This window comes from Pygocentrus nattereri, chromosome 16 (assembly GCF_015220715.1).
Source record: "Pygocentrus nattereri isolate fPygNat1 chromosome 16, fPygNat1.pri, whole genome shotgun sequence".
NCBI classification, from domain to species: domain Eukaryota; kingdom Metazoa; phylum Chordata; class Actinopteri; order Characiformes; family Serrasalmidae; genus Pygocentrus; species Pygocentrus nattereri.
This window is the reverse complement of record NC_051226.1, coordinates 15,191,046-15,263,134: the sequence shown is the minus strand read 5'-3', so window position 1 is coordinate 15,263,134 and position 72,089 is coordinate 15,191,046. Positions and strand designations below refer to the sequence as shown.

The 72,089-nt window shown below is 37.9% G+C and overlaps 8 protein-coding genes across 8 annotated transcripts; 1 reads left to right on the top strand and 7 right to left on the bottom strand.

Moving 5' to 3' along the window:
- Positions 1-1,768: 1,768 nt before the first annotated feature.
- On the bottom strand, positions 1,769-10,007 carry pold3 (polymerase (DNA-directed), delta 3, accessory subunit). The gene is made up of 12 exons (XM_017718902.2): positions 9,854-10,007; positions 8,550-8,605; positions 8,365-8,467; positions 8,223-8,262; positions 7,498-7,630; positions 6,926-7,181; positions 6,608-6,680; positions 6,336-6,516; positions 5,446-5,555; positions 5,169-5,254; positions 4,984-5,056; positions 1,769-2,430 (listed from the first exon to the last, which is right to left on the bottom strand). The coding sequence occupies exons 1-12, from the start codon at positions 9,908-9,910 to the stop codon at positions 2,213-2,215; spliced, it is 1,386 nt and encodes a 461-aa protein (XP_017574391.2). The 5' UTR covers positions 9,911-10,007; the 3' UTR covers positions 1,769-2,212.
- Positions 10,008-21,554: 11,547 nt separating this feature from the next.
- LOC108440189 (olfactory receptor 2K2-like) lies at positions 21,555-22,475 on the bottom strand. The gene has a single exon (XM_017718950.1). It carries the CDS (start codon positions 22,473-22,475, stop codon positions 21,555-21,557), a length of 921 nt encoding a protein of 306 aa, XP_017574439.1.
- A 7,819-nt stretch (positions 22,476-30,294) lies between these two features.
- On the bottom strand, positions 30,295-31,221 carry LOC108440188 (olfactory receptor 142-like). The gene has a single exon (XM_017718949.1). It carries the CDS (start codon positions 31,219-31,221, stop codon positions 30,295-30,297), a length of 927 nt encoding a protein of 308 aa, XP_017574438.1.
- A 5,567-nt stretch (positions 31,222-36,788) lies between these two features.
- LOC108440187 (olfactory receptor 2C1-like) lies at positions 36,789-37,736 on the bottom strand. The gene has a single exon (XM_017718948.1). The coding sequence runs from the start codon at positions 37,734-37,736 to the stop codon at positions 36,789-36,791; it is 948 nt and encodes a 315-aa protein (XP_017574437.1).
- A 9,313-nt stretch (positions 37,737-47,049) lies between these two features.
- Positions 47,050-47,979, bottom strand: LOC108440186 (olfactory receptor 142-like). The gene has a single exon (XM_017718946.1). It carries the CDS (start codon positions 47,977-47,979, stop codon positions 47,050-47,052), a length of 930 nt encoding a protein of 309 aa, XP_017574435.1.
- Positions 47,980-54,327: 6,348 nt separating this feature from the next.
- LOC108440185 (olfactory receptor 142-like) lies at positions 54,328-57,477 on the bottom strand. The gene is given in 3 exon segments (XM_017718945.2): positions 54,328-55,336; positions 56,516-56,528; positions 57,405-57,477. Coding segments are annotated over 3 exon segments (1,095 nt in total).
- Positions 57,478-59,515: 2,038 nt separating this feature from the next.
- On the bottom strand, positions 59,516-66,473 carry LOC108440184 (olfactory receptor 142-like). Its single transcript, XM_017718944.2, is given in 2 exon segments — positions 59,516-60,515; positions 66,439-66,473. Coding segments are annotated over 2 exon segments (1,035 nt in total).
- Positions 66,474-67,412: 939 nt separating this feature from the next.
- Positions 67,413-68,354, top strand: LOC119265419 (olfactory receptor 1-like). Its single transcript, XM_037546094.1, has one exon. The coding sequence runs from the start codon at positions 67,413-67,415 to the stop codon at positions 68,352-68,354; it is 942 nt and encodes a 313-aa protein (XP_037401991.1).
- The last annotated feature ends 3,735 nt before the right edge of the window (positions 68,355-72,089 follow it).

The following is a 72,089-nucleotide window of genomic DNA, read 5'->3' as shown; positions in this document are numbered from 1 at the left end:
ACTAAAAAAACATAATGCAAACAGAACATCCAAAATTCATAGGGTTTATATTATATTTGAAAACCCTAAAAATATCAGTAGTTTTAGAGGTTTAAAGGATTTTCTGTGTGGGCAATGCTTCTGAAAGCTTGGTATAAGAGTGTTGATTCTGGTAGAGCTGCGTATTTTCATCCAGGAAAAAGAGACAAACTTGTGTTTTAGCAAAATCTGAGGTTCTAAGACAATTTCATATTTAATGGCTTTAGAGACTGCCCAAGGCCAGTTTGAATTTAATAATGTGGATTCACTTGATATATTTTGAAAATGCCTATTGATTTATTCCACCTGGGCTGAAAAATGCATTCCACATCTGTGTGGCTGTGCAAGAGGAATATAATTGAAATCGTACGCTGGGCAAAACCATGACACTGAATAGAAGAAAGCAAGATAAGGAAATTTTGACTTGTTTTTCTTTCTTTCTTTTTTTTGATGTAATCATTATATGTAAACAGCACACGGTTCTGAGTTTCAACAACATGCTCAGATGGTCAGAAGCATCTGAAATGTCTTTTCTGCTTTGTCTAGCTCTACATCTGTTAGCAACCTTAAATGTTGTGATACTGTATAATTCTTTATAATGTTTAAAAAAGGATTACAATATGTCATAAATATGAAGCATAACGATGATACCTGGACTGCCTGACAGGAGTTTTGATTTTAGTTCATTTCTCTTTGTTTTGATGATCGAGTGTGTGTGCTTTATTAATTTGGGAACAGGAGATGTTGTGAAGTAGCTCAGCCCATCCTCTAAGGAGAGTACACCTTTGAAGATGAACCTGGAAACAGTTAATCATACTCCTGCACTGCAACGCCAAGTTGAGAGCACTTTGAAGTAGCTTGGCTTATTTTTCCCGAAGATAGCCATGCAATTGAGCTAGAGATTTGCTCAGACACAGAGGCACCTAGTATTTTAAACAAGAGAACGATATGTGATCCAGGGCAGGCACCTCACGCATGCTGCCACTGGATGCAGCAGGGGAGGCCTGTTGAGGGTAACGCTCTGGAAGCTATGGATGAACATATGACCAGGGCAGGGTTACAGTCCACTCTTGTTTATAAAAGATGGGGCTGTGCAAATGTTTTCGTTATTACTATGGAGCCAATTCTACTATGCAAGATCAGGGGTCAACATTTCATTATGAAAGTGGCCCAAAAACAGAAGAAGCAGCTCTCCTACTTAGTTTCCAACAATATTTTTTTAACATACAGCTGATCATTTGAGCAACACTGATGACGGAGATTAAAGATAAAATCCTAAGTAAATGCAAAGTCAAGTTTACAGACTTCTGGGGGAAAAAAAAAGTTATGGGGGAAAAATTGTGGTTTGGCACAAAAAGCTCAATTTCATGTCTGTGGCACTAGATCAGAGAGGCTTCGTCCGAGTTCAGTGCGTATTTCCAGAGACATGCCATCCCGAGCAGTCAGTTTTGTTTTAATAAATCAAAACCTCAGAGATCAGGCCAATCGCGGTGCCAGAGACTGATGTCATGTAGAAATGTAAACTTATACAGGGAAAACATTCACCCTCAGCAAGAACACAAATTGCAAGACGCAAAAAATGAGCAAAAAAGGAAGCATGCTTTCTGAATTGATCATATCCTGTTTTTTCCCCAAAAAACATCTTCCAAAAGCATTTACATATGGCAATTAATGAGTCACAAAGACTTCAAAGAACTTGGCTTGGACAGTGTTCTGGAGAACATGGGTGTTATAATAACTACAAGAGGTGTTACTACAAAGTGAAGTTTATTATTCTATTACAATGAAACAACAGACATTCAAGATGAAAAAACAACATTCTGGCTCGAGATGTTCTCCACACTGAGCAGTGAAGGAAGACTTTAACTACAAGGCCTGAGGTTTTATATGGCATATAGTTGTAAGTGTCCCCAGCATATTCGCAGCATCTCAGTGGTTCCTTTATTCACAATAGCAAAGTACAAAATTCAGCACTGACCAACTCCTGACAAGCACTGAAGGGACCTCTACTGGTGGAATACTGTATTGTCCACCAAGCATGTCTAAGTGCATAAGGCAGTCTAGTTGTTTCTGGAGATGTTTTAATGTGGGAAAAGAAGTATTATGTATTTCCAGCACAAGATTATGTCCGTTGCTTTTCATCAGTGATGGAAGGTCACTGCTATGCCGCAAGCACAGAAAGCCTTTGGTAAGTTCATTTCTTCTGGAAAAATCCCATGATGGATGCCTGTTTAGTTGCCTTATTTGCAGCTGCAGCAGGAGCCTTCTTCTGGGCTTTCTCCTTAGACGTGTTCTCCTCTCTCTTTCCAAGTAATTGCTTGACTGAGCCTGAATCCTCAGAGGGCTGACTTGTGGCCTTGAAGTCATCTTCACTCTCAGAATAGGATTCGGTCTCATAGCCTTTCTCAGTAACTAAGTTAAAAAAGAAAAAGAAGCACACTCAGCTTATTTTGCAGTTTGATAGGAAGGCTAATATTCAAGTTGTAATGGCTTTTCCTGGAAAGCACAGCCTCCCCAAATTGATTTTGTTTCGTCTTTACTTAATACTTTTAACCACAACATGTAGCCCACAACAGAGAAATGTTAATTATTAATAACTTGGCATTTACAAAGAAAGTGTACAACACAATAAGAAAAGGTTTATATGCTGTTTATATTTATATAATAATCTATTGTGCTTATGCTGCTCTATTTCTAGTCCGTATACAATTATCTAAACCGATTAAACTTCTATATTTCTAACGCTTATACGTCTAGAATAATCTACCCTGCTTATACTTGTATAATAATCTGTAGCATTTATACTTCTACAGTCCCATCCAAAAGTTTAAATATCCCCAGCCAAATTACATTTTGTTGATTATCAAATTTTTTAGTGCACAAGTTCTAGTTATTGGCTTGTTTGACATAAAATATACATAAAAAGGTCCTATAACTTTTACACAAGCCACATTTTTCAATATATTAAATTCAGCAAATAAACAGTACATGTGCGATATGCAAAAGTGTGTTCCCTATAGAGGAAGTGTTAACTAAACATGCTATTTGAGCAAGCGTGTGCAAATGTTCGCATACAACTGTATAATGCTTATGTCAGTAATAATCTAGTGCTTAAATTTCTGTCTATAATAATCCATCATTGCTTGTATGTCTGTATCAGTCATAGTGTTTATAGCATACCTTACTATAAGCACTGACTTATAGTAAACTATTCCTGCTGTTAGATGAAAACCTCATACCTCCAAAACAGTAAGGAAACAGAATGAAAAACATTCTTAATTTTTATTTAAGATAATGCAATGAGATTAAGTAAATTTGGACCATTTCTATTAATCCATACATAATTGAAATGTTTACACAATGCAAAGGGCAGCTAGCCTAGTGTCTGATGGTTTAAAATGAGAAAAAAAGGAGATACATGATTTGGATCTGACAGTAATGCTGATATACTTTTGTAACATCCTATAGTATATTATAGTAATAGAGTGAGTTTACTTAGCTTATTGAAGTTCCTGTAGTAGTTCTTTTTCATACAGGACCTTATAAAGTATTTCTTTCTCCATTTCTTTCCATGAACACTGAGAAGCTGGCATCAGGCGCTGCATCGCATTAGATGAGTTTTCGTTTTGCCAAACATAAAAATTACACCAGTGTTTGACGTCCAAGCTTGCCAGAAAAAACATGTCTGCTAGTGTTCTCACTCCCAGAGAGTTCCTTTTTTCAAATGAATATATAATGCAACAACATGATGTGAACGGCCTTGTCTTACCATTGTGTTTACTCTTGGTAACTTCGCCAAAAGAAATACACAATGCATTTTATTACTGGACAAGACAATACTGCATGTTTTGTATTGATGTTACATGTCAGCACACTGATAAATCTGTTCGCTAATGCCAAAAGACGGCACTTATTCTGAGATGTTCAAGAGTTCAAGTACTGCACTAAATTAAATCTTACAACTACAAGTCCCATTGCTCAATTCAGATTTTGGCTCATATTCCACTTTTCATTCTCAATCGTTCACATTCATGTAGGTAAGTCTCTCAAATGTGCCAGTAATGTGAATGAACCAGTGTCCTGTAACGACCTGCATGCACACAAACATCACATGAACCACGCTCTCAATGAACAGCAAACTAACCAGCGCAAGCATTCATTGCAAAGATAATTGGCTCTGAACAGCTCTCAGCTGTTCATTATTAGAGCAAGATAAAGGGAAAAAAGCATAGCGTTTACTGGCACTAACTTCAGGCTAGGCGCTGCTGCCACATTGAGTGTGTGTTTACATGCACAGCAATAAAACAATCAAATTCATCAGACAAAGGCCGTTACTGGTTTGCTAAAAATCTGATTCCTTTTTTCACAGCATGCATACTCTTAATCTGACTTTTTTCAATTTTCTTAGTCTGAGCCTCTTTGAAAACAAATCACTGTCCCAGAAACTGCAAGCAGCATTTAACACAGCACCCCAAGATGGCAACAGAATTTAAACTACATAAAATAAACTACATCCTTGAAAAAAATGAAGAATTTCAATATTCTTCATCCTCTAGAGGATGTATATTCATATTTTCTGGCAAAGTCACAGCATGATGTTTGAGAGTTTTCCCCTATATATGATCACCCAAGTTCATATCAACGCACTGAACCAATCACTTACAAAATATGATTTTTTCTGTATTTATCAGAATATTAAGTGCATGTAAACAAAAACAAATGAATTCCAAATTGACCACTCATAAATGCCACATAGCCACAAACTGGATATGTATCGGATCTAGGACCACATATGAAAGTGGTTCAGATCTTATTTTCAAAGATCAGATGTGTCCACAAAATAAATAAATAAAATCAGATTTGTGCCACAAACTGTGAACAGAGCCAACACTCAATTAAAATAATCCATTTTAACATTGTTCTGTGAGCATGTTCTAAGATAAATAAAAAGTAAATTATTCCTACCCATACAGCCTTCATCGTCGACAAATGTACGGGCCTTCAAAACCCGTCTTCTTTTCCTCCTTCCCTCTGAAACCTGTAAGATAAAATATGAGGTTTTTTTAATGGCTATTTCTTGATGATGCTAATAATGCTGCGTCAGTCTCTCAATGGTTATAATGCTAGAAAATATGTTTGAAAATTCTCACCTCTTGGTGTGAAATAGGCTCTTTCTTTACTTGCTTTTCAGGACTTGGCGTCTGCACTTCAGGCACAGGTGGAGAGTCTGGAATTACTAAGAGAGAATGAATGTTGTCAATTAGCTTTTTAAACACAGTGAGAACAACTATAATATTTCAGGTCGTCTTTTGTCCGTGCAAGTGGATTCATTTGTTTGTCTTAATTTCAGGATGCAGGCACTCATAAGGTCTATTATCTGGTTTGGTTAATAAAAACCAGACTTGAAACCGCATGATTGTTGACTACCTTCGTCATCACTGCTGTCAGGCTGAGGCCTCTTTATTCTCCGTCTCTTCTTCTTCTGACTGTCCACCTTCTCATCTTCACTGTCTGAATGCTCAAGCCGCTTCGTTTTACTGTTTGATTATTTTCAAATTAATGTAACAGCAGCCACGCAGTCAACATTAATAATTACATATACATGTAATTACAACATATTAATACATTATACATTATGGCTGTGTGGCTGCAGATTTGCATTCCAAACAAGCAGGCACACACAACTGGTTTCAGTCAAACAACTGATTATGTGATCTCTCGCTTTGCTGGAATGAAAACCTGCAGCTACACCAGCCTTTTGCAGATAGTACTGGACATCCCTGTTATACATGATAAAATAGTTATCTTATGTATATGAATGTTGTTCACCTAACCACTTCTAAAACACCTTTCATGTTAGCCAAACAGAATTTGCAGTCATCATCCAATACCTGGTTTGACAAATCAGTGCTTCATTAAATTAAATCAAGTGTGCTAATGAAATTAAACAAAAGTATATACTGAGGGCATCAAGGAGAAATCTGTAACCAAACCTGTGTTCCTACAAATAGCTCACATCATCTCACTTATCAATTGATTGTTAATTTCTACTGTATTAATGTCAGTATGTATTCTCTATGCCGTATTTTTACAGGTGAAAACACTTGTTGCCCATTCAAATGACTTTAAGAGCTTTGCTTAAGTGCCTCAGACATTAGTGTTTATGAATTCTTTCTTAAACAGTTACATAATGTACTACTTCTGGAGGGACTTTAGAGTGGAAGACAGAAAAATGGAGTAATATTCTCTTGAGTATTATGCACTACACTGTCCTGATGTCTACAAAAACATCCACAGAATGAAAGTTTAAATCTTACCTCCTTGTGTCTTTGTCGTTACCCCTGGCTGCTGCAGACTCCTTCAGTAGCTCCTCTTTTATGTTCTGCATAGGTTTGGGTGAGGACTGAGACGGCTTGGTGCTCACTGCATCTGTTGATGGCTGAGATCCTTCTGTCTCTTCTTTGATGTTTTTGTCTGGCTTGTCAGTGGTAACTTTTTCTGTGTTTAACAAAAAACAATTTTATTTAAAAATGAGTGTCAGGTGATGAACCTTTCCAAAAAGAGTTTAATGACTTACAAGTATACTCACTGTCTGCTGATTTCCCAAAAAAGTTGTTTATAGCATTAGCTTTGGAGGATGCCTTAGTTTTAGATCCTTCAGACTGAAACATAAAAGGTAATTATAGCAAAGGCAGCTCCATCAGAATTCCACATGCACAACAGGAATATTCCTATATGAAGTATAAGAGTATTTTTTTAAGATTATTAAAAGAAAGTATAATAGTTGACAATGACAGCTTTTAAGCTGTTTATGCAAGATCATCTGTTGAGGTAAAGCAGCCAAGCAGCAAAACTAACAAATGGTGGAATAATATTAACACTAAAATGCCCAATAAAATATACTTACTGGAGATGTGTCATCTTTCTGTTCCGTTTTCACCTCTTTGCTGCACTGCTCAGTTTTTGGGGCAGCTTTGTTGGAAAACATTCCCATGATGCCTTTAGGTTGTTTAACACTTGGTTTGGTAGCAGCAGCCATGTGGTCATTCAGGCTTGCTTTCGTGGCCTCCTTGTCCAGTACAGCAGCCTGAACCTTTTCTTGTGCTTTCTGTAGCTCTGCTGGGGACAGTGGCACAGCAGCTGCACAGCAGATAGCGCTGTACCTGCAAACAGTGAGACTGTGTTGGAATACATTACTGAGAAGCTTGTATGATGCTTTTAAAATGTTAGTAGAACTCTACTACTATTTTTTTATACCATGCAAGTACTCTCTCACTAATGGTTTTACAGAGATCTGTTCTAGGTATATATTTTTCTTATACAGTACTCTGCATTTTTTGAAAGCAAAAGAATCATGCAGTCAAAAACAGCCTGCTCTGACAGCAGTTTCAGCGATGTTACACAATGTTTAACTGTTTCGAACATTTTATATGACCTTAACAATAATATGCATGGAAACACTGCTTTAAAATCCTTTACTTGTTGCAATTTTTCAAGTTCTCCTTCACAGCATCATAGTCTGTACTGTAGAGTGGACTGCTGTCCTTCAGCTCAGCTTTCTGGATGCTGTACACATGCACACTAATAGTCTTTTCCAGCTTGGATTTCGTATCTGGAAAAGATTGGACATGCAGTCATAGAGGGATGAGAAATTTAAATAATACATAATACAAATACAAACACAAATCTTCTAAGCTGCTTCTCCTTCCGGGTTGCCGGGGGTGCTGGAGCCTATCCCAGCTGTCATCTGGCAGAAGGCAGGATACACCCTGGACAGGTTGCCAGTCCGGGCAGACAGACAGACATACACAATCACTCACACCTAGAGGCAATTTAGCATGTCCAATTGGCCTGACTGCATGTCTTTGGACTGTGGGAGGAAACCCACGCAGACACGGGGAGAACATGCAAACTCCACAAAGAAAGCACCAAGGCCCTCCTTGCTGTGAGGCGACAGCGCTACCCACCGTGCCGCCATAATACAAATATTATATACTTAAATAACAGTTTAAGCTGAACATTAATCTCCCCACTTAATAAGGACAACTGTTTTCCAAGCATTTCACTGCTAGTTGTACCATGTATGTCTATTTATGTGACAAATAAAACATTGAAACATTGTCTTTATTAGATTAATTGTTAACCACTGCTTTGTCACAAAGATTGCTCCGAATTCTGTAATAAAAAAAATAAACAAAACATACCCTCAAGCTGGTCTTCACGAACCACTGACACCTTATGACACTAAAAGGAACGACAGAAACACTCTTCAGGAATGAAATATTTTGTGTTCTGACAAAACCTGTAATACTGACAAGTCCTGATTCAAATGCATGAAGGACTTACCACATTGCCATTCTCAGAACACTTTCCAGATACAAGGTAGGTGGCATGCAGCGTAGTTCCAGACCTCTCCTTACGTCTCTGCTCTAGGTAGTGATAAAGCATTCTGCAACAAATCAACAGCAATGTTGGCACAGCTCAAGAACAATTTGTTGAAATCAGTTTTAAGACTGTTACTAAAGACTTACTGTTTAGCAATGTTGACATGCACACCAAGAGTGAGACTGAGCCATTTGTAGGTTACCTGTTTAAACAAAATCAGCACAATACGTTTAGTATTAGTAGTAGTACTTAGTAGTACTACTAAGGCTCCACGATAATACTGGCAGCTTAACTGGCTAAAACATCCATATAGACTCCACTGAAATGTCAGCATTATATCATTTAAATGTAAACAAGGTCAGTCAGAGTGGCTGGAGGTGAAATGATCCAGTCTAGAGAAACTTACTGAGTCAGAATTGTTCACAGTGGTGATACAGGGAACTGTAAAGGAAAACCTTTTTGTTTGAATTATCTGTGTATTACCATTATCAACACTACACATGAAACTCAGTAGACGTGTTTCTGTTCACTAGTCATTTTAAACAGTAAATAAAATGGCTATATTTGTGTTGTAGTCATGGTGACACCTGGTTCCTATCACCACCACTGTAAAGAAAGCCGGGTCTCTCTACAATTAACCATTTTTACATTAAACTAATCTAGTTTTAATCATGCAAGTATATTATGACATTTCATTCTGTATACCACTCCAACACGCCCAATGCTGTTAGAAAGTTTTCATTCCCTGCAGACGACCGCTTTGCTGCAGCCCGGGAGAAAAAGCATTCGAGTATCATCATCATCATCATCATCCCTCCTCCTGCCTGACAATTCTTAATCTATGTTTTCAGACTATATGTTTTTCATCTTAATAGGATCATGGGTTTCCTCTGTGCAGGTGACGATCCACTTCTCGTTAGTTTTAATGGCTTTTGGTATCTTTGCTCTTAGCAGTTTAACAGTTAGCGTCAAACTGATACACATAAAGTTAGCTAAGCTATCGAAGGGTTCCCTCATAATGGTGACGAGACAAACGTCGGTAGCTAACATCTGTTCACATATTCTGATCAAGGACAATTCACCAAATAACATGAATTTCTGTAACGTTTCATGCTGCACGGAGTTGAAAGAATAGCGCCATCATGCAGGACTAACACAGCTAGGTAGGTTAACTAACCTAGCTAGCTGGCTAACTCATGTTTTGACGGGAACACACAAGACGCGGAGTGTGAATTCAGCAGGCAGCACAGCTGCTGAGCGTATTAAACACTGTAACCTCCTCAGGTATTCTGACTTTAACCAGACAGTCCTGACGGGCTGAATCTGCTCCTCAGTCCTCATGATGCCGCTTCCCTGCAGCGCTGAATTAGCGGGATGTTCGAGGTCGCTCGAGACTTTGGTCAATGAAAAAGCGACCATACTCCTGAAAACAGTACTAAAAACAACTTACAATTTTATTTTGATCGTTAACATATTCGTCAATGTTGTCTAAGTAAAGCTCGTCCATGGTCGCTGAAAGCCGAGTCACGCGCTCCCGTCCGTGAAACGCGGGAACTTTATTTACGTCCTGTCATGTGGGCTTCTTCTTCTGCGGCTGCTGCTGCTGTTTGTGTGAATGGTAGGCAGGCTGACGCATGGTGCACTACTGCCACCTGCTGAGCTGAGTGAGTGAGTGAGGCTTAATGAAAAGCAGGACTGCCCTGCATATCGTTTTTTACATATCTGCTTAACCTTCCTGTCGTGTTCGGGTCAAATCTGACAGATTTACAACTTAAAACACTCATAAATATTGTGTTTTACATCTGATTGCCTCAAGGCCTTATGATATCCTCCACACTATGCACTTGAACATATAAAAGTGATGATCACCTCTTTCATTGAATTTTGAGTGTTTAATCAATCGATTGTTACACCTGTGGTGTTCCCAGTCAAAAGTGACCGCCATAGGAAATGAATGGGTATCCAGACTATATTCATCCATCAGACAGAAAACATCCTCATACACACCAGCCCAACTCACTCACTCTATTTGTAGTTGTGCTGCAGTTATTTTATGTCTTCTTCTTTCGGCTGCTCCGTTTAGGGGTCATCTGTCTCCGTATTCCCCTATCCCCTGCCTCCTCTACTTTCACACCAACCATCTCCATGTCCACCTTCACTACATCCATAAACCTTCTCTGAGGTCTACCTCTTCTCCTTCTACCCGGCAGCTCCATCTCCAACATTCTTTGCCCAATAGTTATTTTATGTCTAATTCTATAAATTCAGGTTAAACACTACTTTGAGACGTTGTTCACAGCTAAAGAATGTTGAATAAAAATATGGTGGTGAAAAACGGTTTTTGTGCTAATTTAAGAGCAGTTAAAACAGACCGGTCAATTTTGACCGGGAACACTAAAGTAAGGGGTGGGAGGTGAAGAGGACAGGAGGGTTAATTCAGTCACTGAACTGTAAACAAAATTATTGGGAGAGGTTTCATGTGAAGCTCTTCACCGTGGAGAAACTTCTTTACAGTGGTGGTGACAGGAACCAGGAGAACAATATCCACAATGGACATCTAAAACCACCAGTGAACCTACACATATCTTTTGGGGTTTTTTCTGTCATATTGATGATGGTAAACTAGTGATAAATCTGAAATAATACTTTTTATTTGGGGACTATTTTGACTTACAACACCCTGAATGTAGCCCTCCGCCATGAATGGGTTAAACCATGGCCCAGACATAAGGCAGCATATTCATAACCATTTCATATAATAACTTTCTGTGAAGGAGCTTTAAGAGACTTTGCACTGTTCAGATGTCTGGTTCCTATCATTACTGCTTTGAGCAGTGCTGTTTCTCTAGAATGGAACACAGCATCTTTTCATTTTTCACTAAGCCAGTACTACAAAGTGAAAAGAACCAGGACCAGAACCAGAGTCACAGTTCTAGGTATTGTACTGCTGTATGCTCCTCTTAAACTTAATTTCATCTGCCTCAATATCACCCATGCATGCACAGCTTCTGCTTGAACTATGAAAGATATATTTGCAAGTAATCTGCTGTGTGTTTTTCATTATGCCCTTTTATTTCCCCCATATACTGAAGTCAGTGCCATCTGATGCAAATGCAAAAGCATTTCTCCTGTCTCTACTTGCAAGGCTGTGGTAAGGGTGGATGTGACCACGGTACAACACACTCTCAGTGCCTGTGCTTGTATAATGTGCCTGCTCTGTCTCCAATCCTGGTCCTGGAGAGCTGCCTTCCTGCAGTGTCTAGTTCCAACCAAAAATTGCAACACCTGCTCCAGTTAATGAACTTATTGATAAGTTCCTGACTGGCTGGATCAGATGTATTATGTAAATGCTGGTTGGAAGTAAACTCTGCAGGAAGTTAGGACCTCTCTGTTACCATACACTCCATCAGTCTGCTGAAGTGTGATGTCAGGGATATAGTTTTATACCCAGTGAAATCAGAGAGATCTTTTTTCCAGCCTTCCCTATTGGGTCTACTACTGCCAATTTCCATGTTATAGGGAGGTGTCTTGTTATCCAAATGTAATTATAAAACACCAAGATACTCTTAGTGCACTTGTCAAAAATATTTTTCAACGTATCATTGTTTCCTTAGATGTTCATTACTCCAGTGCCAGGCAGCTTTATGAAAAGTCTCCCTGGCTGTGTTCAGTATTGGATTACAGATGAAAACAACCAGTTTTTCCAAATTTCTGGACAGCTATGTTGTTGAAATGTATACAAAGTAATTCAGAGTGGTTCAGTTTGCATTGTACAGAGACATATTGACTCAGATTTCAATGGTGGTGATTGGAACCAGGGGTGGTAATTGAATCATGTGTCTTCTGAGTTCTTATGTGAAACATTAATAATGGTAAGCTAGCAGTGAATCTGAAAAAAAAAAGCTTTCTTTTGGGGACTATTTTTATCTTACAGCACCCTGCATCTCTGTCATTAATGGATGGAAAAATACATTTTAGGCCAAAGGCTCCTTGCAAATTCCTAAACCCATGTCTCTGGTTTTAAGCAATGTATCATTTAATGTAATAGAAAGCTTGGTAGCTTTTAGAGGCGTCAAAGTCTTTAGACATCTGTTTCTTATCACCGCTGCTGTAAACAATAATGACTCAGTAAGTTGCTGGAAAATGTGCTTTCACATCGAACACTTTGAATGACTTTATTTAAATCTTAATGATGTGTTTATGCAGGTCTTTCAATGTCAAAACATTTTTAGAGTCTAATAATTTTTCATTTAAACTTAATTCTGCAACACAGTGTACTTAAACAACAGTGGTCCTACTCTTTATAAGATGCTTAATTTTAATATCATTAAGTGTTTATCGTTACATATTTTATTGTGGCAGACAGGCTAAGCCATTCATTCATTGTTTAGCCATTCATTGGGTTGCAGTTTTTACATTGTTAACCAAAACTGTTAGTGAGGCTGTTTTTTTTTTTTTTTCATTTTTATTTTCATTATTATTAATTGTCCTTTGGAAGAGCAGAATGTGTAGGTGACACTGGATGACACTGTTCCCAGTGTCTGCATTTTACTCATGTTTCCTACAGAAGTAAATGTGGATCTAGTCCTAATTTCTACATTTTAAAATGTTTATGTATAGGCATCAGTAGCAGCAGCAGCAGTAGCAGATATACACTCATATTCAAAAGTTTAAACACCTCTGGTCAAATGACATGCTCTGTTGAATTTAAAGTGAAAACAAGTTAACACATCCTCTACAGAGAACACACTTACATATGCATTTTAAAACAAATTTTAATGTATAATTCCTATTTTTTCCCAAGTGTAACTTGGATATTGGAAAAAATGCCATATTGTAATGTTTTACTGTGTTATATTTTGAATAACTTACTGTTATCATATTTCTTTCAATATGTGAAATTCAGCAGATAAACAGTAATTGTGCATTAAACTGTGTGTTGTTTCTGTTTTTTTCACTTAGAAAAAAGAAAATGTGTGACCAGTGGCACTCAAACTTTTGCACATGACTGAACAGGAAAAATATGGGATATCAGCACTGGCCCACAATTCTCATATTGGTGTATCAATAAAAACTATAGAAATAAGTCTGACCAAAATTTATTTATTTAATTTATTAAACAGTGTAGCCCAGCATAAAAAATCAACAACATTGTTCTTGTGTCATGGTTGCTAATGTGCTCAAAATTAGAATATCAGTTACAAACACACAGAAGCCTTAATTTGAGTTATATATCTTGAGAAGAGTGCAGTAATCTTAAAGGAGAGCTGTTAGCTCATACACAAAGATATAATTCCAGTCTTGACATCTGAGGCTTGTTGAGTGGTGGTCAGCGAAAGAGCTCAAAACATTAGTTACTGAATTCACATGACGGCAGTCACCTCAGTAGCTAGCCACCACTGCTTCATGATTTAGTGCTCCGCGGTCAAAGGAAATGTGACACGCAGCATCTGGCAAGAAAACAAAACGTAGTCATACCTTGTTTTTATTTACAGTATAGTGCTAATAAATGCAAGTATTGCTTTTGGCAATAAATCAAATATGATGATGCGAGCATTTTATCAGAAATAGGACTCAAGGACTCACAAAGATCCCTTCCCACAGCCTAACGGTCCAAAGTAGAGCTCTGAAGGCAGACACACTCCTTGTCGACAAACTCCATTGAGGCTGGAACATTTCCAAGGGAATGAGGCAGCCTCATTCTCTTTACCTTGAAAAAATATGACATACTGTGTTTGTTCTATATATCAGCAAATCACAGCTTAAATACCTATTCACAAAAAAAAATCGTATTGTTGTATTAAATTTTTGATTAGCTTGCACTTCACGAGTAACATATTTTTATACGTGCTATAGAGCAATATAAAATACATATACAATACAAAATCATAAGCTTGTCTATGTAAACAAAGCAACAGTTTCCTGCAAAAATATTTGAACAAAACTTACAGTATAGTGCTAAGACAACCAGTAGGACCAGAACAAGTACACGTTGATGCTTCATTCCTGCTCTTCTGTGATACTCTGAAGAACTTGTCACAATATTCTGCTCAGACTGTTTTATTTTCCTCTTATTACCAAAGGGAGGAGTGAATCTAATGAGGTCACTCCAATTTGGACTATAAGTTGAAAATTGGATTATGTAGCTGCATGAACAGCAACACTGTTTCTAATCACATTTGGTGAACTCAGAAAATGCTTCGGTGCGATGGGTATTCATAGCAGAGCACGTCATGCGATGTGTGCTGCAGCAAATTATCATAATAAGGGGGTGGGGGGGGTTCACCTGATCTCAAACACATGCTAGTCCTGATGTGTACAATTTCCCTCTGAGCATTTTCAAAATCTCAAAGATTCCAAGGGTTTATCAGTGTGATGTGATAGTGATCTCTCTGTATAGCTTTTGAACAACAGACCTTCTTATAATCAAAATCTTTGTGGTTTATATTACAACTCATTTCCAAAAAAGTTGGGACGCTGTGCAAAATGTAAATAAAAATAAAATGCAATGATGTGAAAAATGCAATGATGTAAAGGCAGTATCAACAATGCAGTTACCTACTAAATTGCATTGGAGAATATAATTTTACAATATTTGTCCACTAGGTTTACAGAATAAATGTCACCTTGAAAAAAAAACACTATCAATGCTTGTTTATGAACTATTTTAAAATCACAACATGGTGTGTAACGACATACTGTAAAGAAGAACTAAACAATGGCTTCTTTACATTTACATTTACATTTACATTTACAGCATTTAGCAGCATCTTATCCAGAGCAACTTACAAGAAGTGCATTGTCTATCTAGAGAAACTATCTTTGCTAGTTACCAATAGCTTAGAGAAAAGACAGTCCTGAGCTCAGATACTGCTAGAGACAAAAAGTCACTGTAGATACCGAGAGAAAAAGGAACAGAGTTGAACACAGAACTCTGTGCCATTCAATGCAATACAATACAATAAAAACAATACAATACAATAAACTACAATACACAGTGAAATACAATAAAATATAATATATAAGTGCAGCTTATAATTCAATGCTCATTTAAGTGCTGTGTTAAGAGATGTGTCTTCAGTCTGCGTTTGAAGACAGCAAGAGACTCTGCTGTATGGACAGCCAGAGGGAGTTCATTCCACCAGTTAGGTGCCAGTACAGAGAACATTCTCGACACTTGTCTTCCACGCGCCTTGAAGAATGGCAGGTCAAGCCAAGCTGTACTCGAAGCTCGAAGGGCTCGTGGTACAGTTCGAGACTCTTTACAAACAGTGAAGTTTCTGCTAAAACCTGAGTAGACCGATAAACCATATCTTATTAAAAAATAGCACAAATACAACATATCAGATGTTGAAACTGAGAAATGTTATTGTTTTTGGAAAAATATTTGCCCATTTTGAATTTGATGCCAAGAACACATTCCATAAAAGTTGGGACGGGGACAACAAAAGGCTGGTAAAGTTGTGTGATGCTAAAAAATAAACCTGATGGTTGATTGGCAACAGGTCAGTAACATAATTGGGTATAAAAAGAGCATCCCAGAGAGGCTTGGTTTTTCAGAAGTAAATATATGGAAGGGTTCACCACTCTGTGAAAGACTGCATCAGCAAATAGTGCAACAATTCAAGAATAAAATTTCTCAGCATCAAACAGAAAATAACTTTTGCTTTTCATCATCTACAGTACATAATAACATTAAAAGATTTAGAGAATCTGGAGAAATCTCTGTATGTAAGGGACATAATCCAAATATTTTCTACTGTGATGTTTGGGCCCTCAGGAGGCCCTGCATTAAAAACAGACATGATTCTGTAGTGGAAATCACTTCATGGACTCAGAACCTGTTTTGGAGGCAAAAGATGGGTGCCGAAGGCCCAAGTGGGTCGCGGCCCAAGTAGGTCGTGTGGGAGGAGTTTGGTGAGGCCATGGAGAAAGACTATCAACAGGCACTGAGAAGGTTCTAGCAAACTGTCAGGCGCTTCAGGAGAGGAAAGCAGTTCCCGACCAACACTCTATACAGTGGGGCTGGGTGGCTGCAGACTTCGACTGGGGACATCATTGGATGGTGGAAGGGATACTTCAAGGATCTTCTCAATCCCACCAGTAATCCTTCCCCAGAGGAGACACAGCTTGGAGATCCGAGCGAGGGTCCGTACTTCACTCGGGCTGAGGTAGCCAAGATGGTTGGAAAACTCCTTGGTGGCAGAGCACTGAGGGTGAATGAAATCTGCCCAGAATTCCTCAGGGCTCTGGATGTTTTAGGGCTGTCTTGGCTGACATGCCTCTGCAACATCGCATGGACATCTGGGGCGGTCCGCCTGGAATGGCAGACCGGGGTGGTGGTCCTGCTTTTTAAGAAAGGGGACCGGAGGGTGTGTTCCAACTACTGGGGGATCACACTTCCCAGCCTACCCGGTAAGGTCTATGCAGGGGTACTGGAGAAGAGAGTCAAGTATAGTTGAATCTCAGCAACAAGAGGAACAATGTGGGTTTTGCCCAGGTCGTGGAACACTGGACCAGCTTTTTATCCTCACCAGGGTCCTGGAGGGTGCATGGGAGTTTGCCCACCCAGTCTACATGTGTTTTGTGGATTTGGCGAAGGCATTCGACTGCGTCCCTGTGGGGAGTGCTTCGGGAGTATAGGGTGAGGGTCTCATTGTTACGGGCCATTCAGTCCCTGTACAGTCCCTGGAGCAGGAGCTTGGTTCATATAGCCGGCAGTAAGTCGGATTGGTTTCCAGTCAGGGTTGGACTCTCAGCTCTCTCTGGACCAGTTTTCATCCGAGTGTGAAGCGGCTGGAATGAAAATCAGCACCTCTAAATCTGAGACCATGGTCCTCAGTTGGAAAAGGGTGGAATGCTCTGTCCAGGGGAGTGAATTCTTGCCGCAAGTGGAGGAGTTTAAATATCTTGGGATTGTGTTCACGAGTGAAGGAAAGATGGAGCAAGAGGTTGACAGGCAGATTGGTGCAGCGTCTGCAGTAATGCGGACCCTATACCAGTCCATCATTGTGAAGAGAGAGCTGAGCCAGAAGTAGAAGCTATCAATTTACCGGTCAATCTGTTTCGACTCTCACCTATGGTCATGAGCTTTAGCTAGTGACCGAAAGAACGAGATCACGGATACAAGTGGATGAAATGAGCTTTCTCCGCAGGGTCGCCAAACTCTCCCTTAGAAATAGGGTGAGAAGATCGGCGATTCGGAAGTGGCTCGGAGAAGAGCCGCTGCTCCTCCACGTTGAGAAAAGCCAGTTGAGGTGGTTCGGGCATCTGGTAAGGATGGCCTCTGGACGTCTCCCTAGGGAGGACACATTGGAGGGATTATATCTCTTGACTGTCTTGGGAATGCCTTGGCATCCCTCCGGAAGAGCTGGAGGAGGTGACGGGGGAGAGGGAAGCCTGGGCCTCTTTGCTTAGGCTGTTGCTCCCACGACCCGGACCCTGATAAGCGGTTGAGGATGGATGAATGGATGGATGGATGGACTCAGAAACATTTCTGAAAAACACTGTGAAAACAGTTTGTCGCTACATCCACAAATGCAAGTTAAAACTCTAAAAGACAAAGAAGAAACGAAACCATATATAAACAGGATCCGGAAATGGTGCCACCTTCTCTGGGCCCGAGTCCATTTAAAATGGACTGAGCTGAGGGGGAGTGGAAAAGTGTCCTTTGACGAATCAACATTTTAATTTTTTTTTCTTTTTCTGAAATCATGCATGCTGTAACTTCCGGGCTCAAGTCCACTCAACTTGTTATCAATGCACAGATCAAAAGCCAGTATTCATGATGGTATAGGGGGGTATTAGTGCACATGCAACATGCACAGCTGTTGGTCTCCTCAGTTCCCAAATGCGTACAGGGTGTTGTTAAAAGAAGAGGTGATGAAATACAGTGGTAAACATGCCCCGTACCAACTTTTTTGGAACGTGTTGTTGGCATCAAATTCAAAATAGGCATATATTTCTCAAAAAACAGTACAATCTCTCATTTTCAACATTTGATATGTTGTCTTTGTAGTATTTTCCTTTAAAATATGGTTTACATCATTTTCATATTATTGCATTCTGTTTTTATTTACATTCTGCACAGCATCCCAACAATGGGGTTGTATAAATCATTGCTGTTTATTTGTCCTAGTTCTGGCCTAGTGATTCATTTATATTAACATATAATAACCCAGTCTGCTCTTGTGAATATATAAAATATTTATATTTATTTGCAATAATTTTGCGTAAGGCTGTTCCTTATGCCACCCTAGAGCAACATGCTTTATTAAAGGTGGTTGTCTGTTGGCTAGAATGAAATCCCTGACCATTAGTCAGTACAAAGCTTCGACACCTTTTATGGTGACCTACAGAAAAGAAACAGACTCTATAAAGTAAATTAAAATTTTTAGACTTTGTTTGCTTTCCTTGTGTGGGTTAAACATAAACATGTAGAATAGTTAGAGAAGCTGGTGGAGGCTTCCACTATACTAACCTTTACAGGCTCTATGTTTATTTAACACATTTATTGTCAACTACAAATGTATTCATATACATTATTTTGTTGTCCTGTCTAGTATTTACTGTCATGGCTATTTATTGTTCTGTTCATTATTATCTGGTGTATTTCTTGTATATTCTGCTGTTCTGTATACTCACACTGTCATGTATCTGCACTCTGTGTAGGCCGGTGTAATGTGCTGTGTGATGTGTTATTGTGTGTTGCACCATGAGGCCTGAAGAAAGACATTTCATTCCACATACAAGTTACATTTGAGGAATGACAATAGATATCATTTGACCTGACTTGAAACTGGTACTGTGAGAATAGGATAATGGCTTCTAATCTGGCATTTTAAATCAGCTCATTACATATAGACCTGTTTATTAAAGCAGAAATACGGGCCCCTTCATATGGTATTTATCAGAACTCATAAACATGCAAGAATGCAGCTTTTGAAGTCTGCCACTTTATAGTTTGGCATCTTTGTTACCATTTAAGTGCACATATTTTCATTTACAAGAGCAGTTTGTGAGTAGTGGCTACAGGTCACTGCTCTTGTGTTGTTTGGTTTTTAACTATAATTTTGCTTGGTGTCCAGCAAAGTGCCATTGTTTCTTTTTATTGTTCTCATCCAGGATAGTCATTAGCCATAAACACTGGGCTAACACTGAGTCCTTGTATAAGCATGTGGGTCTGGTATCTTTTGCAGTTTGGTGGTGGAAAAGTATTGGATTGTCATAGTGTGGCTCCATCTGCTTAATTTGCATTCTTCACTGAGGGCCCTGGTTGTAGGCTGCTTTTGTGTACCTGAGGATTGATCTGGGGGATTCTTTGGTCTCCCAGGGTTCTATTTGTTACAGGCTTGTTATTGCTTTGCCTATGAGGATGAAAAGAGGGGCAGGTTAGCTTCATAGATTTACAGTAAGAGATGTCAGTGATTGTGGACATTGAAGCAATGTGGTCTGCCAGATGCATTTCGAAAGCCTCCTGTCATGTTGTTACAGGTTTTAATATGTAATTCAACTAGACAATAGCTTCATCAGGACATCAAGGAACCTGTTCAAACTCATAACAGTGTCAAAACTCAGAGCAATCATTGGAGAATTTGATGATTTAAGCAGAATTATGAAATATAATAGAACATGGTTTAACATTAATTGGATTGTCATTGTTCATGTTCATGGAGTTGAATTTACAACACTTATTTAACTGGGACTAGTTTCTAATTTTTCTATTGTTCTATTCTATTCTATTCTATTATTATTATTCTATTATAATTCTATTATTTTATGCTATTTACATTTTTGAAGGACTTATTTTCTGTTTTCTTTACTTTGGATGTACTGATGTACTTCTTTCATGGTGCTATCGATGTTTGTCCAGATTTTTTTTTTTTTTTCAGATTTTTTGTTTCAGATTTTTTCTGTACTCTACGAGCTTTTCTTCCTCTTTCTTTCTACTTACTGCTTCTGTAAAGGGTCAGCATGGTGTCATGATACCCATACTGCGGTGGCTGCCACAAGTCACACTCTCGCTCATGAGCATAGAAGCTTAGCTATGCAAAATGCCAACAGAAGAATGGGACACGAGTGGTTAAAGTATGTATATGTGTTGAATTATTCTGTGCCAGGTTTGTGGCCTAATTACAGTGGGTTTCTGATAGTTACCTTAAGAGAAAGAGTAAGGCTTGAAGTTTTAAGTGGCCTTTCTGTCTTGTTCATTTAATAAAGAACATTTTCGAGCAAAAATTATGGTCTCACCTGATTCTTCTTCAGGTCGACATCACAATATTTCATATTTTAAAGCTGTGTGTAATACTGTTTACAGTATGTTTTGCTTTTCGTACTTATTCTCTTCTGCAGTGGATTTGTGCATTTGTGTATTGCACATTGCTTGCTCCACTTTCATTCCACTTCCCAGCACTTTTGCGCAGAGTAAGAGCCTTTTGGTCATGCCCTCATGATTCATGCCATAGCAATGACAGCACTAGGCTGGGCTTTGCAAAAGCATCTTAGCACAAGGGCTATTCTTAAATGGTAAAGGGAGCACATTGAACATTCTCTCTACTGGTTAAAATGATCTTAAGACTAAGATGCTTTTGGGAAGCCCCTCTGTGTTTGTTCGGGGCCAACTTCCCACATAATAGAGCTTAATGCATTGTCATAGGTAACTGCATTTAAGCAATAAATTAAATAGAAAATGTATAAAAGTTTTTAATATTTAATAAAGCTTTGAGTTTTATGTAACAAACTGAGGAGCATTATAACTGATGGCAGACAACATTCACTGGACAGAAAAGTCAGAATGCTAGTACAACTAGACATAATAATTATTGTTAAACATGTGATATAACAATTATTCATAGGTACATTTCCCATATACTATGACATTTTTCACTTTGTCATTTCTAACGTGCTATTAAATATTGCAAGTGTCACATCTATCAAATTCTTTCTAGCTACATTATGTAATCAGTCATAACACAGTAGGCCAGATAATAATAAATTTGATTGCACTAAATTCTTTTCATTAAAAAATTGAAATATTTATAGTTTATAAAGAAATCTAAATATGAGGTCTATCTTGGCGAACTAAAAGCAGAAAATTAACTTTCCTGAAAGACACAACAGTTATGAAACTAGTCACAGAGCTTTCATTAATATTAAATAGCAATTTTTTTGACAAAATATAATACATGTCTCCTGATTGGGCTTAATTTTATGCCATATATTATGGGATTGACAAAAGGAGGAATAACTAAAATCAAAGCTGAATTAAAGTGCTGTAATGTTTGAGGCAGATCTATGTTAAACTGTGTGTGTGAAGCATCCAGCAGTGATAATGCCATGAAATTTGAAAAGACTATTAAGTGTGGTAAACATGTGCTCATGAACTTATTCTGATTTACTTTAGACTGCTTACAGGCAATGATTAGTTTTATATAGGAAAAAAACACAAATGCCACTATCATTACCAGTACACAGAAAAAAATCCATTTGATTATTATTTCAGAAACATGCGCTTGGCAAATCAGTCTCTCGAGGAAAAAGCTTCCGCAGTACAGTTTGTCTATATGTTGTTCACATATGGGATTCCTGGCTGCCATTAAAATGATCATCAAAACAGTACAGCAAGGAAACATCCATATAAATGTCAGTAGTTTCCTTACTGTGGCTCGGCACATTAGGCTGTGGTAATATAGAGGTCTGCATATAGCCAAATACCTATCCAGTGCCATAACGCTCAAATTTGTAAATTCTCCGATTCCATACATGAAAACAACATAACTTTGTACAATGCATGCTTGAAATGAGACTGAAGTAGTTTGCGATATTAAATCAGACAAAAGCTTTGGATAAAAGCCTGCAGTTCCACACAAATCATTAAGACACAAATTACCCAAAAAAATGTACATTGGTTCATGCAGAGTTTTCTCTACAACTATAATTAGGATCAGCATTGAATTGAGAAAAACTGTTAGAAAAAAACTGGGAAGAGTAAAAGCAAATATAATAAGTTTGCTTGTCTCGTCGGTCTCATTCAGTGCTGTGAATGTGAGAATGACTCCAGAAATGTTGTCCATTCCACCTTCAAATGATCTTGAAAAAGAAAGACAAAAGCGTTTAAGAAACAAAAATGCCACACATTTATATAAACAATAAAAATATAGGAGAATGTCCTTTAAAAATAATAAAAAATATTCCAAAAATCATGCATTTCATTTTCAAAGTCATTTTAAATAATAATATGTAGACTGAATGTGGCCTACTGGTTATGTCTGGCAGGCTCTGAGACAGACTGAAGACTCTCTTGACTTTGTTCTGTTGGTCTGTGCTCTGTGGGACTAATATATAGCCCACAAGTAGCATATCCATCCTGTGGGATCTACAGAACCTGTCTTGTCATCATTCATAATGAAAACAACTTTGTCTGCAGAAATTGCAGGCTTTTTTGCTTACCTGGACATTCATTGAATAAATGTACTAAAGTGGTATAACAGGAAAATAGAAGGATGATGTCTGAGCAATAACTGAACAATAATAGTTAGGCATCTTATGCAACTTTCACATAGATTTGTTGGAGCTTTTTGGAGTTTCTAAGAGGCAAGAATAAAGGTGTAATCTGCCACCCTAGCAGACACCCAAAACCAAACTCTGTGGGCGTCCTAAGCTCACATCTTAACATAAGAAGAACCAGAGTGTGCCTGGTCGACTGCACAGCAGAATGGCAGGTAGCAGGACCAGGGGCAGAAGCCAGTCCGAATCACACTGCTGCTAGTCAGTAACAATGGCCAATTGAGTAGTGAGCTTTCGGATAAATCGCCCATCATGGTAAAAGCACTCCATTGGACCATCACTCTGAGGGTGATGCCATGTGGTCTGAATCTTTCAGATGTCCAGCGGGTTGCAAATCTCAACTATGACCAGCGACTCTAAGTCACACCCCTGGTCACTGTGTCTCTCCTCTGGCACACCTAAGTGACAAAAGAACTCCACTACCATCTGCTCCAGAGTCGTGGTTGCACTGTGGTCCAGGACCACATATGCCTTGTTTTACTGCCTTGGCAGTGGGAAAGAAGCCCAAGACTTCCACAGTTACTCCTTCTATTTGGGCACCAGAGCAGTATAGTATAATGATATAGTATAATACAGTAGAGTATAATGATTGCAGTGGTAATGCAGTGGTCCTTTCTTGGCTGTGCACTGGTTATAGTGGTGCATGTTGAGCTCCAAATCCAAGCAAATCTCTGAACCTCAGGGTCTTGCCCATCCTCAAGTGCCCAAAGCCAGCTGCCCCATGCACCACAACCAACACTGTTTTACACAACTGCTAGACATGGTTACTGGGTACAGGCTCCTCTCACATAACTCCTTGTGCAATCAGAGTCTGTCCCAGCCAGTTGGCCCATGCAGTGTAACATCTGCCCATTACAGTGTCTGCCCTACCTGAAACCAGCTGCATGATCATAAGAGTTCAACATCTTCCTCCTGGGCATGAAGGATGGAACTCCTCAAAGCTTATGGAATCCAATAGAATGAATCCAATAATGAATGCAAAATCCAATACAACTAGGAGCAACATACTACTGGCACTCCTTTCTATTTTCTCCTTAAGGCATGCACCATATTGGCATTCCTTCACAGCACAAGGGCAGGAAGAAAAGGCATTGCCATTACCATGTAGACACCCAGCACCCAGGAGAAGCTGTACTGCTGTAGCACCATAATCCACCTTTCCATCTGAACTTTGGGCTCCTTGAACTGCATAAGCCAGGTCAAAGACATGTGTCCAGTGTACAACAGGTACCAGGTAGGGCCAGAACTGGCACAGCCCCTCCACAGCAGCTAGCAATTTTCTCTGTGTTGCACAGTAATTGAGTGTAGTATGTAATAACCCTCTTATTACCCTACTGTACTTGTGAGAGAATGGCATCAATGCCCTTGTTGCAAACATCAGTGTCTGTCATGAACACACTGCCCACCAGCAGAAATGACAGTACTGGCACAGGCAAGGAAGGCAGCAATCTGCCAACTTCAAGTCACACCTCTGGTCACTGTGTAGCTCCTTAGGCAAACGAGACTGGTGAAAGATCTCCTCTACCAGTCGCCATTGTGGTGGTACTGTGGTTGTACTAAGCTTCCTTGTCCTAGTGGAAATTGAAACATTTTTCCATGAACTAGTGTAATGGTTTGGCTACATTTGTGAACATACCAGTAGTACTGATGTACAAGCGCTGGTAGTACAAGGCAAATCCAAGGAGCTGAAAAGCTCACCGAAACTTCATGACATTGGCCACTGTCAGACTAGGTCCATTTACACCCTTGCACTGCTCACTTCATAACTGAGGAGGCTTATACACCACTGAAGAAGATTTATATTTGTGCAACTGAAGGTTAGTGGACCTGATAGCCTGGAATACCTACTCTAGATTTGTGAGTGCCCGATCAACATCTGGTGCATGGACCAGCATGTTGTTGAAGTAGACAATTAGGGATGGGGGAAAAATTGATTCTTAGATGGATCGCGATGCGGACGCGAATGATTCTAAATCAATTCACAAATGTCAAAAATCTATTCTCTAAGTGTTAATTTATAACGTAATGTTGATGGAATGCAAAAGGCAGAACTTGTAAGTGTGGAAGTGCAGAGCCCGGACACTCTGTGACGAGCACATAACAAAGTCACATATGGATGAACGAGAAATCCGTACAACACCCTCTGCATTAAAAGTTGATCCCATGCCTTTAATTCCTGTAGCCATGCAACAACTGTATGGTTGTTAATAAAGTTTTTTTTTACAAAACTAGATCTAAGAAGAGCTTATAACTTGATCAGAGCTAGAAGGGGAGATGAGTGGAAGATTGCATTTCTGACCACTAGGGGGGACTATGAATACAGTGTGATGCCTTTCAGTTTATCGATAACCCCCTCAGTCTCCCAGTTTTTCATTAATGAGGTACTCCAAGACATGATAGGCAAGTTTGTTATCACTTACATTGATGACATTTTGATTTATTCAGACGATTTTAAGACACATGTAAAACAGGTGCACCAGGTAAGTCGACGTTTACTCCAAAATCACTTGTTTGTGAAGGGAGAGAAGTGTGAATTCCACATGAGGAGGGTCTCATTCTTAGGCTATGTTATCAGTGAGTCCAGGGTAGTCTTGGATAACTGTAAGGTGGAAGCAGTTGTGAATTGGCCAATGCCTGCATTGATTAAGGACCTGCAGAAATATTTGGGGTTTTTAAACTTCTTTCGCAGATTTTTATTTTTTATTATTTATTTTCAATTTTTGTTCCATTGCTGCTCCCCTCACTGCTCTGCTTAAGGGTGCAGCTAAGTCAATGAAGTGATTGAGAAGGCACACACTGGGACTAGAACACATTCAGGTACCACAACATTGTCCAGCTAACAAGATTTATGTCCCTGTTCAATTTAGTGGTAAGCTTATTACGTGGGCTCATTCCTCTCTGTCATTAGGTCACCCTGGTGAGACATGCACTCAACAACTGCTAACTACCCGGTACTGGTGGGAGACTATTCACCAGGACATACAAAAATTCGTAGCTTTATGCTCAATGTGTGCACAAAATAAGACTCCTAAAATATTACCGGCTGGTAAACCGATGCCCTTTTTGGTTCCCGAACGTCCATGGTCACACATTGCTGTTGCCTTCTTAACTGAATTACCACCTTCTGATGGTTTCACTACCATACCATTGTAGATCGCTTCTCTAGAGGGATTAAATTTATACCTTTCTGTCTACCGCTTTTCAGACAGCAGAAGCTATATACATACACATTTTTAGAAATGTTGGTATTCCTAAGGACATACTTTCTGACAGGGGCCCACAGTTTACATCACGTGTATGGTTGGGCTTCTTGAGCACATAGGTTTAAACATCATTCTGACTTCTTGCTATCACCCACAGACAAATGGTCAGTGTGAATGAGTAAATCAAGAATTGGGGAAATTTCTTAGATTGTATTGTCAAAACAACGCATCAGATTGGTCCAAGTACCTCATCTGGGCAGAAATGGCTCAGAATTCCTTGGTTTGTTCTTCTACAGGTTTAACGACGTAGAAGACGTAGTGAGGAGATATGAGTGCAAACTCCTTGCCACATCGACACAGCTCTGCAAAGATAAGGAACAAGCTGATCGTCATCGTGGCAAGACCCCTTTTTATCTGCCTGGAGACCAGGTTTGGTTGTCGACCAGAAACTTCAGGTTTGGGGAGGGTAGCAAGAAACTGCTACTGCTTTGTGAAGTATTGTTTCAGTCCCTGTGCATTACTGAGCCTTGTTTTTGTGTTTTGACTTTCTGGTTATTGATATTCTGCCTGTTTTCATTTATGACTTTTGCCTCACCCTTTTGGACTACGTTTTTGATCTTTTGTGCACCGACCCTCGACTGCTTGTACTTTGTTTTTGGATTCTCCCTGCATTCAACTTTTTACTATAACCTGCTCTGCACTCGTCTGAACATTCTTCAGCTGTTACAACTGCTCTGTAATTGCTGATTCTGCCTCACCATTGCACTGAGGGTAATGAAGTGAGGAAGTAATGTGCTCAAAGTCACATCCTCTGCTAAAGTTGGAAAACTCAGATGCAGTAAACTGTGTTCTGTTGTAACCATACCATGCATGCTTGTCTGCTCTCTGTGTTTTCCTCAGTCTATCCACTAGCAGCTTCCTGATGGACAGCATTTCTGGAATCCTCCCAAAATGACACTGGAGAGCCATGGTCAGAAAGACCCATAAACAAGCAATAACTGAAGGTGACTGCAGTAAAGGCTTAGCAAAGCATGTAAAGGGAGGAAACTCACCATTTGGTGATATCCATCAATAGACTTCAGGCAGTCAATGTCTGCAAAGGATTTGCATCCAAGTGTTAAAGTATCCTTGTAATTATAATTATGTAAGTTTGTCCAATTACTTTTGAGCCAGTGAAAATTAAAAGACTATGTTAAAAATGGCTGTAATTCCTAAAAGTTTCATATACTTTTGTTAAAGCCCTTAAATTAAAGCTAAAAGTCCACACTTCCTTCACATCTTAAGTGCTTCATTTCAAATTCACTGTGGTAGTTTACAGTTAAAAAAAAGTCACTGTCCAAATACCTATGGACCTGACTGTAAATACATTTTCAAAACCCCTGATTAACTGATTAAAATAATATGCTTCACATTGTCAAAGACTTACAAAGCAACAAGTCATTCCTTACCTTATTACCTTATAAATGAGAACACATTAGATTTAGGCAGCAACAGCTGAAGCACTAAACCAAACAACATCAGCCATAATGTTTGCTTAAATAAATGGTGCCACATACATTTAAACCCATGAATGCCTCTGGTCAAAAAATCATGTTAGCAAAAATACTTTTGGCTACTTACCAGACACAATTAGATGGGGATCCCTATATATAAATGTATTTGTGTTTGGTTTTTTATACATACATTTGAAACGCATTTTCAATAAAGACTAAAAAAAGTCTTTTACATAATAAAAAGCTTGTTTCAGTAGCACTCATCCAAACCATCCTTCATTTCTTACTCTTACAAAAACTGGCCAATACCATCGGTCTATCCAAAGATTTATTTATTTTTTTAAATACAGGATAATTCTCCCCCGCGACCCTGACGGAGAAGCGGCTTAGATAATGGATGGATGGATGGATGGATAATTCTCATAAAAGAAAAGGGATCATTTTTCTCCATCTCCATCAGTATTTTCTTTTATACTCTTCTTTGCATTGAATTACTTGGCATCACTCATGTGATTTTATTTGCAGTGGCTCACTATGAGCATATAGAAGTAAGCTTTTAACATATTAAAGCAGGACCATCTTTTGATTAAAGTTATTCTTTCAGTGTTCTGGATTCTTTGTTGGCCAAAAAATAATCCAGATGACTGTTAAGCCATTTGACATTGCATATTTTTACAACTAAACTATAGCATGACTTGTGGGCCTAACTGAGGTTTAAGTTAGCTTGAACCGATTAATGGAAATAAGCACTGAAGGACCATCAGCCCTTTTCAGAAGAGTCATCACTGACCAAAGGCACTGATTAGTTGGTTAACTTGGTTAGCTCCACTGATATGCAAATAATGTAATGTTACAGCTCTGCTGTAGAAGCGTGGGGAAGAACTGTTGACGTGGCATGTCCACCAGATGGTGAGATGGGATTACCTATTTATTTTCTTCCTGTTGACCTCAGCAGCAGTTTACCTCAGAGTATTATTTCTATCGTGAACCTGTGTTTGACTTCTCTCAAACAGATTTTCAGTCTTCTGCATTTAATTCTCTCAGATTAAAAATATGATTGAATCATATTTTCACAAAGTGTATACATATAATAATAATTTTAAAATCAACTGTATAAGCTCCCACTGATGTACAAGATAATCCATCCATCCATCCATTTTCTAAGCCGCTTCTCCGTCAGGGTCGCGGGGGGATGCTGGAGCCTATCCCAGCAGTCTTCGGGCGGAAGGCAGGATACACCCTGGACAGGTCGCCAGTCCATCGCGGGGCAGACAGACAGACACAGACAGCCACTCACACACTCACACCTAGGGGCAATTTAGCACGTCCAATTGGCCTGACTGCATATCTTTGGACTGTGGGAGGAAACCGGAGAATCCGGAGGACCCGGAGGAGAACATGCAAACTCCACACAGAGAGGATCCCAGTCGCCCGGCCGGGGAATTGAACCCAGGCCCTCCTTACTGTGAGGCGACAGCGCTACCCACCACACCACCGTGCCGCCTGTACAAGATAATATCAATATTAAATTTTATTTCTTTATTTCATATTTTCATACATACTAAATGTATTTGTGTTTGGGTTTTTGTAAATAAATTTGTAGCACATTCTAATTGAGTCATTTTTTTGTTGTTTTGTTTTTCTTGTTTCAGTAGAACCTTTTGTAAATATCTACACCATCCATTATTTCTTAGCAGCTGTACTTAGTAGAACAGCAGGCCTGCTCTTAACAGTAGTTTGTGTCATGGCATAAGCAAGTGAAGCAGTTAACATGTGGACATTTTTTTCAAAACATTATTAATCTGTTTAATAAAGTACTGTACACTCACTTAGTGAAGGACTTTATCTTTAATAAATGAAACATTTCAGAAAAAAATAATATCCGTAGGCTACAGAAAAAACTGTGGAAATGGCAGCGTGCTGAGAATGTCCATTCACATATTCTGTTTTGAGTGCTGTGAGTTTACAAAGGCCAATTGTTCCCCGGCCACCACAACAACTTGATTATATGAATGAAGCGTATATGTGAAAAGCTTATGCCTAAAAAACTATTAAACCAGCTAATGTCTGAGAATATTAATACTCTAAGACCCCAGTGCTTTATGTGAAATTAAACATTACTCATTTTATTAGCTATACAGTAGTCATTTGTCTATAGGTTCTGTATAATTATTGTTATTAAACATGTATTGAAATAATCACAAAAAAGGTTACTCTGATTACAGGTTTCTATTATACAGGTTATCTGTTAAGTCTATATAATAGATAAATATACTATGACACATTTGACTTTGTCCTGTCTAATATATATTGATACTGCCTATCTGTCTAATATAGTCTGTCATAATGCAGTAGGCTAAATAATAATTTATTAAAAACATTCTGATTGACTGGTAGATCTAAATTGAAGTACATATTTACTGAGGTAAACAATGTCCTTAGAAATATGTGTATGTTGACAAACTGAAAAAATAATTTCCTGATTAAATGACAGTTGTAACACAATTGCCTGTCCAGGGTGCTTCCTCCCTTCTGCCCAGTGAGGCTGTGATACACTCCATCAACCCCAGTGAACCAGGAAGAATAGTGGCTTAGATGATGAGTGAGAGTTTAGATCTACTGCTAGAGTTTTAAGCATTAAATTGCAATTTCTTGGCAAAATATAATGCGTGTGTCCTGATTGGGCTTAATTTTATGCCATATATTATGGGATTGACAAAAGGAGGAATAACTAAAATCAAAGCTGAATTAAAGTGCTGTAATGTTTGAGGCAGATCTACGTTAAACTGTGTGTGTGAGGCATCCAGCAGTGATAATGCCATGAAATTTGAAAAGGCTATTAAGTGTGGTAAACATGTGCTCATGAACTTACTCTGATTTACTTTAGACTGCTTACAGGCAATGATTAGTTTTATATAGGAAAAAAACACAAATGCCATTAGAATATCCAACAAAAAAAAAAAGAACCCTTTGATGATTGCTTCAGAAATATGTGTTTGGCATGCCAGTCTCTCCAGGAAAAAGCTTCCGCAGTACAGTTTGTCCATGTGTCGTCCACATATGGGATTCCTGGCTGCCATTAAAATAATAACCAAAACAGTACAGAAAGGAAACATCCATATAAATGTCAGTAGTTTCATTACTGTGGCTCGGCACATTAGGCTGTGGTAATATAGAGGTCTGCATATAGCCAAATACCTATCCAGTGCCATAACGCTCAAATTTGTAATTTCTCCGATTCCATACATGAAAACAACATAACTTTGTACAATGCATGCTTGAAGTGAGACTGAAGTAGTTTGCATGATTAAATCAAATAAAAGCTTTGGATAAAAGCCTGCAGTTCCACACAAACCATTAAGACACAAATTTCCCAAAAAGATATACATTGGTTCATGCAGAGTTTTCTCTACAACTATAATAAGGATCAGCATTGAATTGAGAAAAACTGTTAGAAAAAAACTAGTAAGAGAAAAAGCAAATATAATAAGTTTGCTTATCTCGTCGGTCTCATTCAGTGCTGTGAATGTGAGAATGACTCCAGAAATGTTGTCCATTCCACCTGAAACAAGAGTATTATAGAGGGACAAATACCACAAATTCATATAAACTATAATAACATGTCATTGAATGTCATTGAAATGTCAATAATCATGCATTTAAAAGCCATTTATATGAGTGATATAGACAGACTGTAGCCTACTGTATATGCTTGACAGGCTCTGAAACAGACTGAAGACTCTGTTCTGTTGGTCTGTGCTGTCTTTGGAGGCTAATATACAACCTACAAGAAGCGTAGTGACCCAGGGGGGCCCACATTACCTCTCGTAATATTATGTCATAATTCATAAAGAAACAACTTTGGACTGTTTTCCTTGAAATTCATTGAATGAATCTACTAAACTGATATAAAAGAAAAATAAAAGTGCAAGATCAGAACACTTGTTTGAGCTTTGAGAACTTTTTAGTCAAGATAGATTGATTTTGGCAGAAGTTAAATAAATAAAGTGATTATAAGCTAATTTTATTTATTCATACATTTACATAATTCTGCATTTATGTCATTTATGTATTCATTTGTTTCTAAATCTGTTTATTTCTAGATGTCTTCCTCCAGTATGCTAATAAGAAAGACACTATTGGGTATATAAGAATGGACACTACTGGGTAATCAGAGAGAAAGCAGCTGCAAATACGTCATTGGTGGCAGAGCATCACAGCAGAGTTTCAATGCAGTTATGCTTGGTAAGATACAAATTAGACAGTGGACAGTGTTTGTTTCAGGTAGAGGGATTTTTTGCGGAGTAATGAGAGTTGAGCGATGAAACAGATGTGGCTTCGTCAGTGTTGGATACTTGCCAATTTCAACATATGTCAGTGTGAGAGGGGCCAGGCAGGCATTTTATATTGTGTCCTGAATACTTTATTACTATTTATTACTTACCGTTTCTCTTCCAAGTTCACAAAGAATTAAAAAACCAAACAGAAAACCCATATATTTCAGTCTTTTGCATTACTGCTTATTTACATTAATATAACTAATATCATTGTAAAATCTCTCACTATTTTTGTCTTTGTTAGGAGTGTGTTTATAGTCAAAAATTCAAAAGGGTTCAAAAACTCTGAACCCTTGTGGAAAGCCTTCCCAGAAGAGTTGAAGCTGCTATAGCTGCAAAGGGTGAACCGACATCATAATACACCCTAAGGATTAAGAATGGGATGTAACTCAAGTCCAAATGCGTGTGAAGACAGATGAGTGAATACTTTTGGCAATATAGTGTCTCTTTGAAAAGATTAGATTATTCCAAAAATAAACTGATTCACAATATTTTTAATTAAGACATAAGTATTATAATACTACTACTAATAATAATAATGTCTGTTCATGTATCTTTCATACATTGAAATTTAGTAAAGTGCTTTATGTTCAACAAGAGTTGTCATGTTTTGAGTGCATGTAGTATGAAAAAAGAAAGCAGAACACAGTAAAAGGACCAGGTAGAACACTGTTTATGGAAATCAATATAAATCAAAATCAAATTAAATTTTTTTTTCATTCAATTCAAAAGTCCAAAGGCCATTGTTAGCAATCAGGCACTGGTCACTCACAGCAGGGTTTTTGTCTTCAGCAGACTCTCCTGTGCACATTACCACAAACAGTGCATTGTACCTTAAGAGGATCTGTTTGTTTTCATTTTATTTCTACTCTGTTAGTTCCTTCATTGGGTGTTTCCATATTTCAAGTTGAATCTTGTTGTGATATTACTTTATATATATATATATATAATATTTCCTCCCATATGTTCCATTTAGTCATTTCACCTTTTCATCTGTCTGCAGAGGTTGAGTATAGGAGTAAGTATTGAGTTTACTCTTGTCCACTCACATGTAGGCTGCTAACCTGAGGTCGGCTCCTCTTGGTCCCACTGTATAAGTGTCCTTCCCATGTGCTAACTGCTCAAGTTTTCTCAGGAACTGAGTATAAGCTTATAAAGATATGAGCATCATGAGCAACTAAAATGGTAAAAAATCATGGTTCAGTGATGCACAGGAGCCATACTTGGCTTGAGCCCACCCTTAACACTATAACGGTATAAGAATACATCGAATTTTTTCACAAAATTTCTTTTTTGCTTTACACAGACTTCAACTTTAGCTGTAGTGAAAAATCATATCAATTATCCAGGTAACAGCTCAAATGATTCAGTTGGTGTCTGTGCTTATGTGTGTTTATATGAAGTATTTTACAACGCGACTCAGATTGTAGTTTTGTTAGAGAGTCTGTTGGCTCTGTGGGTTCTGCTCTGTAGTTGCTGTACCGCCCTTTCTGTCTCACCATTGGACTGTGGGTAATGAAATGAGAAATATTGTGCTCAAAGTAATTTTCTTTACTGAAGCTGGAAAACTCTGATGCTGTGAATGGTGGTCCATTGTCTGTGATGAGCTATTCTGGGATTGCATGAATTTCAACTATCTATTACTGTGCTGTCCTGGGTATCAGGAACGTATGCAATTTCCTGGCATCCTGAGAAGCAATCCACAACCAGGGCTGGGACTGTTCATTTAAAAATGTATTCTGTTACGGACTACCTGTTAGAAATGAACAGAATAAAAAGCTGACTGCCAGAACAGTCTGCTGCTGTCAAATCTGGTGCTGTGAAAAATCAGGGGAAACACCTGACTCAGAATTATTTGGAAAACACTGCAGATCTCAGTTTTGACAATGTTTAAAAAAAACATGAACTGTTGCTGCTTGTTAGAGGGATTCTTCAGAATTTTCTTCTCACAGCAGGGCCTTGCTCATTGTTCCCCCCACATTAAAACAAAAAAACTTAAATATACTAGACTTGTGATGTATTTATCAATAAAATGGCAAATATTGATGAAAGTCTGCATTGGAATATAATCCTGCTGGTAATCACTCTGTTTTTATAATGTACCTATAATCTGATTATGTCTGTCTTTTTAACTGTAACTTTAACAGATTACAGTAGTTGTTGTTGTCTGTATTCTGATTACATAACATTGTTACTACAAAACCCTGTCCACAACAACCAGGTAATGTTTTCTCTCCACTTCACAGAGGTCCGCAGCTGTGCATTGCTAAGGTCTGGCAGGCAGCTTTGTTGTCACGTGGGGTTTCTTGCATTGTGTGGGGTGATAGCTCTGATAGTGTTTGCACTGACTGACTTAGCTCTCGATGTATCTTGACCTAATGACTTTTAAGATCATTTTAAAGTCTCTAAAAATGAAAAATAATACCAAAATTAATTGACAACCTAGACTACATTGTACACAGTTTCACTGAATTTGAATAAGAGAAACGAAAATAAAACTGTATGCCGGTAGACATAGAATATGTCCGGAGCAATATTCAAAGTAGGCAATTCATCTCCAGTACATACAACCATGTCACTACCTGAGTTGAACCAAAAACCCAGTTTAGGCTATGCATGCATGAAAAGGGCTGTAATTTCTGCTACTGTTTGACAGCTGCTGCCTGATTGCACATGCATTGTCCAACTTGGGTTTTCTGGTTCAAAATTGGGTTTTCACAAGTCAAACTAGCCCTCAAATCAGAAACTGCATAAACATGTTCTTCTTCTACTATCTATTTAATGTACACTGATATAGGGCTTGGGAAGGCACATCATGTCGTGCTGCATTATAGAGTCGTTCTGCCATGTTGACAGGGTCCGTTCTTTGTTTATATGATGCAAATACTGAATTACAATGTAAAATCTTAAACAGACTGTGGTTTTATTTTTTCGGGCTTGTCATGATTGAAACTGAATTAAATGAAATGGTGTTTATCTTAACAAACTCTAGAGGCATGTTTAACAACTATTTAATTATAAAATTAGCCTTGTTGACAGCATGATCCATGCAAACTCCCAAACAACGAGTGAAGTAATGATCTGAACATGTTGAAGTTACCTCCTCTTCCATTCATACTTTTTTCCTAGCTGGTGTGAAGGTTACGTGCCTGTTTCTTTAAGTAGGCCTAAAGTTTTAACTCACTGAAAGTACTTTACAGCTTACAAACACTTATTTCCCTCAGCATGTTTAACTTTCATAACTTGCTGCCATATTTTTCTCAGCCACTGACAGATTTCACTCAGTTAGTTAGCTAGTCAGCTTACTGCCTCACTAGCTACAGGCATATTTGTTTACCATATTTGTGTGCATTAATAAGCCCTGCAAAAATCTATATAAGATCACATGAATCTTAGATTTATAATGAAAAGGCAGTCAACCTAAAGTCTTTCAGAGAAACAGACAAATAAACACTAATCGTCTGGCAACATAGTTAACATTATTAGCAGAGCTTAATATTACAAACCTTGGACCATGTAGCTACATTTTAGCTGAATCACAGGCCATTTTTAAATGTAAACATTATGTCAGTTGATAGGTAATGTAGTATCACAATGCCAAGATTTGCCTCTTACTTATCAGCTTCTTATTCCAAATTTCTGTTTCTCCTTAAGTGGAGCAGCACTTTCATCCAGGTGCCCATGAGGCATTTCTGAAGTTAGTTAGCTGCTTCAAAACGTCATAATTCTACAAAATGTTGATAAAAGCTTTATTCCATTAAATCTACATGATTAGATCTATAACATAAGCCCGATTTTGATGTTTATCCACATTCTTATTGTTAAACTTCATATGTGCCATTTAACCAGTGTCTGAATGGCGTTTTAAACCTTCCTTTCAATTAGATTTTTTTATTGTGCTCTGACCTGTGATCTGTTGGCCATGTATATCCAGATGCTAATAATTTCCACAAATATATTTAGTGAGACCACTACAGATCAGTAAGCTACAGATCAGCCAAAATCAAGGAAAGCAGGTAGAAAAGTTCAATCCACCATGGCGGATCTTCCAGTAAGCACTGTATCACATTCCAGAGCCCTATTGGACAATATAGAAATGGTCATTTTTGTGTCATGTTAAATATTTGTAAAAAATAAATCATAAGAACATGAGAAGAAGAGACATGCTCATTCATTCTACCCCAAATCAAATTTAATGCCTTCCCTCCTACAATTCCAAACATTTAAAAATATTGTTAGAGCTTGAATGTCAAAAACTAAATTTAAGACTTCAAGGTTCTGCCAGGACATTTTGACACAGTAAACATTAGTTTTTTTATCATACGTGTATATCTGATATACATTTCTTTCATTTATGATCACTTAAGACTTTAAGGTTTTGAGGAACTGCTACACAGAAGGCACGCCTTGTGCAGTTCACCAAGGAAACATGCTGCTCTCCCATGAGCTTTATCATGAAAAGAAGAAAAAGCAGGCTTGTGAATTTCAGTATTTGTATAAGGATGGGCATAGATGATCATAACAGCATTGTATAAGAGCATATAGTTTGTACATATGAGAAAAATGGTGAAATTTCATCTGAGCTTCAACATGTGTATTCATATGCTTTGTCATTTAGTAAGCAGATGCTCTAGCACACATATAAAAAAAACAATGAATAAATCTTTTAATCTCCTAATTAAACAAAACAAACCTCAATTATATATGATCTTTGAATCATCAGTGAATATATGATTATGGTCAGACTTGGTGGGCATTGACGTTGCTGTGCACTGTAGAGAAGATCATTAGTATGTTACTCTGTTGGTTATTTTATATGTTAATCTTTGGGAGATGTAGAGAATTTTAACCCTAATTGGACTCAATATAATTCCGTACATGATGGGATTTACAAAAGGAGGGATAATCAGATATGTGATTGACATGAAGTTTTGAAGTGCCTGCGAGGCGTATGTCAATCCAAAGCGAGTGTGAAAAGAATCAAAAAGGGAGCAGACTATGTAGTTCAAAAACCCAATCAAATGTGGCAGGCATGTGCTCTTAAACTTCTGACCTTGTTTAGATTGCTTGCACACTATAATTATTTTAGCATAAGAATAAAAGAAAAAGAAAACCAAACCACAAAATATGCAAGTGAATAATCCATTAAGCACAAACTGAGTCATGTCAGTGCTGCAAGCAAGTCTCTCCATGGACATGTGGTCACAGACCAATTTGTTAATCTGCGTTTTACAGATAGGAAACCTTAGTGTCATTAAAATCATTATTAATGCTGAACAGCAGGGAAACATCCAGATGAAAACCACAAATTTCCAGACAGTTAAAGGGGTCATGATATTGTGGTAGCTCAGGGGACTGCAAATTGCTATGTATCTGTCAAATGCCATTACTGTCAGATTCGTAAACTCACTCAAGGCATAGGTGAAAATGACAAAATTTTGAAAGACACATTCCTGGAATGAGATCGTATTGTTTCCTAGCAGTAGGTCAGATAGGAGCTTTGGATAAAAGCCTGTGGCTCCATATAATTCATTAATACATAAATTACACAAGAAAAAGTACATAGGCTGGTGTAGGGTTTTCTCCAGAACAATGATCGTAACTAAAGTTGAGTTCACAATAACAGTCAGAAAATATCCTGGAAGGGCAAAAATAAATAAGATGAATTTGCTGGTCCAGTCAGTCTCGCTAAGAGCAGTGAAAGTGAATATGTCTGATGAGGAGATGTTGTCCATTTCTCCTTAAAAAAAAAACCAAAACATTTATTAAACATCTACATAGACATCTACATAGGCTTTTGAAAATCCCTCCAAGAAGTGGGCTACAAATGCATATTATACACTGGGTTATCATTATTAGCAATTAAAATAAATGAATGAAAATTTGAAAGTATTGCTGAATAACAAGCATCTGTACATACAAGACTAGAGAGGCAAACAGAGATTCTGGAAATGTCACTGTTGCACTCTTTATATAGTGTCTGTGCACTCTTTATATAGTATGCAAAGCCTGCCACGTGGTAATCTAATGTTGTAAAGCAGTCCTTTGACAATTACAAACATCAGAAGCACATACTAATGCTCAGTCATTTACTATACCTGTGGTTTGGTCGCATTCTAAATCACATGTAGCTGCAATGTAAATTAACCATGGTAGTCAAAACAAGCATGAGTCTAAATTACATTCATCATATCATCAGCCCAACTGAAATTACATATATCAACTGTTATTTTTTTATTTACATTTTGCCATTATTATGTTATATTATATTATATTATATTATATTATATTATATTATATTATATTATATTATATTATATTATATTATATAGACCCTCCCATTCAAAAACGTTTTTTTTTAAAGGTTACTAACCTAATAACATTGAATATCAAATCATTCAAAAAATACATATAAATAAATATCAAATAATAATAATAATAATAATAATAAAAGTGACATTAACTTATGCCAAGGTCCACAAAACATTGTGTTGGAAGGTATGACAGTTGTATATAAAAGTTTGGGTGCCCCTGGGAAAATGACATGTTTTGTTGATTTTCTAAATGAAAATGAGAATAAATAACGCATCCACTACAGAGACCATGCTTTTGCACATTTTAATGCACAATTTAAATTTGAATTTAACATAGTGAAAAGAATAAAACATAGCATAAAACTATACTAAAGCTGTACTAAAGCTATGGCACATTTTATATTGTAGGTTTCTAATCTGTTAAACTCAGCAAGAAATAAAATCATTCAATTTAAAATAAATAAACCAGCAATTAGGGGTGTACTTTGTGTACTTCTGGTGCCGGTCCCAAGCCCGGATAAATGGTGAGGGTTGTGTCAGGAAGGGCATCCAGCATAAAACTTGTGAGCAGCAGTTTGGTTTCATGCCCAGAAAGTTGAGAGTATTGTGTCTTTGTGGATCTAGAGAAGGCATATGATAGGGTGCCAAGAGAGGAACTGTGGTACTGTATGAGGAAGTCAGGTGTAGCTGAAAAGTATGTTAGGGTGGTGCAGGACATGTATGAGGATAGTGAGACAGTGGTGAGGTGTGCAGTTGGAGTGACAAATGGTTTCAAGGTGAAGGTAGGGTTACATCAGGGATCAGCTTTGAGCCCCTTCTTGTTTGCAATGGTGATGGAAAGGTTGACAGATGAGGTCAGGCAGGAGGCTCCATGGACCATGATGTTTGCAGATGACATTGTAATCTGTGGTGAGAGTTGAGAGCAGGTGGAAGAGAATCTGGAGAGGTGGAGGTTTGCACTGGAGAGGAAAGGAATGAAGGTCAGTAGAGACAAGACGGAATACATGTGTGTGAATGAGAGGGAGGCAGGTGGAAAGGTGAAGATGCAAGGAGTAGAGGTCGTAAAGGTGGCTGGCTTCAAATATCTTGGGTCAACCATCCAGAGCAATGGATAGTGTAGAAAAGAGGTGAAGAAGAGGGTGCAGGCAGGATGGAGTGGGTGGAGACGGATGTCAGGGCTGATGTGTGACAGAAGGATAGCAGCAAGAGTGAAAGGGAAGGTTTACAAGACAGTAGTGTGTCCTGCTATGATGTATGGTTTGGAGATTGTGGCTCTGTCTAAAAGACAGGAGGCTGAGCTGGAGGTGGCGGAGATGAAGATGCTGAGATTTTCGTTGGGAGTGACAAGGATGGACAAGATTAGAAATGAGCAGATCAGAGGGACAGTGAAGGTGGAGCAGTTTGGAGATAAAGCCAGAGAGGCCAGTTTGAGATGGTTTGGACATGTGTTGAGGAGGAATAGTGGATATATTGGTCAAAGAATGTTGGAGATGGAGGTGCCGGGTAAAAGGTAGACCTCAGAGAAGGTTTATGGATGTAGTGAAGGTGGACATGGAGATGGTTGGTGTAAAGGTAGAGGAGGCAGTGGATAGGGCAAGATGGAGGCAGATGATCCACGGTGGCGACCCCTGAAGGGAGCAGCCGAAAGAAGAAGAAATTTTAAATAAATATCATATTTAATTCATATGTTTGTTGTCTGTTGAGAATGTGTCAACTTATTTTCACTATGAATTTGAACTGGGGTATTCAAACTTTTGCACACAACTGTAGATTTAAGTATGAAAAAAATATTTGAACTGTGGATGTGGTTCAATTGCATAAGTAATGATGATTGCATAGTAGTGCTAAATCTTTATAAAAATTAATTTTCTTTTCGGTAGCATTTCACATTATTATGAATAAAGTAAAAACATGTTTTGGACAAAAAAGCTAATCACAAAGCTATCATAATACGTTTTCACAGGTTTCAGGCTGTGTATTTGTAATCATTTCATATAAAATTTTTCTGAGGGGGAACTTTTAAAAGCCATTAAATACTTCAGACTTTGGTTCATATCAACATCCTTGTGAAAAGTGTTGACTCTGTAAGCTTTTCCAGAATGCCTTAAAAACTGAGCCTTTAACACAGTGACTAATATAAACACATTCGAACTTGAATGTGTAGGTCAAGAAACAACGACTTATGGTAAAAGTGACTAAATGACTCACTCAGCAAGGCCTTGTTTATCTCACATGTACATACACTTAAGCACAATATCTGGCAAACAAAGAAAAGTCAGCTGTAGTTTTTTTTTTGACGTTTTAGTGTGTGAGCCATTTAATAACTTTTGCCATGTTTAGCATTAATTTCTCACTGTTATGGTTAGAAGCTAATTATGGATGTCATAATTCTTTTGTTATTCCACTGTTATCTCCCTCTTTAAGCTATTAATGTTCCCTTTTTATTATCCATGAAGGTGCCAAAGCAGAAGGTAATATACAACTGTTCTATTCCTGTATTGAGTCTTAATCTTCAACAACTATAAACATTGTTCTTTGCTTTGGTTTCCATTTTTACAGTTTTTCTCTATAAAAAAACATTCTTTGATGTTTGAAGGCCACAGTAAATTACCTGAACCCTTTGAATCTGCAAAGAGGGTTATTCTGCCCTTTTCTTGACAGCAGGTCCCTCCTTGACCTTGTTTTCTCCTTGTGAGGTGACTGATCAGACACTGGGCAATAAACTGTGCTCTGTTTCCACACTGTAGGGCCTCAGCATAGAAAATGGACCTTGTTCATCCTGAAGCCAAGATGTGTAGTTGTTTAGCTCAGCATTTTTTCATTTGTTTTCTTTCTCAGTTGCTTCTTGTTTGTCTCTCTGAAAACCTGTAGATTTGGCTTTCTTGGTGTTAGTGCTTGAGGAGGGACTGGAAATTTAGATGATGTACTTCTGCCCATTAGGAGCTCTGCTGGTGACACTCTATGAGCCAACAGATTTAACCTGTATGCCAACAAGGTTCTTGGTTTATATTCAGTATGTGTTTTACTGTACAGACTCTTCTCTCAACCTCACCATTGTTTTGGGTTCCAAGATTACCAATGACATGAGTGAAATCATAATCTTGAGCAAACTTTTGTTCAAAGAGAACTGTGGGCCGGTGTCTGTTACTAAGGTTTCTGGAACACCAAACCTAGAGAAAATGACTGAAAATATTTACACAATACTTGCCGTCGTTAGCACCTGAAGTTTTGCAACCTGAATATATCTGGAATAATAGTCCATACCACAAGATAGTGACAAATCTTCCACTGAAAAATGTGAACTGCAAGCTTCTGCCAAGGCCAGTGTGGTAACAGAGTTAGAAATGGTTTAGTTCTGCTTTGTATGAACTGACAAAAAACATATAGTAATGCTTCTGTAACGGTAGGGAGCGAGGAGGCGGATGCATGTGCTGAGGTAAGCGAATTTTATTGTGGGCAAATCAAGGGTCATAGTCAGACAGTCCAGGTTCAGATATCCAACATGGAGAGCGAAGGGACAGACAAGGAAATGAAATGAAATGAACACTGAATCCAACACCAAACACCACGACAATACAATACATCCACCAATTCAGACAAAGATTCAAACAGTTCAGACAAAGACCAGTCAAGGCAAAGGGCAAACACAGGGCTTAAATACAACAGGGTCAACAAATGATCACAAGACACAGGTGGAAACACAGGTGGGAACCATTAAGGGCAGAGTCACTAAACAAGGGGGCTGGACTACAAAACCAAAAAAAAAAGAATACACGGGCTGAACCAAAAACACAACACAAACACATGGACAGGACTGGGAGGGGCCAATCATGACAGCTTCATTGCATTAAACTTTCCTGACAAAATTTTTCTTGTTGTGATATTACATTTAAGATAGTATATCCAATTTTTCTTTACTTTTTCAAAATAATAAATGATGCCCTAGTCTCAGTAATAGCTCTGTAGTCTATTATTTATCTAATATTTATCTAATATTTAGGGAAAAAGAAAGGTTGCAGGGAATTCAATGCCAAATTAAGCTACAATAAATAATTTAACTTATATTAATCATAAATTGAGTATAAAACCACAGAAAAAGCCAGTGCAATACATATAGACAGAGGTCACAACACATTTACTAGGAAATGTATAACATCATACAACCCCAATTCCAATGGAGTTGGGACGTTGTGTAAAACATAAATAAAAACAGAATACGATGATTTGCAAATCCTTTTCAACCTATATTCAATTGAATACACTACAAAGACAAGACATTTAATGTTCAAACGGTTAAACTTTATTGTTTTTTGCAAATACTCTCTCTTTTTGAATTTGATGCCATTGAATTTGAAGGCATAAAAATCTTCAGAAAAAAAGAGAAAAGGTTAAAGTATGTACATAAATGGCAGAGGTAGTAGGTATGTATTATGCTTATAGTGCAATTTATTTTTGCTTTATAATTTGTTGGACATGGAATGAACTCACTAATGGAGTCTTTTTGCTGCTATGTATTTATTTTCAGCACCAATAAATTAACACTAGATACACAATGACACAATTCTTGGTGTAAATGCACAATGTACAAATATTACAAACTTTTCTTTTAAAATATTATGCAATAAACTGCTGGAGAAGTAATATTAAACAGTTTTTGACTTGTGTTATTATTGTGTTATTATGATTATTATTAGATCTACATTTACATGGTTGGAGTTACCTACTGCTCTCAGTGACTAATTTAGTTTTATGTTTATATACCTTCATGAAGCTTTTAATATGAACAGAATTGGCAACCTATACAAAACAGGTATTCATGCCACTGAAGTTTACTATGACACTTCTAATAAAAATGTAGAATTTCATATACAATTTAATTTTCAAAATGTTCTTGTGATCATACCACATGAGTTAAAGTTTGAGGTGGCCAACAGGCTTGGGGCTCAGATGGTGACGCCGATTTCCTCTCTCAGGCTTATGGCTGCCCAGGCTGAGCTGGGCAGTGAGGGTATGTGGAGGATGATGCGTGGTCAGGCATCACATGGAGGACAGAGAGCCAGTCACATTTAACCTGTGGGCTCAGTAGCTGTTGGTGTTCACCTTTGTGTTGTTTGGGCCAGCCTATTCATAGTCCTGTTTTTCACAGTATGTAGCTGGAGAGACCAAGAGTAAATTTTCTTTGAAATAGTACAAAAAAAAGTGTTTCGAAAAAACACTTACTGCTACTACTAAACCACAGGAAACAACAAACATCAAGAAAGAAAGCATCATAAGCAACCCTTAGATTGCATGTGCATTGTAATACACCAGATAAAAGTGATCTCTGCATCTCTACATACAGTAAAAAATTAAAACATGCCAAATGTAAGGGTATGAAAAAAATTGAGAATTGGTGTCAGACTAAAGCCTTGACTTTTATTGAATGGTGGATTTAAAATTGTGCACTGTTTTAATTTCTTTTTGCATCTGTATGAGTGAACTGAACTTATTTGGTTTGGGTTTAAAATAATGCAGCAGGACGCTGCAGCACAATACCAACAATGGGTGGCTACATCATTACATCATCCCACTGACTGAGCATGCAGAGCCTTGTTTTAAAGCGCTCTGTGTCAAATTGTGTCGCTGTGGAAAGGTCATTAGAATTGTTACCCTCCATGTTCAGAATCAGTTGGCCCTGCTGTGGATAAGAAGCCACAGAGTGAATAGAGATTACTCTATCCTATTCAGCACTGCTGAATGATGCTGCCATTTTCATTTGTGAATCATAGTGTTATGACCACATGTTTTATCCACCATTTATTTAATTCTTGGAGGAGAATTGGAGAGACAGAAAGAATGAGCCTTCTTCTCTAGGATGCCTACCTGATTGCGAGAGAAAGGATTAGAACTGATACACATTACCTTAGCTCACCTCTTCAAGTATACATCCGACCACTACCTTCGTGAAAAAGAAATTTTAGTGGGTTACCATAATAAGACATGTAATGTACAACCCCAATTCCAATGAAGTTGTGACATTGTGTAAAACATAAATAAAAACAGAATACGATGATTTGCAAATCCTTTTCAATGTATATTCAATTGAATACACTACAAAGACAAGATATTTAATGCTCAAACGGATAAACTTTATTGTTTTTTGCAAATATTCACTCATTTTGAATTTGATGCCTGCAACACATTCCAAAGAAGTTGGGACAGGGGCAACAAAAGACTGGGAAAGTTGAGGAATGCTCAAAAAACACCTGTTTGGAACATTCCACAGGTGAACAGGTTCATTGGAAACAGGTAAGTGTCATGATTGGGTATAAAGGGAGCATCCCTGAAAGGCTCAGTCATTCACAAGCAAGGATGGGACAAGGTTCACTACTTTGTGAAGAACTGTGTGAGCAAATAGTCCAACAGTTTAAGAACAACGTTTCTCAATGTGCAATTGCAAGGAATTTAGGGATTTCATCATCTACAGTCCATAATATCATCAAAAGATTCAGAGAATCTGGAGAAATCTCTGCAAGTAAGTGGCAAGGCAGAAAACCAACATTGAATGCCCGTGACCTTTGATCCCTCAGGTGGCACTGCATTAAAAACCGACATCATTCTGTAACGGATATTACCACATGGGCTCAGGAACACTTCAGAAAACCACTGTCAGTGAACACAGTTCATCGCTCCATCTACAAGTGCAAGTTAAAACTGCCATGCAAAGCGAAATCTATATATCAACACCACCCAGAAACACCGCCGGCTTCTCTGGGCCTGAGCTCATCTGAGATGGACTGACGCAAAGTGGAAAAGTGTCCTGTGGTCTGACGAGTCCACATTTCAAATTGTTTTTGGAAATCATGGACGTCGTGTCCTCCGAGCCAAAGAGGAAAAGGACTGTCCGGATTGTTATCAGCGCAAAGTTCAAAAGCCAGCATCTCTGATGGTATGGGGGTGTGTTAAGGCATCATTAATTCTGAAAGGTACAAGGTTGGGACGTTGTGTAAAACAAATAAAAACAGAATACGATGATTTGCAAATCCTTTTGAACCTATATTCAATTGAATACACTACAAAGACAAGATATTTAATGTTCAAACGGATAAACAATAAGGTTGACCTGAGGTTGAAACTACCATCTAAAAATTGAGCCCCAAGTTTATTGGGCCATTGAAGGTTCTCAGAAAAATTACTCCTCTATTTTACAGGTTAGGACTGCCTGTATCTTGCCATACTTCACCCAGATTCCATGTGCAAACCTATGTCTACTTCCTCCTTGTGGGTACCATCTGGGGAAATGTTGGACCTGGTTTTCTTGTTTCATTATTTTATTTTATTTTTTTTAAGGTCATGCTGCTTCCAGGCCCAGGGCCTTGTGGCATAGGGAGTCAGCATTGGAAGCCACTTGTCAGGGGTGGGGTGGGGTTTGGTATGTCACATTTCCTGCCACCATTTCCCCACTATGTTTGCAGAGGCCTCTTACCTGAGTACAGAGCCTCTGGGTGGTTTGTTTGATTTATTGTGTTTATGGCACAAACAATATAAGTGAACAACAAAAAAAACATTAATGTAGAATATTGACAGTTTTCTTTTCTCAGTCATGGTCCTGAAGTACACCTGCCTTAAACATTTAAATATTTCCCCACTCTAAAACAACCACTTCAACCCAGTAACTGCTTATTAAATAGCTAATTAGTTGGATGAGGTGTGCAGGGCAAGAGTATTTCAGGACCAGAGCTGGTTTCCAAGGGCCCTTGATATACTACTGTATTATATCACATCCTGTCCTTGACTTGTTTTTAAATCTAAAAATCTAAAAATGACCTTTTCTTCATGGTCATGCCAAATGACATTTCATAAAATTAACATCTGTCATTATTTTATGATTTTATGTTCACACCTCACGAAATTTTGACTTTTTCAAAAGTAAAAAATGACTAATGCACAAAAAGCATGTGAAAGTTAAAGCTTAGGTATAGGTGAGAAGTTTAGAGAGGTACTAGGTACATATTATGTCTTTCTATGCATTTTAATTTGTCTTTAAAAGGCCACAAGATATAATTGAACACAGAAAGTCTGCATTATGGAATCAACCCCCCAACCTAGTAATTCATTACAAGATTGAGTAGGTGTGCTAAAACAGAGAAATGTTATAGTTTTTAATTGTTGAACATGGAATTAATTTTAAAAGACAGCATGATCTGCATCAATTTGTACTCCTTAATATTTACTTTCAAACATAAAATGAGCGAAATCAAGATAACAAAATCAGAAAATCAGTGAAGAAAAAAACAGAATAAACTGTGAAATAATTTAGATGCTGCTGTGTGCAGTGTGCAGATGGACAATTGCCAAATAAAGCATAGTCTCTTTTTTTTAAATATTACACAATAGAATTTGAGTGATAATTTTGAATGCTTAGGTCTTCTGGTAATATTATGTTATGATTAACTATTACATCCACATTTGCAAGGAGTGAGTTGCTTCCTGCTTTCATTGTCTAATTTGCTCTTATACCTTCTTGGACTTTAATACACTGTTTGGTTCTATAAGATGACAAGCATAATATCAAGGAAGTGCTCAGTTGAAAACAACACATGGAATAATTACTTAACTTGTTAATCTGCAGGCTAGTGATTCAGCTATTATGAGAGTGAAGAGCATGGACCCACATTCAACTCTTGCAGTTTAATTCAGTTGATGAAACAGAATAAAAAATGTGATAAAAATACATAACAGAGGTTACTTTGATCTACAAAAAGCTGTTCTTGTGTTTTTTAAACTTCTGAAAAAGCTTTTTGCGGACCTCTGAGAGCTTAAGGCCATACATAAGCGGGTTAAGAATAGGTGGAATAACAAGTATCTCAACTTGGAAAGCGTTCCGCAGATGCTCTGGGAAGTCTTTTGTTCCATAGCGACTGAATATTACATCAAAAAGTACAGCTACAGTGAAGTTCAGCAGAGACACCAAATGTGGTCCACAGGTGCGCATAAATTTTCTTTTGTTATTGTTAGAATTTCTACAAGCAATAATTAATCTTTGATATGAAAACATGACAATCAAAGCATGTGCCATAAATATGAAGAGAAGCACAAAGCCATAAGTATTGATGGTTGTAGTCGGGAGGCAAGATTGCTTCACAATAGACCAGTTATCACAATAAAGTCTGTCAATACTTGATCCACATAATGGCAGTTGCCCAGTAAGTATAATGTTTGGGAGCACTAACATGAAAGGAAAAGTCCATGAGTAAAGAATAGCCTTTGCTACAGTCTGAGCTCCTATAATGTTGTGATATTCTAATGGCCTGCATATTGCTACATATCTGTCATAAGCCATTATGACTAAAGTTGTGTACTCACACATGAAAGATATGTAAATCACAAATGATTGCGTAAAACACCCAACATATGATATCACAGGTGAAGGTGATAACAGATCATATGTAAATTTAGGATAAAATCCTGTTGTTCCATACAGTCCATTAAAGCAGAGATTACACACAAAGAAATGCATAGGCTCATGCAAAGACTTCTCTACGAAGATTGTCACAATCAACATCATGTTCAAAAGAATGATTAAGAGATAAACAGAGAGAGAAAGAAAAACATAAAGGCATTTTGGTCTCAGGTCCTTCATTCCAGACAAAACAAATATCGTCTGTGAAGAGTTGTCTTCCATTGTTAGAAAATAGGAGGCTTCTCAAAAAGTGTAAAATTAGAATCAAATCATTTCAGCATTTCTTCTTTATATTATCAGATGTAAACTTTCTTTGAAAAAGCATGATTCAGCTTTGCTAAATAAAAGCCACATGATGAAATCCATAACAAAAAACTAGAACAAGCAGTAGTATCATTGTCTCCACCATGCCGCCAAATGTATCACTCCTGCTTCACCTCAGACTTATATATGCTCTCTATGCAGTTTGTGATGGTGACTCCTCTTTACAGACTACATCAAACATATGCATAGATTAGTGTAGGGATAGAGAGGAATGTGTTGACCAACTTTGAGGAAAGCTGTCCCAATTAACATTTAGGTCTGCAATTAAAGCCAAAGCAGACAAGTGGGTTCATTTGCTTAGGCACTGCTATGTGCTTCAGCTAGAGACAGATGACGGATGGGGAGTAAGTTCATTTGGTTGTAATCTAAGGGAAAGTCAGTTTGTAATGTTAATGACTTTATGTTAACTATACAAAACAATTGCAGGCTTATTTCCTTAAATTTGTGTTATCTAAAGACAAAGGCATGTTTATGCTCCTAATTTACCCAGTCAACTAGCTACCTCAGCTAACTGCTAACTCAAAACAAATCACAATTTTCAAAGAGTCATTAAATTAAAAACATTCAGGAGAATCAAATTTGACTCTAATTCCCACCCCTACTGTTAATATTAGTTAGCTCCTATATGTTATTTGTTTGTTTTAGCATTTTTTTCTAGTTATGGATATTGCACAGTGTGTCCCGCAGTCACTACCTCCCAACCTCCAGACTCCATTACCCAGAGCACCATAGCAAATCACATGATCTCTGATCTCCCTCACATTACACAAACTGCTCTCCATTATGGAGGATGATGGCCACCCACTGCACACCATCATCATGGACAGGAGGAGCATGTTTAGTGGCAGGTTGCTGTCTCAGAGCTGCACAACCCACAGAACCCAAAGTTCCCTGAATCTGAATAGACTGAATAGACTGAATCTGAATCTCATGCTTATCTTGTGTTTATCTATTCATCTACACATATAGACAGCGTGCTGCACATATTGCACTTTCTACATACCTCATTGCGCATCTTGCACATCTGGACACTAGGCACTTTATGTGGTACAATACATGCACATATTTATCTATTCATTCTGTGGTTATTATATGCCGTCACCTGTAAATTTTTGTACAGTCATTATTGCACTGCATTTCTCATCTCAGGTTATAGATATCACAGACTGTTTTTTTTTCTATTTGTATATATGCCTGTAGATAGGATCTGGTTTTTTAAATTCTTGTTATATGTCTACACCCATTTACGGTTACTGTATAGTGTTGTGTGTCTGGTACTGGCTGCTAAATTTCCTTCAGGATCAATAAAGTATCTATCTATCTATCTATCTATCTATCTATCTATCTATCTATCTATCTATCATGGCTCTACACTCACCTCTACTATCAATCAATCAATCAATCATGGTCTGCCTCACCTGACTACTGTTTACCTGTTCCTTCTTTCTAATTACTTGTTAGTTCAGCATATAAGCCCAGGCTTTAGCTTATGCTCTTTGTGAAGTATTATCTTTGTTCCAGAGCACAACCAGGCCTTCTATCTATCTGTCTGTTTGCTTTACCATGTATGACCACTACCTTGTTTGTTTGTCAACCTTACCTTTTTCCTTGCCCTTTCAGTATTGTTGTATTTTCTGGTTTGATCTTGTTTCTGGATTTTGGAGAGTGCTTTTTGGACTTCCCACATTGTGACCTGGCTTTTGACACTGGACTGGCTGACCTTGGTCTTGTGTGTGTGGTCTGCGAGTGTCTGAATTCTGTCTGTTTGTTCTTGTACAATGTCATGCCAATATGATTCGATGGAAAATACAATCACTGCTGCTACAAAACCATTGGAAATTATTTGCATGAAGAAAGAAAGCATAATTAAGCAACCAGCAAAAGCACAGAATACAAGTATTCTCTGTATCCCTTCTAGTCCTAATGATGTTTTTTGTAACACTGGGGAGCGAGGGGACTTTTATTGAGGGTAATAGCACAAAAGTCAGACATGACAAAACCTCAAAACAGACAAACAGTTCCAACAGAACAAACAGTACAGCCAACAAGCATACACGCAGCAAACATATATCCAAACAGCTCAAACAATGACCAGCACTAGACTAAGGAAAACATAGGGCATAAATAGAAGAGGGCTAACAAGGGTTCACAAGACACAGGTGGAAAACAGGTGGAAACAATCAAGGGTGGAGACAAGAAACAGGGGGCAGAACCCGAGCAATCTGCAGCTTCAGTCTTTGCCAAGGCAAAAACCCGTGTGTGGGAAGAGTTTGGTGAGGCCTTGGAAAGTGACTTTAACTCCGCTCCGAAAAGATTCTGGCAAACCGTCAGGCGTCTCAGAAGGGGAAAGCAGTGTGCCACTAGTACTGTATATAGTGGAGATGGTGTGCTGCTGACTTCGACTGAAGATGTCATTGGGTGGTGGATGGAATACTTTGAGGACCTTCTCAATCCCACCGACACATTCTCCAGTGAGGAGGCAGAGTCTGGGGACACGGGAATAGGCTTGTCCATTACTGAGGCCGAAGTCACTAAGGTAGTTAAAAAGCTGTTTGGTGGCAAGGCTCCAGGGGTGGATGAGATCCGTCCTGAGTTCCTCAAGGCTCTGGATGTTGTGGGGCTGTCTTGGCTGACACGCCTTCAAACAAATCCCCTTTTATTAACACAACAGCAAGGGAAACCTGCTGTTTGTACTCCTTAATAACCGGGAGGCAGTGTTGGTCACCTTCAACCGTACATCTCACAAACACAAAACAACCCCAATCAGCCCCACAGTCCAGCACACTAGCACACCTACAAAACAACAAAACACTTACATATCCCCAAACCCACAACAACAACTGTTTACATGTTTTTAAGTCTCACTGCTGCCACAGCATGGTTATGTCTACCACATGTCCACAACTGAACGAGCCATTAGCAAGATGCTATAATATAGATAGCATTATCAGAAGCCATGAGAAAAGGGGGAGCTTAAATTCTTTGTTTTCAAAGACAAGAGAGCAAAAAAGATGAGGCCTAGAGAGGAGCAATTGTGAATACTGATGCTACAACTGGTATTGCTATGGAAAAGGAAGAGGACAAGAGTGTAGTCTGTAGAACTGAGCCATACGCCCAAGTACCATGGACTGCCCACAATTAGGGTGTGGCAAAGAGAAACTAAAATTTGAAGTATAAGCTCCTAAGTGGTGTACTTAGATATGGGACCATGCAAAGGGATCAGAAGGGATCAGAAGACTACCCCCACTGTAGAGTAGCTCCACTCACCCATGCCACTGTAAGGAAAGGAGTAGGGATACAGATGTCACACTTGAGTCAACTTCAAAGAGTTGCTATGATTAGAACCCTGAGGAACATGAATTCCACAAATTACATTTTTTTGACTACACTCTTGTGAATTTTAAGCTTGGAATAATACTTTAGAGAAATTCTACTTGCATCCTGATTGTATCATCTGGAGCATGAACATGACCATGGATTCCTGAAAAGAGATCACTTGGGGTAACTTCTTTTCTGTGTGCCCATCTACAGGTGGTGTTGGTGAAAAGGTGTTTGCTGCATGCCAGCAAGCAGTACAAGAACAGGCATGCTCACTTTTCCAGGAAGTGGAAAAACTGTGAAATAGCCCCATAGAATAGTCCCAGAAACGGTGTTGTCGGGGTGTGTTAAGTCATGCCATGAATCAAGGGGCCAGGTTTATCCATGAAAGTGCTAGCACCTTGGTTGCACTGATTAGATTAGTCAAGAAAGATGGGCTTTCACACTTTCCTGTAGATTATAGAAAATATCAACATTATAACACTTGCATCAACTTACCTGTCAGCCTGTGCCTTTCCCATTGCTGTTCCACATTGGATTGCAAGGTAGAAGTGAATGCATACAACCTTTACAACACCCTGGGCCTGTATGGCTTTGAACAGATCAGCCACCTGCAAGATCAGATTAACATCACTCAAAGTGTAACATCACTCACAAAAATCAACAGAGATGTTGCCTAGGCGAAGTCAACACGATGGCTGCAACAGTCCAGTGAGGGAGTCTCCAAGCAGTGATATGCTGTGATGAAATGCCAACAAAAGGTAGGTAGAAAGCATCCAGAACCGGTAGAGTGAAATCCAAAAGTGAACTTAACGTTTATATAGAATGTCTAATCATGAACCATGTGGATAGACAAACATATTTTCATATTTACAAATGTGCCTCAGCCAGAGATGTTTGAACTGGAGTATTTTAATAATATACTATTAGTGTATTTCAGAATCACATAGCATAGCTACATTTTGAATGCACACTTTGAAGCATAACATAATATCTAGTAAGTCTGCTACCTATCTATAGCATAACAGTAAACAAAAAATGATTAATTAAGAGACCCCTATTAGTCCCACAATGGGGAAATTTCACCTCTGCATTTAACCCATCCATGAAGTGAAGCACCACATACACTCTAGTGAGCACACACACAATAAGGGATAGTGAGCACACTTGCCTGGAGCAGTGGGCAGCCCAATCCACAGTGCCCAGGGAGCAGTTGGGGGTTAGGCATCTTGCTCTAGGACACCTCAGTTATGTGCAGTCAGCTCTGGGGATCGAACCGGCGACCTTCCGGTCACGAGGCTGGTTCCCTAACCTCCAGTCCATGACTGCCCCACACAAACACAAATACAATGAAATGCTGCCAATGTAAACAATGTTCACAGCACATTTACTGCTAGGACAAAGTATCCTAAAGAATTATGTCTTACAGCAGTAAATATGAGAATTTTGTTTAGAGACCTTCTTCATAATCATTGGGTAAAGAATTATAACTGAAAATCTGGAGATTTCTGACAATGTCAGTTAATAACCTTCTTGCCAGTCCTTGGCTTATAGCCAAAAGCCATTGTGTGTACGCTTGAGATGGAAAAACTTAAAGTTGGTTAAATTGGTGTTAGTGTTCTGTTCTGAAACTTCACTTATTCAAGGAAAAATTAAAAATCAATGTCAGATTGAAACACTTGATCCCCTCGGCTGACAGTCCATGACTGAAGTGCCCTTGAGCAAGGCACCTAACCCACAATTGCTCCCCGGGTGCCGTGGTTAGGGCTGTCCACTGCTCCGGGCAAGTGTGCTCACTGCCCTCTAATGTGCCCCCTAACTCACCTGAATACTAATCTGTAACACCTGTTGACCTCTCATTAGCTTTAATATAAAGCCCAGACTTTTAGAATAGCTCAGTGTGAAGTATTGCTTATTTCTTGAGCTACTAAGTGTTTATATATTATACTGTGTGTGACTTTGACTGATCTCCTGTATTTTGACTTACCCGTTTTTGCCTGATCACTTTTGGACTATTTTTTGCCCGTTATGTTTGTCCGTCTTTACTCGCTGGTCTTACTGGATTTGACCTGTGCCTGTTTCCTGACAATGATTTTGGTTGACAATTACTAACAGTAAAGCCTTTTTTTCCCTCTTTTATCTGCGAGTGTCTGAGTGGTTCTGTCACGTTACACTTTATAATAATAGTACCAACACTGCAAGTGGGAAATTATTCAATTTTAAAGCAATTAATAAACTATTTTAAGTTTAAGGATTTTAATACATATTTATCCAAATGATTGTTTTAGCAAAACTGTCAATTAAACTGGATGTATGGGGAAAACTGTATAAGTGGACTTTAAGCAGATAGAAATTTCTGCTTAAACAGACTACATTGTTTTTAAAATAGTCTTGTTTTTGTAATCATGTTTTTGACTGTTGCAAATGGATTTAACTTTAATCAAGTCTATTTTATATCTCAGTGTAAGGTGCTATTAAAGGTCTCTCATTTCAGCCTTAAAAGACTGAAATGAAGACTAGCAGTGATGATACACACCTTATACCATGAAACTGTGAAGCTGGCACTGGCCATGCACAGACCGCATTGCAGTTTTCATTGTATTATTTTTTTAGATGCTGTCACTTTCTAAAAATGATTGAAATGCTAGACTGTAGGTTGCTTGAAGTATGCAATAAAATGTTGTTGACTAATATTGATTGTTAAATTTCATTATTGTAACTTGTGAGATGCCTCTTGTTTTTAGAGACTACTTTGATTTCATACTCATAGGCCTTTCAGTGTTTCATACATTTCTGTAATTAGACCAAACTAATTATCAAAGAGATGCTTGGATAAAGAACATATTTTGCACAAAAGACATTTGGTGACAAGACAGGAGGAAACTGATCTGATAACAATAAAGAATCTAACAAAAGTATCTCCAGCAATCATTTTGATTGACAAAATGTTAATGTTTTGCTTTTTTTACACTTTGGAAAAAGCCTTTTGCGGACCTCTGAGAGCTTAAGGCCATACATAAGTGGGTTAAGAATAGGTGGAATAACAAGTATCTCAACTTGGAAAGCGTTCCGCAGATGCTCCGGAAAGTCTTTTGATCCATAGCGACTAAACATTATATCAAAAAGCACAGCTATAGTGAAGTTCAGCAGAGACACAAAATGTGGCCCACATGTGCGCATAAACTTTCTTTTGCTATCACTAGAATTTCTACAAGCAACAATCAATCTTTGATATGAAAACATGACAATCAAAGCATGTGCCATAAATATGAAAAGAAGCACAAAGCCATAAGTATTGATGGTTGTAGTTGGGATGCAAGATTGCTTCACAATAGACCAGTTATCACAATAAATTCTGTCTATATTTGATCCACATAATGGCAGTTGGCTGGTTAATATAGTATTTGGGAGACCTACAATAAACGGAAAAGTCCAAGAATACAAAATAGCCTTTGCCACTGTCTGGGTTCTTAAAATATTATGATATTCTAATGGTCTGCATATTGCTACATATCTATCATAAGCCATTATGACTAAAGTTGTGTACTCACACATAAAAGATGAATATATAACAACTGACTGTGTCATACACCCATTATATGAAATGACATTTGATGATGACAATAGATCGTATATAAATTTAGGATAAAACCCTGTTGTTCCATAGATTTCATTAAAACAGAGACTGCATACAAAGAAGTACATTGGCTCATGCAGAGACTTTTCTGAAAGAACTGTAACAATCAGTGTAATGTTTAAAACAATGATTAATAGATAAACAGTCAGAGCCAAACAAAGAAATACATATTGTGGTCTTAAATCCTTCATTCCTGTCAAAGTGAAAATGACATTGTTTGATGTGTTATCATACGCTGAAGTCATAATTCAGGTTTGGTAAAATCAAATAAACCAATTAATAGATAAAATGATAAACAACCTTAAATGGCAAATGTTTTTAAATTAAGTCCTGCTTCCTTTCTAAATGAACACAGTAAGGTCAAAAAGAACATTCAACATGCTATAAAAAGGTAAACAAATAATTCAATACATAAGCAATGATTTCAGTTTCCTTAAGATATAAAGGCCAGAGTTAGTGTAAATGAATAAACTGCAGCTGATGAGGTCTTTAAGAAAGGTTCATCAACTTTTCTATATAAATCATACAGAAATAAATACAACTGTTACATCCAAAGCACTACTCATTTTCATGCAGTTTGATTTTGTTGTATGTAAGAATTCCAACATATGCAGGCATCTCTAAATATTCTGGTCCTGTTTACTGCTACTCTCTTTATATTTATCTCCCGTGCTCCTCACTCTTAATGAGCGGCTGTTTGCACGTGACGCCCTTGTGTCATATTTTTTTTAAGCAACCATCTAAAGACTTAACTAAGCACATGTTTACACACCCATATTGTCAGATGCGTTACTCATATCAAAGCATACATCTAGAGATATTGCCTTTTTTGTCCTAAGTTTAGATCTGACAGGTCAAAAAAAGATTTTTCACAAATTCATATTACAGAAACAAATCTTATCTTAATTTAGGAATCTTGTCTTACAGTATCTTATCTCAAGTTACAGGAAGTCCTACACTACTCAATCGAAGACGACAATCAACTTTCATGTCTGTTGCCAAGCAACCAATAATCCGAGCACAGCTAAAACCAAACACATAGCCAAAATAATGCTAAAAAAGTTACATATAATTTTACAAATGTAAAAAGTTCCAGACAAAAAACTAAAGTGCAATAAACTGGAGATTAAGAATATTGTGAACATTCCCCCTACATATTTATCAGAGCATCACTGCTCACCAGTTTCACTGCCAGTTTCCCAAATACTTTAACTGACCATGCTAACATTATTCCTCCTAATAAACAGACACACGTTGAACTCTGTCTTATTCACCACCATCACTGTAATATTTTATCTGATGAATTTTCATCAGCATGAAGGTAATAAGAGAGGATGGTGGAGATTGTGTCTGCGGTATCTGGGATTTCCAAATGCAGAGTTAGAAAACAACAACATCTCACAAGTCAAATCAACATATTGCAATATAAATAAATGTAGCATCATTATGCTAGTGTGTCAACTATGTCAACTATGCTACCTGTAACAATTACCTAAAAATCATAGAAACAGATGGTTAAAACAGAAGTTAGGACCGGGGTTGTTTTAACGTTTGGACAGTATTTAAGAACTTTTGACAAGTTAGGATGTTTCTGTAGTACTGTTTCTTATGTGGAGTTAAGATAGGATTATGAACTTAGAAACTGTTGTTCTTTAATAGCTTCTGTCCGAAATTCAGTCTTAACGGAAGTTGTCATGGTGACTAAACAGATAAGATTTCAGATTTAAGATGTTTCTTAAATCTGATCCGATCCTCTTAAAAACCGATCCACAGAGGATGCCATCTCCCCGGTGGTCCACACTGCCCTCACCCACCTGGAGAGTAAGGACTCTTACGTCCGTATGCTCTTTGTGGATTTCACATCGGCCTTTAACACCATGATTCCCCAGACCCTGGCTTACAAACTCCATACACTTGGACTGAGCACCTCTCTCTGCAATTGGGTCCTGGACTTCCTGACTAACAGGCCACAGTCTGTGAGGATCCACAACATCTCCTCCTCCACCATTATCCTCAGCACCAGCTCCCCTCAGGGCTGTGTGCTGAGCCCCCTCCTGTTTACACTGCTCACATATGACTGCTCAACCATCCATCCAGACTGTCATATTGTAAAGTTTGCGGACAATACGGCAGTGGTTGGATGCATCACAAATAGTGATGAGTCTGGCTATAGGCAGGAGGTGGAACACCTGGAGAGTTGGTGCAGTGAGAACAATCTCTGCATCAATGTGAAGAAGACAAAGGAGATGATTGTGGATTTCAGAAGGGGCAACACCATCCCTCCCCTCCCCCTACACATTGGAGGATCTGCAATGGAAGTGGTCTCCAGCTATAGGTACTGGGGTGTACACCTAAGTAAAAATCTTACCTGGAGTAATAACACTTTCAGCCTGATCGGGAAGGCACATCAGCGCCTCTACTTTCTCAGAAGGCTGAGGCATGCTGGACTCGGGAGCTCAGTCCTCACCTCATTCTACAGATGTGTGGTGGAGATCGTTCTGTGCTCCAGCATCACTGTGTGGCACGGAAGCTGCTCTATGGCAGAAAGGAAAGCTCAGCAGAGGGTGGTGAATGCTGCACAGAGGACTGTTGGAGTCAGCCTTCCCACCACCATGGACATTTATACCTCCAGATGCAAGAAAAGGGCCACTGGCATCATGAAGGACCCCACTCATCCAGCACACACACTTTTTGTCACGCTCCCCTCAGGTAGAAGGTTGCGGAGCATTAAGAGTAAAACAACCAGACTGAGGAACAGCTTCTTCCCTGAAGCAGTAAGACTCTTAAATTCCAATTAGACAATCACTGCAATGGTACTTTATGTCCACATATTTATCTCTGCTGCTGTACTGAATCAGTGCCCCCACTATATCACCCCTACACGTCACTTTATACATTACCAGTATTAAGATGTACAGCTTCTACCTCGTACTCATGCTGCTGTTATTTGCACCTTCTATTTATTGTTTATGTTATTTTGGGAGTTAACTGGACCATGAGTACAATGTTTCGTTCCACCTCATGTACCACATGTGATGCGAATGACAATAAAGCCTTATCTTATCTTATCTTATCTTATCTTATCTTATCTTATCTTATCTTATCTTTCTGTAGTACAACCCCAGAGAGCAATATTACTGCTAGGAAATCAGAAAGCCTATCTCAATCTTACTACTGTTGTAACTGTCTTCAAATCATCATTAAAATTGACAATATAGCTTACTTGACTGACTTAAATGACTTCTCATTGAGGAGAACAACAAGCTAAAGTTAGCAATGTTGTGTACAGATGGAATTTTATTTAAAATCTGCCTTTCAAAATATTTAAAATAATTCAGCTTTAGATATTATAGGCATGCAGCAGCTGTGATGCTAAACACTGTTTAATTACAAATTTCTCAAATTGTATTACATGTGCATCTTATATACTCCAACTCTGAGACTCTGCTGGAGTTTAAAAATATTAGTCATTCATGCTACCAGTTGCAGCTGTTGAGCTGCAGATTCTCAGCTGAAGTGGATAGTGGGCTGCTATGCTACATTTACATTTACAGCATTTGGCTGACGCTCTTATCCAGAGCGACTTACAATTTGATCATTTTACACAGGTAGGCCAAGGTGGTGTTAGGAGTCTTGACCAAGGACTCTTATTGGTATAGTGTAGGGTGTTTTACCCAGGTGGGGATTGAACCCCAGTCTGCAGTGTAGAAGGCAGAGGTGTTAACCACTACACTATCCCAACCTCAAATGCTAAAGGCTAACCCTAGGCTAAAGGCACTAGAAGACAGGTTGTTGCTTTCATATATCTGTCTAATGTTTGCTCCCTTGGTAACTAACTGAACAAACATTAACTTAATCCCTATTCAATCTGAATTAGTTTTACTTGAGGACCTACTGTAATTTAAGTGATCACCATTGAGAGTGATATTTGGGGTTGGATTTATATCCTCAGTGTGTTTTGGCTGCATTTGGCCTGAGTGGTAGCAAAGCTGTCACAGCAGAAGATACAATCAGGCAACTCCAGACCTCCTTTCAGTGTCAAAAGACTGAAATGAAGACTAGCAGTGATGATACACACCTTATACCATGAAACTGTGAAGCTGGCACTGGCCATGCACAGACCGCATTGCATTTTTCATCGTATTATTTTTTTAGATGCTGTCACTTTCTAAAAATGATTGAAATGCTAGACTGTAGGTTGCTTGAAGTATGCAATAAAATGTTTTTGACTAATATTGATTGTTAAATTTCATTATTGTAACTTGTGAGATGCCTCTTGTTTTTAGAGACTACTTTGATTTCATACTCATAGGCCTTTCAGTGTTTCATACATTTCTGTAATTAGACCAAACTAATTATCAAAGAGATGCTTGGATAAAGAACATATTTTGCACAAAAGACATTTGGTGACAAGACAGGAGGAAACTGATCTGATAACAATAAAGAATCTAACAAAAGTATCTCCAGCAATCATTTTGATTAACAAAATGCTAATGTTTTGCTTTTTTTACACTTTAGAAAAAGCCTTTTGCGGACCTCTGAGAGCTTAAGGCCATATATAAGTGGGTTAAGAATAGGTGGAATAACAAGTATCTCAACTTGGAAAGCGTTCTGCAGATGCTCCGGAAAGTCTTTTGATCCATAGCGACTAAACATTATATCAAAAAGCACAGCTATAGTGAAGTTCAGCAGAGACACAAAATGTGGCCCACATGTGCGCATAAACTTTCTTTTGCTATCACTAGAATTTCTACAAGCAACAATTAATCTTTGATATGAAAACATTACAATCAAAGCATGTGCCATAAATATGAAGAGTACAGTAAAGCCAAATGCATTGACTGCTGTAGCCGGAATGCAAGACAGTTTTACAACAGACCAGTTATCACAATAAATTCTGTCTATATTTGATCCACATAATGGCAGTTGGCTGGTTAATATAGTATTTGGGAGACCTACAATAAACGGAAAAGTCCATGAATACAGAATAGCCTTTGCCACTGTCTGGGTTCTTAAAATATTATGATATTCTAATGGTCTGCATATTGCTACATATCTATCATAAGCCATTATGACTAAAGTTGTGTACTCACACATAAAAGATGAATATATAACAACTGACTGTGTCATACACCCATTATATGAAATGACATTTGATGATGACAATAGATCGTATATAAATTTAGGATAAAACCCTGTTGTTCCATAGATTTCATTAAAACAGAGACTGCATACAAAGAGGTACATTGGCTCATGCAGATACTTTTCTGAAAGAACTGTAACAATCAGTGTAATGTTTAAAACAATGATTAATAGATAAACAGTCAGAGCCAAACAAAGAAATACATATTGTGGTCTTAAATCCTTAATTCCTGTCAAAGTGAAAATGACATTGTTTGATGTGTTATCATACGCTGAAGTCATAATTCAGGTTTGGTAAAATCAAATAAACCAATTAATAGATAAAATGATGAACAACCTTAAATGGCAAATGTTTTTAAATTAAGTCCTGTTTCCTTTCTAAATGAATACAGTAAGGTCAAAAAGAACATTCAACATGCTATAAAAAGGTAAACAAATAATTCAATACATAAGCAATGATTTCAGTTTCCTTAAGATATAAAGGCCAGAGTTAGTGTAAATGAATAAACTGCAGCTGATGAGGTCTTTAAGAAAGGTTCATCAACTTTTCTATATAAATCATACAGAAATAAATACAACTGTTACATCCAAAGCACTACTCATTTTCATGCAGTTTGATTTTGTTGTATGTAAGAATTCCAACATATGCAGGCATCTCTAAATATTCTGGTCCTGTTTACTGCTACTCTCTTTATATTTATCTCCCATGCTCCTCACTCTTAATGAGCGGCTGTTTGCACGTGACGCCCTTGTGTCATATTTTTTTTAAGCAACCATCTAAAGACTTAACTAAACACATGTTTACAAACCCATACTGTCAGATGCGTTACTCATATCAAAGTATACATCTAGTGAAATATAAATAAATGTAGTTTTATTATGCTAGTTTGTCAGCTATGCTAGCTGTAACAATTGATAATCAATGATAAAAACAGATGGTTAAAACAGAAGTTAGGACCAGGGTTGTTTTAACATTAGGACAGTATTTAGGAACTTTTCTCAAGTTAGAATGTTTCTGTAGTACTGTTTCTTATCTGGAGTTATAATAGGAACATAAGAATAGCTTCCATCCAAAATCCAGTCCTAACTGAAGTTGCCATGGTGACTAAACAAATAAGACTTCAAATTTAAGACGTTTTTGTAATATGACCTCAGAGAGCTTTTTTTTTTTTTTTATGGCTTCATATACACTCCGACTCGTGGACGTGGAAAATATTAGTCATTCATGTTACCGGTAGCTGTTGAGCTGCAGATTCTCAAATGTTGTGGATAGCAGGCTGCTATGCTAAAGGCTAACCCCAGGCTAAAGGCACTAGAAGACCGGTTGTTGCTTTCATGTATCTGTCTAATATTTGCTCCCTTGATAACAACCTGGACTAACATTAACATAAGCCATATTCTGAATTAGTTTTACCTGAGGACCTATTAATTTATGTCGCACATCCCTCCAGTACACTACAAGACCCTGAACCGAGTACAGAGTACACTGAAAACTCCAGGGATCCCTCTGAGAGTCATGTGACAATCTCTCCACACTGCTCCACCAATCATCTCCGCTCCAGATCACCAGAGTTCTGATTACGGACAGCTGTTTCTCATTAACCACCTGTTTTAAAACTCAGTCTTTCCATTACACTTTGCAAAGTATTGCCACTGTGTCCACATGTGCTTATTAAGCCTTCTACGTCTCTGTTTTGCTACTTTGTGCATGACCCATTCTGTCTCTTCATTTGCCTTTGGATTGCCCCTGTATTGTTGGATTTCTCCTGCCGGTACTTGACCTTGCTTCCCGTTTTCAACTTCGCCTTAGTTTTGCCCTTTTGTTTTTGTCTACTCTGGTTTTGAGATCCGCTCGTTTGACTTCTGTGTTTTTGCCTAGCCCCTTTTGTGATAAACACCTTGCTCCATTTTACCTGTGCCTACCTGTTCTGTACAGAAACCTCACAATTTAAGTGATCACCAATGAGATCAGTGATTTTAATTCAGTATGAATCTGCATTGTCTGTAGTCTGCTGAGTAATAATTCCAGAGTAAATTATCTTCTATTTTTTGCCAAACTTAGAACTCCCTCAGTAATAGTAGTCCTGTTGAAATTGATGTATTACAAAAAATTATGTTATTACAAAACCAGGTAGTAGAAAATACTTGTCTCCATTTTCTCCCTTGTTTTTTGCAACTAAAATGGCTAAAATAGAGCTTGATTTGACCCAATTCCTTAATCCTCCAGTAGTTAAAACTACTAAAATCCATGACATTTTTGATAATGCACTAATGTAGTCTCTGAATATCATCTACAGATGATGGAGTCAACCACAGTGACCTGGTCAACACTGAATCTATCATCCCATCCTAAATCCACTTCAGAGTGGGTATATATAGTTTTGACTTGATCAAATTCAGAACCTGTGTTTTTTGGGGTTTGGTTGTTTCCTCATTGTGCTTGGGTTGCATTTGGCCTGAATGATGGCAAAGCTGTCACAGCAGAAGATACAAACAGGCAACAGTCCTCCACGAGGCACCTTGCTAAAAGTAAACCTTGCTGTTAGTAGAGTTTACAATTCAGTTTTAATTTGCTTATTTAATCTGTTCAGTTCTCCATACCTACATACTTTTGGATTGTCCACATATGTGTATTGTAACTGCTTAATATATAATGTATTTGTATTTACTGTGTCTTGGTTATCACTGGGCTTTGAGTCTGTAGTCGCTTTGTGTGTAAACATAGGTCATGTTGCATTAAGGCCCTAGAAGAACATTATTTTATTCCACTGTATACTTGTGTGGATGGGATGACATGTTATTTACTTGTGACTTCACGGGTTACTATGATTGCACATGCTCATGCATGCATGCTCCCTGTAGCTAGACATGTAGAGCAGCCTACACTAGTCCACAATTTCCTCTGTTGTGTTTAGAAGACTATATTCACTGCATTCACTAACTGGGTGAGGTAGGGCTGAGAGATATGTGAATTATCACATATATAAAAATATGTTTATTGTAAAAAATGTAAGATTATTGATGTACACTGCTACTTTGCTTTGGCTTAGTTTTATTGCCTATAGTAACTGATTAAGTGAAAAATAATATCAAGTAACAACAGATGTGCTCTGGAATTTAGATATAGATACAGTAGCTTTGGGGAAACCATGAAAAATTATTTTGTCATAATTTTACAATTCCTCAGAACCATCCACATTTTCTAGGACAAAATTTTCCTTTAATAGTTTTGTGTTGCAATTTGGGAAATTCCCTGTAGGGAGAATGGGAAATTAGCTGTACTATACACTTTCAAAAATAAAGATCCCTAAACAGGCTTATTAAGGTTCTGCAACAATTCATTAATTTGGCAGCCCCTTGTCAACAACCGTAAATGAGAATAAAACACACAAATATTTGTATCATTTGGCATGCTGTTTAAATTAAATTAGGTCTGTCCCAATTCAAGCAAGTCAAAATTCAGCATTGTGTTTCTTGACAGTAATTGTTGATAGCATATCTAATTACATTGCTGTACTGCCCAGCTCTACAGTCAAGTTTACCAGTACTGAATTGTACTGTTTATCTGTACTGAATTGAGGCAAAGGGCAGGGCGCCTGGGATAAGGTCTAGGCGATCATTTTGCAACCTTAAGATTCAAATCACTGTGTTTTTCTCTGTCTGTTCTGGGCTGTACTAATTTACTGTAGTTGCTAGCCAGGTTTTAAGAGCAGTTCTCTCAAAAATGAAAGGCCAGTCATGTACCACCCTGCAGAATTTAATTTCATGTTTTAGGCTCAGCTGGCCTCCCTCATGCTGTATTTCTCTTAGAAATGCCAGTGTGAAAGTCTGAAATGCATTATGATTTCCGATTCATGATGATTTTAAATACATTATTTTTTCTCATGTATATTATTTTAGCTCATACTTTACACATATTTAATACATTCAGTAATATAAATGGAATCTTTACATTTGACTTTTAATTTACATCACACATCAATTTTGTGACATGCAAGTATTTGAAAAAAAAATAATAGCAAGGCTTCAACACTTGCAAAGCATAAAAAGCATTACAAAAATATAAATGTTTTGAGTGATGTTGTGATGAAAGTCTGATGACATGATTAATTAAGACTGCTTTGTGGTTGAGCAGTAGATTACTTTGTTATCCTCGGGTGGATCGTGGCAGCATGGAGGTGGGCAGGTGGTACAGCCTGACAAACAAGTGAGCAGATAAACATGTTTATTAAGGGTCATTACTTTGCCCAACATTTCAGTTCCCAAGGAAGCAATTTAAAGTAACCACTGTTGAGAACAGTGTACAAAGTCAACAAACTGAGCCCTCAGTGGACAGTAAACAGGAGGCTAGAGGACAGCACCAGACCATGGCTATAATGACCTCCCGTGAGATTGCATGATGATGCAACAGTTTTGCAACTGTATGTGGGCAAAAAACATCAGTGTTTTCACATTTTAGGTAAGAAGATAAGGCCTAATGTCAATATACTGGTATAAGTCCCATTCCTTTTTGACTTTTATTTTACAAGTAAAAGCAGACATTTTCTTGATACAACAATGAAATATAAATTAATGTAATGCACTAGAAAAAGCTATTGCACAAGTCACTTACAAAACACAACTTAATTGATGTGGCATTCCCTCCCTAATGGAGTGTAAATGGTGGAAAGGCTGTACATGTTACAACCACAGTCTGCTAAGATGTGGACATTTGCTCAAGCCAAATATTCAGACTGTAGACCTTTAAACTCTGATCACACATTTGACTTTGGACTTTTGTTAAGCGACATTCACTGAAGTGCTCAATGTCATTAAATCAAGTTTGCAAGGCCGCAGGGCTGCAAGAATATATAAAAGCAATTCACCATGGACTGATTAGTGTCTTTAAAATAAGTACTTAACAATAACACATTGAATTGTGTATTAATTGCAATAGGAAGATTCTTTATTTGTTTGTCCATTTTTTGTGTTAAAACTGTTCCTGTTTTGTTTATGTGATCAATTCTATTTCACCATTAAGTTGGCATCTCTGGCAAACTCTCTGAAAGTTCCAAAAGTCTACCAGATCCTTTTTAAATGTGAGGGACACCACTATTCATTCATTATCACGTATAGGTGTTTAGGGATGTCAACCGCGTAAAATAATTCATTGTGATTTATTGCATTTGTCTTATTGAATCAGATAGAGACAGATTTCCCCCTTATTTTTCCCAGTGCATTTTGGTGTAGCTATATGAGTGGACAAATTAAGCACAATCAGATTCATCATGTACTTATTACTTTCAATAATTCAGTGACATTATTATCATCTTCTGAATGCATAGTTCACATGAACTGAAGATGAAAATCCTGTGAAGGTGAAAATAGGTTGAGCGCAGCTTCAAGTTTTCATCACCAACATCCAATGACAGTGACCAATGACAACCAACAAGTGTATACACCAAATATATCATACATATAGTTAATGGTTCCAGCTCCTCCTTGATTGTAGCCTCTTGCCTTCACTCTTGTTCAGCTCACTGATTTTTGTTACAGTGGAGACTTTTGAGAGGAAACTGAGGAACGTAAGCCTGGATGGGAGTTAAATCTAGGCCTGGAGTGCCAAGAGAGTGCAGTGAGACTGGATTTTAAGAACTCTGGTCTAAAAAGATGCATTCCTGATCACAAAACAATTGAAAACACAGCACAAGGATTTGTGGGCTATTCAAGAGCTTATGAATTTATTTTGTCTCAATTTGTCCTTTGAAAACTGAGATAAGTCAGGTACCTGATAAGATACCACTTTACAATGAGATGACCCATAAAAATAGTTTATTCTTGGCTGTTATTTATGTCATAAACACCTTAAAATCATTAATAAGCCTTTATAACACAAATAAAAAGGTCAACAATATTGCTGCTTGCCAAATAATGAGCTCACATTCACCTGTACTGTTAAACCTCAGATCTTGGTGGATATACTTATCTTATTTTGTCTTTTTCCATGCATCAGCATTATACCTGTCAGCTTCTTCAGGTATTTTTGAATAAGTTTAATAACCATTTAACCCCTTAAAAATGTCCAGGGCCCACCAGTGAGCACAAAGTATTATTACACTCTTCTATAACCTAAGAATAACTCAACCAGTTTGCACTGAAGTCCCTGTAGTTACTGAATAATAAGCCTTAGTATGTCATAACCCTCAGATTTTAAGGGGTAAATGAACAATAGGAAGCCTCATTTGTCAGAAATGATTATTTACCAAACATTAATGTATCACCTGGCATCTGGCTTTCCCACCTGCCAGCAGTACATCAAGACCCATGCCAATCATGTGAATACTTGCTGAAAGTATTAAGGTAAACAATATTATTAAGACCTTAGAATGTGAACTTTATAATTTCATATATACAGCATTTTAATTATCATTTTGAAACATTATTTAACATAACATGTTAATCCAGTTTAGGAAATACATTTTAATTTAATAAAGCTATGAATGAAACATTCAAATCTTGGTGTAAATGAAACATTAATAGTAATATTCATTACTTTCAATTATTACTATTCAATATTCAATATGTCAATTCAAGAGCTTCTAACTTTGCAGATCCTCCCATTTCCCAGAGATATAAAAGTCAGCTTGACAGCAAACCAGTTCATTTGACCATCTCTTCTTCTGTTTGAAGAATAGCTGTGCGGAGTGAAGTATCTCTAGTGTTCTATATTAACTTTGTTATGTACTACTCAGATTTAGTTATTTTGTATAAGTAATGTTGGTGATGTTTAACTTATATCAACAACAATTTGTTCTTCTTCAACCTGAAGAAAATGCACTGCATGTTTGTTAAACATCATTTATGAATATGGCTTGTTGTTTAGAGGTCTAGCATTTACATTTTTTATAAAATGTTGTCTCGATAAAAAGCAGGACCAGTTTACTTCCAAATAAATTAAGCCGCCTTGAATTCTAGATTATACAGAAATAGTACAACAATACTTTAAAATGAGCTGTTTGTTAAATATCTTGAACTCTGCTGACAAGTCTGCTAAATCTGCAGCTTCATGCATGCAGATCTAGAGTGCTTGGATTACCTTGCTATAAAGTACCATATGTGCAAAAGGACAACTGAATATATATGCCTGAATATATTTGATGGGTCTAGATGCATTGATGTTTTAAAAACTGCAATATAATGTATTCATTTTTTCTTCATTTTTTTTTTTAGAAAAATAGAAAAATTACAAACTGCTATGGAAAACAAATCAACTTTTACAACATTCATTCTGGATGGCTACGCTATAATGGACCAGCAGAAGCATTTATACTTCGTAGTTTTCCTTTTTCTCTATGCTTTAATTTTTCTTCTGAACTTACTTCTGATTGCAGTCATCTACTGTGAAAGGACATTGCATGAGCCTATGTATATCTTTGTGTGCAATCTATCATTTAATTCGATCTATGGCAGCACAAGTTTGATTCCTCATCTGTTATTTAACCTCACTACTCAGCTGCATAAGATATCTTTGGCAAACTGTCTAATACAAATATTCTGTTTGCACACTTTCAATATTGTTGAACTAACCATATTAGCTTTTATGGGCTATGACCGATACACTGCAATTTGTCACCCACTGTATTATCACAATATGATGTCTCAAAGAAAGCTTCAGATTTTTATAGTTTTTACTTGGGTTTATCCTTTCACTACGTTTCTGTTATATGAGTCGTTAACAATACACTTGACCTTTTGTGGTGCGGTTATAAGCAAGACACACTGTGTAAATTTTGAACTTGTTAAACTCTCTTGCAAAGACATCACAATTAATAACATAGTTGGGCTTTCAACTATGTCTATTTTTATGTTTCCTCAGATCCTCATGATATTGTTTTCTTATGCACAGATTTTGCGAGTCTGCATTTATTCTGAAGAATCTAAAATTAGAGCAATTCAAACCTGTACACCTCACCTTCTTGGTGTTTTGAATTATTTTGTTGGAATTTTCTTTGAGATCATACAAAGTCGGTTCAATATTAGTTATTTGCCTTATGAATTTCGAACTTTCATGTCTCTATATTTTATGATATGTCCACCTTTGTTCAATCCCATTATATATGGTATAAGTGGTCAGGCGATAAGAGGTCATATCTGGCGAATTTTCTTCCGTAGAAAGGTAACTGTGTTAATACATTAAGCAGCGAAGTGAAATATTTTGAATTGTTATGCTCATGCTTGGGAAAAGTAGAGAGATAAATAAGATTAACAGCTAATACACTAGTAAAACACCGAAACAGTTTGTACTGCCATTGTTGTTATTATTATTATTAGTAATTGTAGCAGTGTTTTAGTATGTGGGAAGGAACATTCCCAGCTTATTGTGGAGTCTTCAGAGCTAAGTGCCATTTCCTTCATCAAACTCTTCATTCAAAACATATTTGATTACCATAATTACATTTTAGTCTTTAATTTGAATATACAATAGCAATATTTGGATGTATTCTTCTAGTGTATTGTGAATTTCTTTGTAATTGAAAAAAATAATGGACATGGGGACTGAGGAGGAAGATGTCCCCAATAAGGAAAAAAGCAGCATGTGCACATTTGTTGTTTGTAAGCAAACACATATTGAAGAGCAATAGGATCATAGCATAAAAACATCATTTAAGGAATAAGGCTCGTTCAGAGGTCTAGCATTCACATCATTTATAAAATGTCATGATAAAAAGTAGGAGCAGTTTACTTCCAAATAAATTAGGCCACCTTGAATACAAGATTATATAATCTTATTTGGAAACACAATATTGTTGGGACACCTGTCTTTTTTGTGAGTCACCAAACCAAGGCACACATCCAAGAGTTCAAACACGGGTCTATAATCTATTGGTAAACATGTAAAATACCTCATTTTGCTGAGCTGAATGAATCAATCAGACATCGGAAAGGATGCACACAAGCTCATCTTTTAATATTGTAGCAATTTTTGTATTGTAGCAAGGTGAAAATAGGGCCACTTGAATTATCCATTCAAATTCTATCTGTTGGCCTCTGCATTTCAGTTAAAAAAATCAAGAAAAATATGTTATTAGTCAAAAGGACTGAGACATTACTGAAACAAAACTTTACTACACTGATCAAATACTTTGCTTGCTTAAGAGCAGGCTAGAGCAGCACTACTGGCCTGGAGGCTGTGTTCATTCCCCAGCTACAGACGGCCACCAAACACTGTATGTTTGGGATTTGGTTAAAATTTGGTTAAAATGTTCCATTGTGGCTTCACTCTGGAAATGCAGATGTGGTTGGTCCATAGAGTGAAATCAAAACTACAGAGTTAGGCCCTGCTACCACTGCCAGGAGACGTTACTGTGAGACACAGTAGTTTCTGCTTTGCTAGTAGTAGCAGTGCTTGATTCTCCCTATCCTCTTTTTTGGACCTGGAAGAAAACAGTTGCAATGCTACTATAAATGACATCAATGTTTTTAAATGAGGTGAGGACTCACATACGTCTATAGTTTAGTTGTGACCAAAAACTCTTAGTTTTTCTGAGTGTGTGGTGACAGATGGGTTCAATAAACATGCTGAACAGTATCATCTGCATGTGCCATAGGCCCCACTCAGGGTGAACTTCTCCAAAGAGGGTGTCAATGGCCTTGTTATTGCAAGGTGGTGGGTAGACGTCTGTCTTGGTGACTATGTTGAACTGCCTGTAGTTTTCACAATGATGAAATATATCAATAAAAAGTCCTTAGGGATCATTATTATATTCTGAATGTGTGTGTATGCTGGCTCAGAAACTACAACACTGCACTACAATCCAACTATAAAGACAGCATCATGCTTGTTTTATTCAAGATTCAAGAGCTTTATTGTCGTATGTACAGCAGAACAGGCAGATACACCATACAATGAAATTCTTACTTCGCTGTTCTTCCATTCACCAAATATAATCTTAATATAATCTTAGAAGAGAATAGAAAACAAAATAGAAAATATAAGAAAAACACAAAAAACTAGAGTAAAAAAGGAAAAAATGACAATTTTATGTGCAGAGTTGAAAGAAAGTTAAAGTTTCACATGCATATGTGCAAGTATGTAGAGCAGCTGTTCTTAAATGTATGTTGCAAGTAACAGATGTAAACAGTAAATAGTACTGTTCTGTGAAAGTAATAGATGTAAACAGTAATGTTCTGTGCAAGTAACAGATGTAAACAGTAGTGTTCTGACAGCCGCAGTACAGTGTATGTAAGGTGCAGTTATTGAGTGCAAGGTTGGCCAAAGTTAAATTGGTCAGAATGGGAGGAGGGAAGAGGTAGTGAGTGAGGTATTCACAAGCCTGATGGCCTGTGAATAGAAACTGTTTGACAGTCTTGTAGTCCTGGACTTCACACTCCTGTAGCGTCTGCCTGAGGGTAGGAGTGTGAAGAGTTTGTGCTGGGGGTGTGTACTGTCCCTGATTATGTTGTGGGCCCTCCTAATGACTCTGGCATGATAAATGTCCTGTCCTGAGGGGAAGGCTGCTCCTGAGATGGACTGTGCAGTTTTGATCACACACTGGAGAGCCTTTCTGTCTTGAGCAGTGCAGTTTCCATACCAGACCGTGATAGATGTCATGATTGGCCCCTCCCAGTCATCCATGTGCTTGTGTTTACCTTTGGGTATTGTCCATGTGCTTCCTTGTATTGTTTCTTCCCTGTTCTGTCCCCTTGTTACTACACTTAACCCTTGATTGTTCTCACCTGTGTTATCCACCTGTGTATTGTTAACCCTTGTTCTTTCTTTATTTAAGCCCTGTGTTTCCCCCTGTTAGTTTGCTGGTCTTTGTATGTAGTGTATTCTTTGTAGTGTATTGTATTGATTGGTGTTTGTTCTTCCGTTGTGTGTTTAGTCTGTGTTTCTTTCATCATGTCTGTTCCAAGATCTCTCTGTGTTGGCTCTCTGACCCTGGACCGTTTTGACCCTGACTCTGGATTTGCCCCTAATAAATCTCGCTTCTCTTCGCATATGCGTCCTCCTCATCATCACTCCCCCACATTACAATGGAGCTGGTAAGAACACTTTTGATCGTACACCTGTAGAAAGTGCTGAGAATTTTGGCTGGCATGACAAATTTCCTCAGCCTTCTCAGAAAGTACAGTCGCTGCTGGGACTTCCTGATGATGAGATGTGTGTTGTGAGACCAGGTGAGATCCTCATTGATGTGGATGCAGAGGAATTTGAAGGTGTTCACTCTTTCCACCTCTGTCTCACCTATGTACAGGACTATATGCAGCTCCCGCTTCCTCATTGGATCAACAATTATTTCCTTGGTCTTGTCTGCATTCAAGGAAAGATTGTTGTCATGACACCAGGCCACCAGCTCAGCCACCTCCTTCCTGTACGCTGTCTCATCCCCACCAGTGATCAGTCCAATGACTGTAGTATCATTAGCAAAATTGATGATGCTGGTGTTGTTCTGGGAGGCCACGCAGTGATAAGTGAAGAGCGTTTACAGAAGGGGGCTCAGCACACGGCCCTGAGGGACTCCTGTGCTCACTGTTCTTGTACTGGATGTGCGGTTGCCAACTCTGACTGACCGAGGTGAGGAGCTTTTCTGAGAGTTTATATGGGATAACCATGTATAATGCTGAGCTGTTGTCAATGGAGAGCATTCTGACATATGTCCACAAACATGTCAGCCAATTCTGATGAGCAAACCCTGAGTGCACACCCGGGGATGTTTCTGGGCCGGCTGCCGCCTGTGGGTTTATTCTATTCAAGGTCCTGCACACATCCACTGATGTCACAGTGAGTGATGTGTCCTGTGTGGCCACAACGTCTCTCAGTCAGCCAGGGTTGAGGGCCTCAAAGTGAGCATAGAACTAATTCAGCTCATCAGGTAGTGTAATGTGGCTGGTTGTGACCACCCTGCCCATCTGTTGGTAATTGGTGATG

Excerpts from the sequence above, each read along its gene's own strand:
- pold3 (XM_017718902.2), bottom strand. The coding sequence starts at position 9,910 with ATGGACGAGCTTTACTTAGACAACATTGACGAATATGTTAACGATCAA. Across the intron at positions 8,263-8,364 it reads GTTCTGAGAATGGCAATGTG|TGTCATAAGGTGTCAGTGGT; the intron begins GTAAGTCCTTCA and ends CGTTCCTTTTAG. Across the intron at positions 7,182-7,497 it reads AACTTGAAAAATTGCAACAA|GTACAGCGCTATCTGCTGTG; the intron begins GTAAAGGATTTT and ends CACTGTTTGCAG.
- LOC108440189 (XM_017718950.1), bottom strand. The coding sequence starts at position 22,475 with ATGGACAACATTTCTGGAGTCATTCTCACATTCACAGCACTGAATGAG.
- LOC108440188 (XM_017718949.1), bottom strand. The coding sequence starts at position 31,221 with ATGGACAACATTTCTGGAGTCATTCTCACATTCACAGCACTGAATGAG.
- LOC108440187 (XM_017718948.1), bottom strand. The coding sequence starts at position 37,736 with ATGGACAACATCTCCTCATCAGACATATTCACTTTCACTGCTCTTAGC.
- LOC108440186 (XM_017718946.1), bottom strand. The coding sequence starts at position 47,979 with ATGGAAGACAACTCTTCACAGACGATATTTGTTTTGTCTGGAATGAAG.
- LOC119265419 (XM_037546094.1), top strand. The coding sequence starts at position 67,413 with ATGGAAAACAAATCAACTTTTACAACATTCATTCTGGATGGCTACGCT.